The 72,089-nt window shown below is 29.8% G+C and overlaps 2 protein-coding genes across 3 annotated transcripts; one reads left to right on the forward strand and one right to left on the reverse strand.

Annotated features, from left to right (window-relative positions):
- Nucleotides 1–7,770: 7,770 nt before the first annotated feature.
- LOC107437977 (very long chain fatty acid elongase AAEL008004) lies at nt 7,771–38,136 on the forward strand. Of its 2 annotated transcripts, none has more exons than XM_043050817.3 (7): nt 7,771–8,093; nt 13,510–13,700; nt 16,576–16,656; nt 18,413–18,469; nt 22,272–22,377; nt 29,958–30,094; nt 36,237–38,136. In XM_043050817.3, exons 1-7 carry the CDS (start codon nt 8,039–8,041, stop codon nt 36,624–36,626), a joined length of 1,017 nt encoding a protein of 338 aa, XP_042906751.2. In that variant the 5' UTR covers nt 7,771–8,038; the 3' UTR covers nt 36,627–38,136. The 2 variants fall into 2 exon arrangements, with proteins under 2 accessions (XP_042906751.2, XP_042906752.1); XM_043050818.3 differs by lacking the exon at nt 7,771–8,093 and adding an exon at nt 8,377–8,499.
- A 16,198-nt stretch (nt 38,137–54,334) lies between these two features.
- On the reverse strand, nt 54,335–55,671 carry LOC147809417 (uncharacterized). Its single transcript, XM_087164078.1, has one exon. The coding sequence runs from the start codon at nt 55,372–55,374 to the stop codon at nt 54,616–54,618; it is 759 nt and encodes a 252-aa protein (XP_087020204.1). The 5' UTR covers nt 55,375–55,671; the 3' UTR covers nt 54,335–54,615.
- Nucleotides 55,672–72,089: the final 16,418 nt, after the last annotated feature.

Raw genomic sequence — 72,089 nt, forward strand, 5'->3', positions numbered from 1 at the left:
TATCATATTTGACTATATATATTACAACGCTAATCAACAGAATAAATCCCAATATAATTTCTTGATAACTCAACCTGATATTCAGATGTAAATTGAGTCATGTATAAAGATCAAAGCTTAGTCAAATATTTATTTGGTAATAAAATATGTTGTTAATTCAACTCTCTATTCAATGTGAATATTGCCATATATTACGTACAACTCTTTGACAATATCGCCAAGAAAAAGTTTATGTACGCACCATTGAACTTTATTCAAATGCTCCTTATTGAATCACTTATAAAAAAGGGCAATTGGCCTCTGGGAGGCGTCTTCCATGAGAATTTCATAATCAAAAATTCGATTAAAATTTGCAGCTTCACAATTCAGCGTTTTGTCTTAAAAGTTTCTATTCAGTTTGTTAAAGAATCTATCTTAATCTTTCAATTCCAAGGTCTAAGTGGATATCACCGTTCCTTTGATACCATCTCGCATTTGTTATTTTTCTTAGAAAAATATTCTGTTGGTTAGTGAGTGTTTAAAGCTCACTCTTTGTAATATTACAGCATCCCGGAAAGGCGTAGGTCATAATTGATCTAAACATGGAAACAAATAGTATTCTTTTTAGTTACAAAACATGAACTTGTTTGGTTTAATGTTCATTGTGACTAGTTTGAAAAGAAACTGACAAGTAATGTTCTTCAAATATGTTTTAATGTCTTAGGTTTCTATTAAATAGTACGGATGGGTGTCAATAAGAATTGTCAAGAACTAACTTAGGATTGTGTAGTCATACATAAATTTCTTATAAAATTGTAAATACAAACTCTTAAGTATTGTGCTAAATATAAATTCGTCTTTTTTAACCTTTTGGAATGCTAGAAACAAGTCTGTTAGAAGACCTCATAAGTACTTAAAATTATTATTATGAGTTATTATTATTTATTATTATTAAAATTATTAATTATTATGAATGGATTTGAAACACACAATTAATGTTCTAATAGAATATTAGAAGAAAAACTGTATAGAAACTCACAAGTATCCCACGATCAACAAGTGTACAAGTATCACACTTTGGACAAGTGGGGACATAACAGGGACAAATTTGCAATAAGAACAGTAAGCGCACAGTAAAAATTGCACAATATATATAAAAACTCCTTAGAACTGTATTGAAATAAAGATTATGTTAAATGATCTTATATAACAATTTTACTTCTCAATGTCTTAGAGCTAGTTTCATATTTTAATAATTGCTACATTAAGGCAAATTGTATAACCAGGTTTGAAATTTACATCACGCTATTTTGTATAGAAAAAAAAATTAAAAATAGGAAAATAGACATTGTAATATATTCATTTTTTTCACTCATCGTTTTCTATTTTATAGAGTGTTACTCGTGAAAGAAATACTTGTACAACGTTTTATTTGGAAAGCTACAGTTATCGAGATTATAATCCAGTTCATCACTTTTTCATTATTTCCTTAAAGAGGCGAAAAAATGCCATTATTTTATTGTTGAAAGCAAAAATGGGGAAAATCAAAAATGAAAAGCGCTTGAGTAAATGGAGCAATGAATTATTTCAAAAAACTATAATTGATGTAATTTTTAACCAATTGAGAGTTTGCAACGTCTAAAGACGCTTTCTGACCTATTGTTCTTCCTGAAAAAGCATTAGTTTTTTGCTATTCCAAGAAAAAGTTGAATATTGCGGAGAAATTTCAGTACGAACTTGTCTAAGTGCAAAACCCCAAGGTCGATTGGATACGAAATAATTTATTTTAAGAAAAGAAATTCCGTTATTGAAATGTAATAACAAATAGTTTATTAAAAATGGATACTACTCATTAAGACGTTTTTAAGTAAAAATAAACTTTAACTATAAATTACTTAATTACAGTTGATGTCATTTAAAACCGGCCTAGGATTTGAGACATCTAATGAAGCTCTTTAATCTGTTGTTTTTCCAAATGAATCACCAGTTCTTTTTTGTTATTCAATAAGAAAGTTGCTGAGGAGAAATTTCAGTACGAACTTGCTTAAGTGCAAAATCCTAGCTCGGTTGGATGAGGAATGATTTATTTCAAGAGCGGAACTTTTCTTTAGGCGATTTAACTATAATAATATACAGTCTGTTCTAATAGGCATCATTCATTAAAACATTTTGCAAAATAAAAAGTATCCTTACTGATAAATTTCTAAAATAATTTGTAGTTGACCTAATTTATGACTGAATGAGCGTTCGGATGCTCTTTAAGGTTGTTTTTCTTTCCGTAACACCAGTTTCTCTCTTGTTATTCAATGAGAAAATTATTAAGGAGGAATTTCTACACAAATTTGCTCAAATGCAGAACCCTTGGTCGGTTGGATATGGAATCATTTATTTCAGGTGGAGAACTTTTCTTACTGTTATTGCAAAAGTAATAATATACAGTCTGTTTCAAATGGGTACAACTCATTAAAAATTTTATCTTAAACTGTTATTTTTTCTGCTAAAACACCTGTTTTTCTATTGGTATTCACCGAGAAAGTTGCGTATTCTATACTAACTTGCCCAAAAGCAAAAGTCTAAGTCTGTTGGATTTGAAATCAATTTTGTCAAAGAGCATATTTCCTACCATTATTAAGACAACTTTAGCATGCAGTCTGTTACCAATATAGGTTACAATCATTAAAACATTTTAAGGAAGCAAAGATAACTTGAACGCGAAAACATTGAAGTCAACAGAACTGATTTATAGTTCTTAGGACATGAAATTATTATTTTTTATTTATTATTTAATACGTCCTACCGTTATGGGAACTGTAGTTACATATGACTTAAGAATAATGAGTACTACTTATTAAAGCAATTTGTTAATAATTTTAATGAGCAGCTTCATAGCTTCTTGAGGAACGGAACTATTCATTTCAAGAGCACTAGCACATTTATTACTGCCATTATAACTGTTGTAAAATACAGTGATTTGCCAATGGGAGAAAGTGATAAGAGATTTTAAGGAATAAGAATACAACTTTTAAAGTGAAAAAGCTTTAATAGACAGTCCGCATTCATGAAATATATGAGGGACAAATTTGTAATATTGTAGCCAGTCTAATGTTAATTTTATTTTATTTTATAACCGTCATTGAACAGCCAACCCAATTTTGGGTTTACGACTACTATTTTCCTATACCGTAGCCTTGTAATTATGAACCCAATCCAGAAGACAAGGTAACTCCTGGATAAAATACTCGGCAAAAATTGCCTTCGTGAAGGACTTTTTGATATAACTAACCCGCATTTGCGTTACATGGAGAGGAAAAAAAGAAAACATCCAAGGTTAGCCCGATGGCAAGGAGACTCTAAAACCCATGATCTGTCTACCACTGGGGATATTTCACGTCAGCATTGTGGTCGTTCCGATTCGTATGCGAAATTCGTATGGACCTGCCATCGGTGGGATTCGAACCGGAGTCAAGTGATTGGGAGGCAAGTGCTCTATTCCCTGAGCCACCACGGCTCTCATTCCTTTAATTTTGCAACCGTCGTTAAACAGCCGACCCAATTTCGAGTTTACGACTACGAATTTTCAACCCCGTAGCCTTGTAATTTCGAACCCAATCCAGAAGACAAGGGAACTCTTAGATCAAATATTGGTAGCAATTTGCCTTTGATGAGGGTTTTTTGATGGAATCAACCTGCATTCGCTTTACATGTTGAGGAAAACCACGAAAAAGTCCCACAATTAGCCTGACGGCAAGGGGAATCTAACCCATGATCCGTCTACTATTGAGAATATTTTACACCAACACTTTTGTTTCGACCAGTCATCGTTAGGATACGAACATCATTGGAAGGCGAGTGGTCTACCCTCTGAGCCGTCACAGGTCCATTCCTCTGATTAAATATTTTCAAATAAAATAATAATTTATTGGTTTATATGTTCGCAATTATCTTTATCATGTCGGGGTTCCGCCGAAAGGTTGATCATCTAGGGTTCCATAGCTGAAAAAAATCAGGAACCGCTGCTCTCGTGATCTTGAAGATTTCCGAGAGAGAATTAGAGAGATTGAGAATTTCTGTATTAAGAATTTCTTTTACCTTTTTTTATAAGAAATTTGTGTATTACAGAAAAATAAATAAATAAATAAATAAAATAAATTATTAAAAATAAATACATGTTTCCTCAGCTAATAGCAAAAATAGGCGAAAATTCTGTTGTTTTTCACTCTAAGTACAGGTGCTACTTATTTAGCCGTACCCTTTTCAAGAATGAAAGCTTTAACAAAGAAAAGCTGTAAAGTCACCATTTGTCTGTATCGTCACTCTTTTGTATATCGTTTTGGAAGAATTAAATGTTTTACGAGGGTTGCTATTTATATTTCTGGCCTTGGCAACAGTATTTGTTGCTAGGCGACCGCAGACGATTTTAATCGAAAGTTTGATATTTTTAAACATAAATTCAGCAGACGATTTACCATTATAGCTTCATTTGTGTTGTTGACAGTAATTTGAAAAGTTCTTCTCTTTCAAAAAATGGAATTGAATCGTGAACATTTTCGTGCCATTATTTTTCATAACTTTCGACGTGGATTGTCAAGACAAGAGTGCTTCGATGAACTTAATTCTTTATTCAGCGATAAAGCGCCATCCTACAGCACTGTAAAAAATTGGTATAACGAATTTAATCGTGGCCGATGTTCGATCCAGGACGAATCCCGTGCAGGTCGTCCAAAATCCGTTGTTGTTCCAGAAAAGATCGATGCTGTGCGTGAACTGATAAAGCAAGATCGTCATGTGACATACCGTGAGATAAGGCGTCTTTGGACATTAGTATGACTAGCATCAATAAAATATTGCATGAACATTTGAGCGTAAAAAAATTTGTTCGCGTTGGATCCCGCATAATCTGACAAACGCTCAGAAAAAGGCGTGTGTCGATTGGTGCAAGGAAATGTTGGAAATATACGTTCAAGGTACATCAAAGGCTGTGTATAACATCTACACAGGTGACGAATCATGGATCTATGCATATGAGCCGGAAACAAAACAGCAATCAATTGTATGGGTCTTCCAAGACGAGGCAAAACCAACAAAAGTTGTTCGAGGAAGAAGCACATGGAAACAAATGATTGCCTGTTTCTTCGGCATTAACGGTCATGTGGCAACAGTGGCGTTAGAGCAACGCAGGACGGTCAATTCTGAATGGTACACGCCCATTTGTTTGCCAGAAGTCATTGGAGAAATTTGAAAAAAAGCAGAAGAACAGGCGAATCATTCTTCATCATGACAATGCGAGCTCTCACACATCGACTCAAACAAAGGCATTTCTGACGGAGCGAAAGATCGAACTGATGGGTCATCCGCCGTACAGCCCTGATTTGGCACACAATGACTTCTTCTTATTCCCACACATCAAAAATAAATTACGTGGACAACGATTTTCGACCCCCGAAGAAGCGGTAGATGCATTCAAAACGCTTGTTTTGGAGTTACCTCAATCGGACTGGAAAAAGTGCTTTGAAAATTGGTTCAAACGCATGCAAAAGTGTATTGATCATCATGGAGAATATTTTGAAAAACAATAAAACCAATTTCGATCCTACATATTTGTTTTTTCACTATTAGGCCAGAAATATAAATAGCAACCCTCGTAGTTCACCATTATTATATAATAAAGAATTTTGTTTCCATTTTCATTTGCGTTCTATATTCTTCTTTTTTTTCCCTGAGGTCTTGAGGTATGTCTGAGGTTTTCTTTAGTTGAAAGGATCTCCTTGTGTAAAATGTGAGATTAATAATAATAAAAAAATTGCTTAATGATACCTTGATTTAATTTTAAATTTTTGCTATAATAATTGTTATTTAAAAATCCAGAACTTATCATCCGTTACAGCAAACGGTAAATATGCTTCAGTAAATATCCCTTGTCGTTGATGGATCAGAAATTAGAGTCAACTTGTCGCCGAGCAAAGCATAAGAGGTTTTCTTTTTTACGAAACGCAAATACAGATTAAATTTAACTTATTTGATTAATTTAACTTAATTAACTAATTTAACTTAAAAAGTGGAGTTGAGTTTCTTCCTGCGTGCTCCAAGAGCTTTTCTTGTCTTCTGGCTTTGGTGCAAAATTACAAGGGTACAGCTGAATATTTGATACGGATCAACTGTTTAATGCCAGTAATTAAATAACAGTATTTTGGAAATGAAGGAGTAGTATTTATTCTATATAGTTTGATTTTGATTCAAGGGCAAAATTTGTTTCATTTTTGCATTTAAAACTGAAAATGAACGTAAGTAGGAAATTTAATTATGCAATTATATATGTAAGAGTCATTAAAAAATATTAAATCATCAACTTACACAAGTATCGCTATTTTATTCTTAAAACTACTTTTTATCTTGGTTTTATCTAAAAAATTTACGAGCAATACAGATGAAGCGAAAAATGCAGACGAGTATTTTACATTTATTGTTTTTTCTTTTTCTTTCTAAAAACTAGGTAAGCTTTAATTAAATAAACGTGACTTTAAAATTCTTCGCATTTCATTTTTAGTGCACGGTTTTATAGTTTACACAGTTTCTTCTGGGATTTTTGCCTTAAGAATATTAAGTCCTGTAATAGCTACATTACTATTGCATTTAAATATTGCTGAAAAAAATTTGAGATATAATAACATAATTGAGATATAATTACACAATTGTTTTATTCAAGAAAATTCTGAGTATGTCCCTTTCACAGAATTAAGTTTTCAAAAAAAAAAAAAAAAGTTTTCATATGCATAATTTCATTTTTTTCCCTTGAGAGTTAAGCGTTTGAGAAATTATTGAATTTCAGAACAGAAATTTGCGAAGGTACCAAGGTATGATTTACTCAATAGAACATAATTGTTTTATTTCCGAAAACTTTTGATACACCCCCACACAGATAGTTTTGAAAAAGCGGAATGATTCTAAGCAGATCATGTTACCGGAACTTTTATGTTTAACTCAAAAATTATGCCCTTAAACAATAGTTTAAAGTTCTATTTTAGTAAGGCAAAATTACACAAGGTAAAACAGAAAACAGCAATAAGATAAATTTCAACCTTATTATAAAAAAATTATTAAAATTGCAAATTTGGGTAAGGTATCAAATGAAAAGACATTTGTTAGTTAACAAGCAATTTTAAGCACCACAATTGAAAAAAACAATCAAATTTGTTTTATTGATTTTGGGGAATAAAAAATAAAAATGTATTATTAGATTTTTATTTCTCGTCAATTTTTTTAAACTCATTTTGAAATTTGCTCTACTCACATAGTTTAACAAGATGTAAAATTTTTTTAAACCCTTAAACTTTGCATAATTTTTTCATCATTTTTAATTTTAAATATTAAAAATTAACAAATACACATTTAAAAGATTATTTAGTTGGTACAATTTCTTATATGGCTGATCTAATTTTTTTATTAATATTATCTCTGTGTTATTCCTATTTTCCTGCACAATTTGATTGAGCTATTAAGGCACTTTTGCACCGCCTAGAAATATCAGCACTGCTGATATTGCCTACTCTACTGATATAAATTTAAAAAGAAAAAAATATATATCATAATTTTTATTCAAAGCTGACAATTTTTTTATATTTATGCAAAACTGTTATCCATTTTCCCTAAAAAAAGTTTTCAGAAAAGTAAAAATGAAAATACTGTTAAAAAAAGTATAAGTTCTTGTCAGATCCACCCAATAAGATTGCCCAGGGCTAACAATATTTAAAAAATCTTATCACAACAGCGCTCTTCCCTGCTGCGGCACTTCAGCACTTTACATTTTCCTCTTTCTTTTCTATCCTACTTTGATTTCCGCCCGCGCTTTCTCTTTGCGGTACGTAACGCTTAGTGGCGCTGTCTACGCTTTTTAGCGGTGTTCTTAGTTTTGTTGTTTTGATTGAAGGCAAGGTCTAGTCAGGTGTGGTGTTTGAAAAGACAGGAAATCGCCGCTTTTGGGCGATTTTTACCTGTGTCCAATTTGTTTTGGTTACTTACCGGCGAGTTTAAGTGCCATTTCGTTATCTAACTCTCGTCGAAAATGGTTTGGGACGATGCAATGCAGTTTTATAATAGAACATTCAATGAAATTGGTGGTAAGCCTTTTAATATTCCACTCACAAACCTTGTGTGATAGTATTCTTAGGTGTATACAAGACTGATTCACATCGTCCCATGTGTGAAATTAACCAGTGAACCGTGAATGCCGGGATTTTTAAATTTATTTTTTTTAAATCTCATTAATTTTAATATATTATTAATGTTCTTTCCTTTGCTAATATGAGATTTGTGGAAGAGTGTTCTAAGTTTGTTCGAATAACTAGTAATAAATAAAGTAATTGTACTAAAATGACGATTTTGAATTGAACAATTATTTAATTTGAAAATCGTGTCAAACGTTTCATTTTATATAAAAAAGGGAATTTTTAAGTTAGTTTCAATCTTTAAGAATGAATACAAAGAGTTAGAAAACCCAATGCATTTTGAAGAAAATTTATTGCAGTAAGTAGTTCTATTTAACGGGCTAGTATTTTATTGGGTGTGTTCTTGGCGCTGCTAGTAAAAATCTTGGTAAATCAATTATATTTCTCATTCGAAGCAAAATTTTGATTTTCATGTACCTAATTCCTCAATTTTAAAATTATGTTAGCGTTCTATTTCACTATTAGTTGTAAATGACCATATTTTTTTATGCAACTAAAAGATTAATTTTATAGGCATTTACAATTTTTTTTCCTTTGCAAAATGTAAAACATCTCCTTGCTGTTTTTAAATGCTCTCAGAATTTAGTGCAAATTATCCTATAAGTTGTTGTTTCAACATATAACAACATGCAAATGTTGATTTTGCATTTTAGAAATTCTGTTCATTAACACAACTAGATTTTTTATATTGATTTTACATAAAGCTTTCCTCGGTAAAGTCTTACATAAATGTTCATTGTAGCAAACTGGGCAGTCCATCCCAGTTGGATTATTAAGATTGTACTGTAGTTTTTAAAGCCATGGCATGGTGCATAGCATTTTTAAAAAGTGCTTTAAGGTGCTTATTTACTTTTTATAGTAATGAAAAAAGCCCTTAAAGGTGCTTTTTTCATTGGGTGTTTTTAAAAAGTGCTTAATTTTCCCTTTTTGAAAAGGGAATGTATTTTCGTTATGAATTATGTAAAAGTGTGTTTTTCACATTGTTTTCACATTTCACATGTTTTTCACATTCACCGTTTTCACAATTCATTGCACCACAATCTGTTTTGGTGTACCGCAAGTTTTTTAGCATATGAAGGCACCAGTAATTTTATATGTTTGATGAAATACTTGCGAGTCCGCATGTAAGTCTGCTAAGCTGGGTTAGTGAGATTGTTGCACTATCATGTGCAACTCTGTTGCTTTTTGCAAGATATTCTCTATTTCAGGGTTCATTCCCCCCCCCCCCCTCTGATAGTGAACCAAAAAATCTCTTGATCATTTTATAATGGCTAATATAATCAAGAAAAGGAGTTCTTTGTTGGAAACTAGTTATTTTATCATGATCATGTAAAGTCTTTGAAAATGATTTTGTTGATGTATAGGAGTACTTAAAAATATTTTTTTAGTACTTAAAAGATGCTTATTTTTTGTTGAAAGATTTGGCTAAGCATCGTGCATGATGTTTCAAAAATACTTGCTAGCCCAAGTTTATGAATAAGTCATTTCTTTTTTCAAACCGTGACCTGCACCAAAATAATCTTAAATTTTGGCAACTTCTGAGCCGCGTTTCTTAAGAAACATCACAAACGAAGACAAACTTGAAGGGTATAACTTGTAGCTATCCTCAGGAAAATCTCAACACACTTTTTTTAAAAAAATTGCAAATTTAAAATAAAGGAAGTTTAGCCAAAATTTTTTAAAAAGGAAACTTGAGTTTTGCCAGCTCTAATTTTTTCCTGTCACTACCTGGTTGTCGCCAATGCTTGATGAGTGCAAGTGCAGGTACCAAAATCTACTTTAGAAATACTTGTACTGACTAATAAATTTTTTTTTTTTTTTTTTTAAAATTTTTGATGCAGTATTTTCATTTTAGGGTTTTTGATACAATGGCTTTATCCATGGTTAAAACTGTCAAAAGGTTGACACAGGGTTGAGTTTTGGATGTCAAAAACTGGTATTTGGCATTGCACATGAAAAACTGTCAAAAAATAGGACAATTTTCTTTGTCATTAAGGACATTTTATTAGATAATAAGTGATGCACACTATTTTCTTATATGCTACTATAATTATGATTTATGATTTCTATCTTTTTTAAAAAAATATAGCCAAAACTATTGAAACTATTTGGTTTTGCTAAAAACACGGTACTCTTAATACTTTAGGATCAATATTATTTGTTGTATTTTAACTAATTAGTTTATAGGTAATAACTATGAGTTAATAATTATCTATCTAAATGTTGATTTGAGTTTTTTAATGCCAAAATTTAGTGAGATTTTTTAGATTAAGTAAAACTGAAGTGTTTGCCAATAATTGTCTGATCTTAACTTATAAAATTTATTTTTTATTCACAATATTTATTATTATTACTTACATGCGCTGGAGTAGAATTTGTATGATCGTGTGAGGTTTTTGCGGAAATTCAGGCAGCCATTGGAAAATTTTCAATTTAAAAAGCTCATACAAAATTTTTTTAATATTAAAAAATACTGCTTTGCAAAATTTTTCATTGTTGAAAAAACATATGTCCATTTAAGTAATTATTAGTTTAATTTCCTTAAGTTTATGAGAAGGACCTGGAATTTAATTAAATAATTTATTATTAGTTCAGTATATTTTGATCTCAATTCAAGAATCGGGTAAAATCAGGTTTGGGTTTTTGCCGTCAAAAACTGGTTTTTGACATGACAGTGGTAAAAACTGTGTTTTTACCGGTAAAAACCATCAAAAACCTACTGTTTTCTTTCATTTATGGCATATAGCAGGCAATATATTATTTTCACATAATTGCCTTTATAAATGAATGTTTCAAATGATTGCTATTGATTTTGCAACTATATACATGTATTCTTATAGAAGGATATACTTTTATATAGAAATATTGTAATATACTTCTTGAAAATAGTGATACTTACTTTTATCATTATAGCTTGATTTGCAAAGGATTCAAAATTTTGCACTTCTTAATTGTTAGAAATAAACAAACAAAAAAGCTTGGAACTATTAATAAATTCAAGAACTAAAAAGAATTTAAAATTTGGCATTTCTTAAATATCAGAAATAAGCTAAACAAAACTTTCAAAGCTTGTAACTACTAACAAACTCTAAGTCAAGAATGACTTGACATTCTTCAGTAATGTAATATGCCAAACAAAATGGTGCTTGGAAATGTTGAAAATTTTGTTTAGTATCCTAATATTTTACTTCAAATAGTATGTTTTGAGATAATCATGTTGGGAAAATGCAAGAATCTGTTCTTAAATATCTTTTAACAACTTTTTTTCTAATTTTATTGCCCAAAAATGAATTAATTTCAAATTATAAGCAGTTAAACTCAAAAATACAGTTTTACCAAAACTATGGGTTTTTGACAGTTTCTGACGTTTTTGACATGACGGTAAAAACCATGGTATAAACCGGTAAAAACCGTCACATGTCAAAAACGTGCCAACCCTGGGTAAAATTAAATAAATTTTTTTCTTACATACTCTTTTCATTGCAAAAATATTTTGAAAAAGAGTTATTGTGATAAATAAAAACAAAAATTTACAATTTTGGGGAAATTTTGATTTAAAGAAAACTTTGTTCTAAGGAAATATTAGGCTCTGAGAATGCCCGTTTATACATGTGCCCGTTACACATGAATGATTCCAATAAATCACGAGCATAATATATTCTGTTATGAGTAAATTAATTATAATTTACAAAAAATATGATTGTTTAATTGAGTTAATAATTTTTCGATTAGTCAATTCCAGTGTTTAATTAAGTTACAATCACCGTTTAGTACAAGTAAGTTTATTAAAATAAATTGCCTAATTACATATTATTTTATTATGTTATAATAGTTTTAGTACATCTACATTCCAGTCTAAGCACCCTATCATTAAAATAGAAAGAGTAGTTACGAATTCCAGTCTTATTCATATAACAGAGGGTTTCAAAACTAACTTTTTGTAATCGCATACTTCGGGGAAAGAAGTAGTTAAAATGAAAATAAATAGAAATTATTTTTACATGTAGGTAATGAAAAAGATGATTGTTAAGAGTTTTTTTTTTTTATAGATGATTGCTTTTTGAATTTTTTTTTTCAATGGTTGAACAAATGAATGATTGGATAAATTGCAATTTTGAAATTTTTTTTTTTTTAAATAATATTTAATATTTTCTACACCAAAATCAGGGTTTTTAAGAGTAATTGTCAAAAAGAAAAGAAGAAAAAACGTTTGTTAAAATAATTCATGAACATGATTGTTTACTTGTAATTTTATATATATTTGTTTATTTTAAAATACTTTATATTTATAATAGCTAATACAGTGTTCGCCCTAAGCGTTTTTGGCAGCTTTGATCTCTATAAATGTGCTCTTTGCCTTTTTAAAAAAAAAAAAAAAAAAGAAATAAGCTGCTGTCACTTAAAAACACTGCCTTTTCATTCATATTTCATTTTGAAAAAATTTATTCACTGTTTAAAGTATAATCGCACACTGTTAAAATTATCTGCATTTATAGGTTTCATTCTGATTATTATTACAAATATGTACTTGGTAAAGATTATTCTGAAGTGGTTAAATTTTATAGGTATATTTTTTTTCAGGCCGGTGGATTAATAAATTTTTTATTGGTTTCAAATTTTGATTTTATTTTTTAAATTAACACCTTTCTTTAAAAAAAAAAAAAAAATTCACATATTGAATATTCATTTCTCTCATAATTTTCAGTTTAAATTATAAAAAAAGCTTTCAAGTTGTAAGTTGCTTGTTTATCAATTCATTATTTTTTTTAGGATACTTTTTTGAAAACTGTCACTTGTCAAAATCTTGCCAATCCTTAGTTCTAATCTGATAATTTTGTTACACCTGCATAGACTTAATATCATTTTCAAAAAATTCAATTTTCTAATTATTTCGAATGAATTTTTTATGAGAGTACTTTAAAATATTGTTAGTAAACACTTTCATAGCAGTTTAAGTAAAAGTTAGTGCAAAACATTTTTTTGATAAAGTTTGAAACTTCAAGATATTCTTATCACCATCCATTCCTTCCAACATTAATGGCCTATGTGACACTGTCAGGTTTTTGTTCATAGATTCATATAGAAAAGATTTTTGCTTTTAAGTTTTATTTAGCTTCTTGCTTGTCATTTTAATGCAGTTATCAATATAGAAAATTTCCAACATAACTAAACGTTATAAAATTATTTATGTACTTCTATAAACTTCTAATGTTTTTATCATTTTGAAAGTGAACATGTTATCAATGAATTTTCATAAATGATTTTCAATAACTGCTATTTGTTACTAATATTTGTTTAATTATTTTAGATCCTCGTGTTGCAAATTGGGTTATGACACAGAGTCCTTTTCTCACGCTTTTTATATGTAGCTTATATGTTTACGTAGTCAAATTCTTTGGTCCTAGTCTAATGAAAAATAGAGAGCCTTTAGACATCCGGTGGTTGATGGTTTTTTATAATTTTATGATGGTTATATTCAACTTTTTAATATTTTATGGTGTAAGTGTATTGGTAATTATTTCATTCATTTTCTGTATTGATATTTCATGTTATGTCCGTATTATATCTAATATTATGTAAAAATTTTACTAATTTGTATTCCTGAAATTGTTTCTTGTATTGTAGAGTTTGAAAGAACCCAGAATATATATATATATCAGGGGTCTGTCTAGGTTTTTCTGACAGGTACCTATTTTGTGAAAATTTAGACATAATTTGTGAAATTTAAGAATTATATTTAAAAATGAACACAACAATATAGATTTATCGTTTTTTACGGGATGCAAAAATAAAATTTAAAAGAAAAGTATTTTGTGAAACTATTATTTTTCTTAAAGTTGAATTTGTGAAGGTACCGCTAAACGGTGGTAAATTTGACCTGGACGGACCCCTGTGTATATATATACACAAGTTGTGTATAGGGTTATTCATAATTCCCTCCGCCTGTAAACGCCATTTTTCTTTACCTGGCTTCAGTGGTACATGTTACTGCCATCTACCGGCAACTGCTTAAATTAAAGCTTGAATACTTTCGGAATAATTTCATGTGTTCTTTTTTGCCATATTTGTCTTCCTTTTTTTACTATAACGCTTCGAAACCCCGGAGGGAATTATGAATATCCCTGTATATATATATACACTAGGATCTGTTTAGGTTTTTTAAGAGGTACCTATTTTATGAAAATTTAAAATTATATTAAAGAATCAACACAAAAATATGGTAAAGTAAGAATTGTTACAGCAAATGAAATTCCTTTATGACTGGTAAATTTCTACATAATTTCCCCCATATATTCAAAAACAATTAATTGCTATTGTGAAATTTTAGACTTAAAATTGTATCCAACTTTAAAAGTCCATAAAAATCATTGTCTATAGTAAATTTCAACTTGAATTTAATAAAAACATGTCTTTAACAATAGTAGCACTAAAAGTTATTTTCATTATGAGAAAGACTGGTATACAGAAAAAGGTTTCACAAAAAAAGTTTCTTAAAAAATAAAGATCTCTTAGAATAAAGATTTCCAGTAAAGTTTACAGGGGGGGGGGTGCCTTGTTTCATTTTAAAAAAACTACAGAGAACACTCGCTATAACGTGGTGTAAGCATCTGATTAGGCTCCTCACACTCTCTGACCAAACACGTGCTACCTGTTCCCAGGTGGCAGCTGGCATAAAAGCTCCCACTAGCGCCTTTTCTTCCACCTCAATTGAGGAACCGAGGCACTGATCTCCTTTTCTCCTGCAGCATTTCGGGATCTTGGCATGCTCTTAGCCAAGCATTGGGAGGGAATAAAATTTTTATACTACGTCTTAGTAGTAATCCTCGGAGGGTATCATTGCAAGCAATGTATAATTAACCAGGGATTTATAGTTTTTTACTAGGATACAGAAATAAAATTTAAAAAAGTCGGGAGGAGAATCTCAAAACCTGATTTTTTAACAGTATTTGCGAAACTATCTTTTTTCCTGAAGTTGAATTTGTGAAGGTACTGCTGAACGGTAGTACATTTGTCCTAGACTGACCCCTGATATATATATTATAAACCTCAAACAAACCTTGTCTTGATCATATTTGGGATTTGTATTAATATAGTTAACCATATAGTTGTAGCAAAAAAATTTGAATGTTCTCAGCATCTTAAAATTTATAACACTTCTATTTCTTTTTATATATATAGCTATTTCTCCAAAATTTGTTTTATCTTCTGACACCTTAAAAAATGTGTACATTTTAAGAAATAGAATAACTCTTATTAAGAAACAGAAAACAACTCTTATTAAGAAATAAAACATTATAGTATCACATAGAGGAAATAGTATTTCTAATTTAATGAGTTATAAACCAGGGGCCTGTCCTGGCCAAATTTACTACCGTTTAGCGGTACCTTCACAAATTCAACTTTAGGGAAAACGGTAGTTTCACAAAATACTTTATCTTAAAATTTTATTTTTGAATCCCATAAGAAACGTTAAATCAGTATTTTTACCATATTTTTGTGTTTATTTTTTAATTTTCACAAATTATGTCTAAATTTTCATAAAATAGGTAGATCTCAGAAAAAACTAGACAGACCCCAGTAAAAATAAAGTTGTTAAAAGTATAATTTTAGAACAAACTACAAGATTGTCGAATATGCCTGCTTAATATAACATGGACATAGTATAAAAACATTTATCGACAGATCAGTGCGGAATACTATGGTGCAAGCAATGAAGGTATAAGTTTATAGGAATGTTGAATTTTAAGCATAATTTAGTCTGATATTATGTTAAGAAGGAGGTTAAATTTATCTAAAACTCTGGGCACACCTACAATTTTTTTTCTTTTCAATGTCTTGGGTACCAGTATTTGTAGATCCTTGCAATAGTTTGTATTAGACTTTAAATATACCTTACTTCAATTATTTAATAAAATCCTTCATTGGGATAGATAACTTAGAAAAAATTACACAAAGGAATTGTATTACATGAGAGAGGAATTGAAAATATATAGCAACACATATAAAGCTGGTTATATCTGTGTACTATTTTTAAAAATAATTTATGGTATTTTCATTTAGTTGAGCTCAAGGAAATTCAACTATTTAATTTTAATTCTTTTGTGAACATCCATTTTTATCAGTGTTTGAAAGAGTAAATAAAATTAAAATAAGTTGAACGTGTTCTACATTTTTTTGCGACTTTTTGCTTACGCCCGGCTAACGGAAAGTACCCAATTTACATTTTTTTTAATACAAATTATAAATAAATGAATATTTTTTCATTTTCTGTCACTGAGATTTTAAAACAAGTTTTTGTTGTTTTGTTTCTATTTATAAGATGACTTTAAAAATTTCATCTTTAAAATGATTACAATATTTTTTTATATTTTAGTTTGGAATTTATGGTTGGTTTGGTTCATACAGTTATAAATGTCAGCCTGTTGATTATTCAAATAGTACTGAAGCACTTGGTGTGAGTAAATTCTCATTTATTATTTTTTTAAAATATTTATAAAGAGGAAATCTATTTATTTGCAAATATTTTATTAAAATGTTTAAATTGCACTATTTTTTTTTATTAAGAAGCAACACATGGATTATTTTACTTCTACGATTATTTTATATAACCCTATTAAAATATACTGTAAAGTATATAGTAAGTTTACTTTTATTATATTTTTAATCATGTGTGATTTAATTGCTGCCTAAATGTTTTCATCAATTCAGTAAATCTAGATTACCTCTAAAAAGTTTCTGTAAAATATAATTATTTTGATAGAAAGTTAAAATTTTTTTATTAAGAATATTTATAGTTTAGTTATTTCGCATTTTATTGTAAGTTTTTAGTTATTTCATTCATTTAATATTAGGAACAAAGTTGTAAGATGATTCTTTTCTTTCCCACTTGTTTATTTTGTACTGGAAGAAAGTGGGGGAAAAAACAGAAGAAACCAAAAAAAATATAAGAAACTGCTCAAATGGAAAAAACTAAAAATGTCCGATGCTATTGCTTGGTGATAAATATTATAAGAATAGTTTTATATTTATTGTTTTGAAAAGAATTTTAAAACTTATATTGCATAAAAATAAAATATTTTTAATTTGGATTTAAGTTATTCTTATTTTCTTTAATATGTACATTTATACCTCAATTAATATGTGTATTTATATTTTTTTCTGTTTACTGAATATCCTGTTTTTAGTTAGAATCAAATGAAAAGAAAAACTAAGATTTTCCTTTACTGTTTTAATTTTTATAATGTTTTTGGAATATTAATTTATTTTATAGCTATTTTAGATGCTAATTTTTATACCATATGGAATACAGAATTTCAGAATTTTTATACCATAAATTTATTTTTTAAGATATTATTTAACAATAAAATTACGAGAACTAATTTTATACTGAAGTTATATTTGTAAATTCTAAGCATAATACATTCAAGTTATTATATTATAAACAAAATTACTATGCTATTATATATTGTAACATTGGATTATTAAAATAAATACTCTACATAAAAAAAATGCAGTTAAAAAAATTTATTATCTTTTTTAAGAATTTTCAGTTTAGTATAACAAAAAGGTTGAAAAATTATAATTTTTCAATTATTCATTAATGGAAATTCATTAATTTGTTAATAAACATTCAAACTTAAACATTTTTGTTCAAATTTCATAAATTATGATTAATAATGTTATGATTATGTGGAAATGAAATGTCTATTAAAAATACCTATTCAGAAGTATCTTCAACATATTATCTAATAGGTTTTTGATTATCATATTTAACAGTATTTGATTATGAAAGCAGTATGTTATTTGTAGTTGTGATTTGTTAGTTTTAATTGTATTTCTAAAATGTTATTATTGTTTTTGATACAATTATAAGATTAAGTTCTACTTACTATACTTTATGTAAAACATCGAAGGTAAAAAATTTTCAAAAGTTAAAAAAAAAAAAAACTTTTCCACTTAGGTTGGAAGAAATTTATTTCTTTTGAGGCAGTTTTTTCCACCTTTGGAGAAACTTGCCCTCCTTAGTTTGAACTGATTTATTGCATCATAATGTTTTTGTAGTTAAATAGTTCTACTTTAATGTGTTTATATAATTTCAATTGAGATGAGAAGTTTTTAAGATTATGTTAATGAAATCTGTTTCATTATATTCTCGTATTTGTTGTTCATGATTTTGATTGTTGGTTGATTATTGCTTTAATTTATTTCAGATGTTGAAAGTTTGCTGGTGGTTTTATATATCAAAGATGGTAGAGTTTACAGATACAGTAAGTATTGAATTGATTGAGGGAAAAAAAAAACAATAGAAAAATAGTTCTAGTAGATCTTTTAATAATAATTCTTTATTATTACTATTTTAAAAATTTATTAAAATTATCAAGTGTTAGAATTCTTTTGGTAATATACATTATTGGTCATTTTTATTTTTTAAAAAAAAGCTTAGTTGTGAAGTGCTATTTTTATATATATATATACAGGAGGATTGATTTCATCAGTTTAACTTTAAATAAGGGCTGAATTTTGACATGACAGGCATTAAAAAACTGATTAAAACCATTAAAAACTGCTAGAAACCAAGTTTTCATGTTATAAAGCGTGTGTAGATGTTTGAGTATTATATTGAGAAAAAATTATTTGAAATGTAGATATATACTAGTATATAAATGCATGCTAATATAAAAATATTAGTATATAAATATTAGCTTATAAATATTATGTAATTGGCAATAATTATATTCAAATAAAAATAATGATTTTGAGCCGAAGAAAACAATTTACTTTATTTTCATATTTTCTTACTTTATTTTGTTTGAGTGCTCTCATTTTCAAGGAATTTTTTAGAAGGCTTGTTGAAATCTTTTTATAGTGCAATGCAATTAATATTTTAGTTTTCATATTGAAATTTTGTTTCATTGTTATATATCTTTGAAATCTAATGAAAAAGCAATATTAAATTAAATTTGATTTATTTATTGACAAAATAAAAAGCTAATAATGAAATAAAATAATTAATAAAAATATAAGGAAACTATTCCGAGCGATCTGCATTTCTATAAGTTCTTATAATATTACCTATGTTTCTAATAATATACATATTACCTTTTGATATAAAGGTTAGTTTGATTGCATAAATAATTGTGTATTAGAATAGTTTAAAATTATTTTTCTGTTACTGGAAGATCTTTAACTTTACAACTATTAAATTTTGCAGCAGATCTTTTTTTTTTTTTTTTTTTTTTTTTGCATACTGGTCATTTGTTTTTATTGCATTAATTCTGATATGTCTAATCTTAGACCTTCAATTACTATATTTTAGTGTAGTGTTGCATACCTTTTTGGTTTAGGTAAACAGGATTAATGCTATAAATGACTATAATAATCCTTATTTTGATAATTTTTCTTTATTTAACAGGGATGAGATTTTTCCGCTTTTTAGCGGATTTCCGCTTTTTTCACTTTTATCTCTTGAATTTCAGTTTTTTTTTTTTTTATCAAAAATTCAGATTTTCTAAAAATTTCACTTTTTTTATAAGTATTCCGCTTTTTCAGAAAATTCACCGATTTTCAAAGAGAAACAAAAAATTCAAATTACATAGCTACCAATCCTTTCTCATTTTTACTTATTTGAACTATTTTCTCCCCTTTTACACGCAGCAGATAAGATTTTCCGAATTTTTTACCCGCCTTCCAGATAGATCCGATTTTCGTAGTTCAAACGACGCTGCTTCTGACAAGTCTTTTAAAGGTCCCAAGCCTGGAATCTGCTAATATCTCGATTCTTATTCACACGATTTTAATATCAAACATAGCTTTTCATATTTACGTGTAGCGATTCTTATTCACGCGATTTGAATATTGTATGTTGCGATTCTCATTTGCGAGATTTAAAATCCCGATATTGTGATTCGTATTTACGCCTTTGTAAAAACCTATGTAGCGATTGGTATTCACACAAGTTTAAAATTCAATGTCATGATTTGCGCATGCGGTTTATAATATCAAACATTGCTTTTCGTATTTATATGTGATTTTAAAATAAGGCATTGGGATTCGCATTCACGCATTCTAAAAAGTATGCATCATAATTCTTATTTATGCAATCTAAAAATTACGCATCATGAATCGTATTTACGCGATCTAAAAATTATGAATCATGATTTGTATTTACGCGTTTTAAACATTCTGTATCCCAGTTTGTATTTTCTCATTTTCAAAATCGTATATCTAGTTTCATATTCATGTTATTTCAAAATCCATAATTGTTATTCATATTCACGAAATTTTAAGATGAACTATCGCGATTCTTGTTAGAAGTAAATTTTTTTTTAATTAGTTACTATAAAGGTGACTGTTTTTCTAACGACGATTATTAGTATATGTAAGTGTTACAATATCAGAGAAACTGGAAGGGAATATATTCAAAACTTACATTCTGTGCTTGCAAAGAAGAAAAAATGGGATTTGTCACAAGATGTTTGACGATGGACTAATGACTAAATATAGCAAGCATAAAAGATATCGTAAACAAAAGCAATCACATCAATTTTGGAAAAAGAGTTAATTAACTCATCATCAAAATTTTATTTATAATTGCTATTATTTATGCTATAAAATGCAAAATTCTTATCAAATAAAAAAACAATTATCTAAACAGTTGCTGATTGTCATGTAATTTTTCAAACTAAAATAGCAATTTTTGTATGTTAAGGATTTACTATATATTTCTACTTCAGTGTTATTGATATGATTCGGTCCATTGTTAAAGTTTTTTTTCCAATATAATTTAAAAGTAATATTACTGATATATTTGCTATAAATCACATAACAGTATTTATTAAGAGAAATGAAATATTAATGTATATTTTCAGTAGTTTTAATTTGCTAAACCAGGTAGTTTTTCAAGTAATAATTGTCTCTTATGTGAACTGAGGAAAAATATAATTTCCAGCTTTTCAATTGGTAATTTTTATTTTCACTAAATGTTAAGTAGCAATGTAATCATTTATATAATAATAGATTAGTACACAATTGTATGTCAACACATTATTTATTACCTTAAATTGTCTGGAATTTATTATTAAAGGGTTGCGCTTGTGTAAAATTTACTATCGTGGAAATTCAGCTTTTTTGCCTTTTGGCTAATCTCATCCCTGATTTAAGGATCGATATGTGTGCAGTTAAACTCTTTTATTGCAATCATTGATTTGAGGTCATTGAATAGGGAGAAATCAAAAAATTTTATCAATCTGGAAAAATCAAGGATATGTTTTTTGTATCAAGTGAAGCTCTGGTGCATGTGTTTAGGAAGTTATGGGCTAGCCCATGTCCTTAAACTTCTCACAATTTTTGGGGTTTCTTTCTACACCATGCTAAGAGTTGAAACTGATAATCCTGAGTATAGTCTTAAGTATTTTTCTTAATAATTATTGAAATGTCATTAAGACTCCTGAACGGAAGGATTAGTGAAGTTGACCGAACTGGTTGCCAAAGGTGGCTAGTATAATAAAATAGGAAAGGATTCTATTTTATGAAATTTTTTATACTTTTTATAATACACTTATTAAAGTTTGACTTGCAAACTTAAAAGTTTATACTGTCTTTTTTTATGTAAGAGATTGATTGCATAAATTATTAGAGTGTTTAAAGTTTATTTTCTATTATTTGAATACCTTTTTAACTATACTCTACTATTTTATTTATTACTTTATATTTTGCCATCTCTGCAGAGGATCAAAGTTATGATGGCATATCTTCAAATCATTCTCAGGGATGTTTCCCAAACCATTGTCTAGTTCTTACCTGACCTAAATAAAGTACTACTTCTTTATTATGTTATAATTTGTACATTTACCAACTATATATTTTTCAACTATATAACTTTAAGCAGATCTATAGTGGTCTGCAAAGTATAATTATTAAATAAATGGGTTTTAAGTTCCACATTATTTTTAAAATTGTAAAGCCGGTATATTTTATGATATTCTGTAAATAACCATTGAACAATATAACTTGTCAACTGTAAGCAAAATAACTTTTTTTTTCTGAAATAATAGGGAATTTTCTTTGCAGATATTTTTTGTTATGAGGAAGAAATTTAATCAAATTACCACCTTACATGTAGTTCATCATGGAATATTGCCTATGAGTGTATGGTTTGGCCTCAAGTTCACTCCAGGTAATTTTGCATCCATTGGATAGATATTAGAATTTAAAATGATAGATTTATTTTTCCAGTGACATTATCAAATTATTCTATCTGGATCTAAGGGTGTTAATATTGAGTAAGGTCGGGGTTCATTCTAGGCAGGGTTTGTAGGCTGCCTCATTTACCCTTGTGGGGAATTATATTTATGGACTATGTCAACCATCATCTATCAAATAGTACCTCTTGGTAGATGAAGGTTTACATAGTCGATAAATATATCCCCACAATGGTGACCTGCGAACGTGATATGAACTTGTCAACATTATTGGATGGTTCACGTTAAGCAATTGATTTGCTTAAAAATATATTGCTCAAAGAAAAAGGAAAGAGAAAAAAATCCGATGAAGTAAATAAAGTCTCCTGGTCAATAAACAAAAATTAAGAAGAAAAAAATGAGCGAAATGCTATAAACAAAAAATGAAAGGAAAAACTGAACAAACGTATTTTATATACTAGTGATTTGGTATTTAATATTTGTAGTGGTAGTTACGCCACACCCTTTAACTAAAAAACTCCACCCTGCATGCCCAGTGACCCTGATTACGCACCCTGACATATTAAGGGGTGGTGGATCATGTTGATTTTTTGATAAATCCGCATAGTTTTCTGATCATTTTTTATTATTGCGAAAATTAAGTTATCAGTAACTGTATCACTTTTGTGTAATTGCCAAACCCTGGTTATAAAAAAAATAGAAGATCGAGAGAAAAAAATGCAGAAGAAGTATCTAAAAATGCTGAAAATTTCTATTGCATGTTAATACATTTATATAAAATAAAGCAGATTTTAATATTTATTATTTCATTAAATCCACTATAATATAAGAAGCTTAAAAAAAAAAAAAGAAAACTTTTTTTAAAACACGAAAAGAAGGATTTTTGACCAGCTACTTGATGGCGCAATAATATTCATTTATTAGTTCTTGATTACATGGAAAGGTAAAATATTTTAAGTCTCATAAACATTGAGTTTCATTGAAACATAACATTTAATCTATAGTATGCAATATTACATATATATATAAACTTAATTATATGTATGTATATCTTATTTATGTGTATTACATGTATATAAAAAGAATTGCATTATTTAAAAAAAGTATTTTGTAAAGATGTTTTAGTAGCACTTTTTACATTAATCAAACATTCTATTGAACTCTTAGTTCTGCCGTAACTATAATTCTTTACTATATCAGTATTATGAAATATCTTTTTAAAAAGTTTTCCAGCATTATCAGTAAACTATGTTCTACTGAAAATGTTGTGAAGATACATTTAGTATTTGTCTCTTTTGTAGTGGCTTCCTCATTAATACTCGTTTGAAAAAAAAAGAAACTATCTTCTTTGTTGAACCAAAAAATTCTTTGTTCTTCTGTTTCATCAATTTTACTTATCTGACTATATTAGTCTTACCACCATACGCGATGCTATAGTCATTTTTACATACGTTGCAATGTAGATTGTGTACTCCAAGATTCAATCTAGAAAGAAAAGGAAATTTAAGAGAATAAGTCTCCTTAAAGGCTTGTGTGTATTGTTTTTGTTCAGCCATAATAAATGAATGTTAAGGAGATTAATTAAATGAGAAAATATTTTCACCGCTATTTCTTTTTAACGCACGCCATTTTCTTTCAACCTTTGCTTCCGCGTCGTCATACACAGGGATGAGATTTTTCCGCTTTTTAGCGGATTTCCGCTTTTTTCACTTTTATCTCTTGAATTTCAGCTTTTTTTAATTAAAAATTCAGATTTTCTAATAATTTCACTTTTTTTTATAAGTATTCCGCTTTTTCAGAAAATTCACCGATTTTCAAAGAGAAACAGAAAATTCAAACTACATAGCTACCAATCCTTTCTCATTTTTACTTATTTTAGCTATTTTCTCCTCTTTTACATGTAGCAGATAAGATTTTCCGAATTTTTTACCCGCCCTCCAGATAGATCCGATTTTCGTAGTTGAAACGATGCTGCTTCTGTCAAGCCTTATAGTGGTCCCAAGCCTGGAATCTGCTAATATCTCGATTCTTATTCACACGATTTTAATATCAAACATAGCTTTTCATATTTGCGTGTTGCGATTCTTATTCACGCGATTTGAATATTGTACGTTGCGATTCTTATTTACGAGATTTAAAAATCCGATATTGAGATTCGTATTTATGCCATTTTAAAAACCTATGTAGCGATTCGTATTCACGCAAGTTTAAAATTCAATGTCTTGATTTGCTCATGCGGTTTATGATATTAAACATTGATTTTCGTATTTATACGTGATTTTAAAATAAGGCATTGGGATTCGCATTCACTCATTCTAAAAATTATGCATCATAATTCTTATTTATGCAATCTAAAAATTACGCATCATGATTCGTATTTACGCGATCTAAAAATTATGAATCGTGATTTGTATTTACGCGTTTTAAAAATTCGATATCCCAGTTTGTATTTTCTCATTTTCAAAATCGTATATCTAGTTTCATATTCATGTGATTTCAAAATACATAATTGTTATTCATATTCACGCAATTTTAAGATCAACTATCACGATTCTTGTAGGAAGTAAATTTAAAAAAAAAAATAGTTAACGGTGATTCTAACGGCGATTATTAGACTATGTAAGTGTTACAACATCCGAGAAACTGAAAGGGAATATATTCAAAACTTACATTCTGTGCTTGCAAAGAAGAAAAAATAGGATTTGTCACAAGATGTTTGAAGATGGACTAACGACTAAATATAGCAAACATAAAAGATACAGCAAACAAAAGCAATCACTTAAAAAGGGATTTACTAAAATTTTTTTTTTTTTGGAAAAAGAGTTAATTAACTCATTATCAAAATTTTATTTATAATTACTGTTATTTATGCTATAAAATGCAAAATTCTTTTCAAATAAAGAACAATTATCTAAACAGTTGCTGATTGTCATGTAATTTTTCAAACTAAAATAGCAATTTTTGTATGTTAAGGAGTTACTAATATATTTCTACTTTGCTGTTATTTATATGTTTCAGAGGGCTCTAGTTAGATTAGACTATAATATGAACATAATGATTCGGTCCATTGTTAAAGTTTTTTCCCCAATATAATTTAAAAAGTATTATTACTGATATATTTGCTATAAATCACATAACAGTATTTATTAAAAGAAATGAAATATTAATGTATATTCTCAGTAGTTTTAATTTGCTAAACCAGGTAGTTTTTCAAGTAATAATTGTCTCTTATGTGAACTGAGGAAAAATATAATTTCCAGCTTTATTTTTTCAATTGGTAATTTTTATTTTCACTAAATGTTAAGCATCAATGTAATCATTTATATAATAATAGATTAGTACACAATTGTATGGCAACACATTATTTATTACCTTAAACTGTCTGGAATTTATTATTGAAGGGTTGCGCTCGCGTAAAATTTACTATCGTGGATATTCAGCTTTTTTGCCTTTTGGCTAATCTCATCCCTGCATACAGGAAATCACGTGATAACAGGGAGTACTCTCACAGAAGAAATTTTAATTCCTCCCCTCATAGATAGATGAGAGGAGAAATCCGTCGCACCTTAGAGTGATGATCACAGCAAGAGGAATAGCGACATCTGAATTGAACAGGGATGTGATTCTTCCGCGGATTCGCGGATTTCCGCTTTTTTTCTTCAGATTTTTCCATTTTTTCCGCTAATTTCCGTTGAAATTTTTTTCTTTTAAATTTTCTTTTAAAACCCTATGTAGCGATTCGTATTCACACGAACTTAAAATCTAATGTCGTGATTCGTTTTTGCGGTTGTAATATCAAACATAGATTTTCCTATTTGTACGTGCTTTAAAAATTAGACAGTGGGATTCGTATTCGCACTATTTAAAAATTATGCATCGTGATTCGTATTTACGTGATCTGAAAATTATGCATCATGATTTGGATTTTCGCATTTTTTAAATTCGATATAGAGTTTCATATTCCTGTGATTTAAAAGCCTCATTTCGGGATTCATATTCTCTTAATTTAAAATCATGCATGTGATTCATATTCTTTTAATTTAAAATCATGCATGTGATTCATATTTATATATTCATGCAATTTTAAAATTAATCATCGGGATTTATAATCACATGGTTTACAAGTTTAAAAATTGCTCTTTTTTGTCATATATATTCATTCATTCATTCATGAATTTCCTCTTTTTTACTTTCCAACTACTCTCATCCCTGATTAAAGAAAATAAAGCTATTGGCAGGCAAATTAAATTGCTGAAAATCTTATCTTGTGCAGTGGAAAAATTGCTAAAATAAGTAAAAATGCGGAAGGGTTGGCAGCTATGTTTTTGAATATCTACTTTGAAAATAATAAAGTAATAGTCAATATCTCTATGGACTTTTAAAATTGCGGTTGTTTGATCCTCATTAATATGAGAGGTACAGTCGAACTCGTTTATAACGAGCACAAAGGGACCGTAACATGTACTCGTTAAATCCGAGTGCTCGTAATAAACGGGTACTTAAGACAGGCGTGCAACCAGAAGAGGGGGGGGGGGCTTGGGAGGTCAAATGATTGAATTTACTTAAAATTTAATTAATACTTACTTACTTTAATTACATTAATTAATTTAATCGCGTTTTTTTTTATTTCGCGCACATTTCTTATCATTTTGAAAAAAAGATAAGGCAGAAAGACTAGAAAGATGAGAAAAAAGATTACAAGACGGAAAAATATTGCTCGCTAAAACCGGGTCTTGCTCATTAAAAGCGACTTCTGTTCCATAGACTTAACATTGATCCAACCAAATATTCTTGTTTCCCTCGGTAAATCCGAGTTCTCGTTAAATCCGAGCTCGTTATAAACGAGTTCGACTGTACTTTTATGATTTCTAACAATACCTTTGTTTATACTTGTTTTCCACTAAAATATTAATACTGTAGTATAAATTTACCTATTGATATACTAATTATTACAGTAAGGAGTTCCATGCTTCATGTGGTTATTCCAAGTGCCAGAAAGATTTTTTGACAAATGCTTTATTACCTCTTTCCTTATATTTTTATGAGGTCCTCATTGTAAATAAATTTCAAAATATACTTCAATCAAAATATACGCAATTCATGCGAATCTGAGAAATACTTTTATGATATTTTACAGTAACACTGTTCAAACTTGTTTTCCACTAAAATATTAATATACTAGTGTAGATTTATCTCTTAATGTACTTATTACTACTGTAAAGAGTAATAAGTACATTCTATATTTGGAATTGTGTGGGTTTTTCAGACTTTTGATAAAAGCTTTATTAGTTCTTTCCTTATATTTTTCTAACTTTTGCAAAATTGATGTAAACTTCAACTCAACAGCTCTGATATAATGATATAAATCCTCAGATTACGTGATCCTCAATGTAAATAAAAATCTAAAAATACTTCACACAAAAGTGAAACTAATAACTATATTTATTTTTCATTTAATTAAGAATAATTTAAATATTGATAGTGTTTTATTAACTGAAGAATGATGTAAATAAACAACTGACAAATGTTGTATATAAATTGAGTGAAGAATAATGAAAATAAAATAAAGAGTAATTTTTCAATTTCTTATCTCTCAAAAACTATTTTAATAATTTTGCTCATATTTTAGATATTGTTATGTAAAATTATGTTGTTTTAAAAGATGTAAAAATTTGCATATCTTCCAGTTTTTTACTTTGTACAACATTGAAAAATTGTTTTTGATATAACAGGTGTCAAAACTAATAAAAACTTGGGATGATTTGTGAAGTTAAAATGTAATAAAATCTTTATGGTATATTTAAGCTTTAAATAAAAATAAGTGCAATTATTTTAATTTTCATATTATTGAAAATAAAACTTTCTTTTTTTTTGCTATACTTTGAAAAAAAATTTTTGGATATTTTTTTTTACTTTTCTAAATTTTATGTTCTTGCAACTCCATTAAATTGAAATGAAAAAATTTATTAATTTATACTTAAAATTGTTTAAAGCAAAGACAGAATGTTTTTTTAAAGAAAAAACACAAGTTTTAATATATTAAAATAAAAAACTGTCTGAGAAATTTGCTTTTAATAATAATTCAACTTTAAAACTTAATGAACTCGTATAACTTTGTTTTTCATGAGTGGGAATAAAAACTTTAATTGTTAAAAAGTTTAAATGTTCTTTTTTCTTTTATTAGATTGTTTTCTTTAAACAATTTTACTGTTATAAAGCTTCCCACAGATCTTTGGTTTGCATATTGTATTGTTATTGCATGAAAGTGCTTTTTTTATTATGATTTAAGAAATTTTTTTATTAACCCCTTACCTGCCGAGTAAAATGTACGTGATTCACTCCCCAGTGCCATCGTTTTTCGCTCAAGTGCGCTTTGTTACGTGGTGTTTTGGGGGGGGGAAGATGCAGACTTTGCAATTTAAAAACAGTTTACTTTCACGAGTAGAAAAAGGAAAAAAAGAAAATACTAAACTTAAATTAGAGAATAAAAATACAATATAAAAGATGTTAAAACTTAGCTGTTGTATTATAAATCCTGAAACATGGTTGGACAAATAAACCAACATCACATTCATTGCACTGATAGCGGGATTTTCGACAAATATACACGGGAAATGAAAGCTAAAGAAGAATAAACCCGACCTTACTCAAATAGAAACACACAAGCAATAAATATTATGATATAACTTTTCCAACACATCCCTTTAACATTCCCCCTTCCCCTCCTCCGAAATTGGTAATACATACATTTATTGCAAACACTTTCATTGGCAGCATCGTACTTCGGGAAAGCGTATATATACGCCCGCGGCAGTTAACGTATCGTCTGGCCATATGCGGCAGTTAAGGGGTTAATATTTTTTACAACAAACTTATTTGAAGTATATCTATGTAATAGAAGGATTTTTTAAAGGCATTTTTTCAACTCTTGTGAAATCATAAACTGTAATTTTTACTATGTAAGCTTGAACACTGGTAAGCTATTAAATAAATATGCTGTAGTATTTTTATAGGCAGTTTCAGGGTTTTTTCTTTAAATTTACTAATAGTATATTTTCATAAAATGCATTGTTTTAGTTTTATTATAGACTTTTTTTCTTCAATATTTTAATATATAATAAGTTTATGAATTATACACTACTGGAAATTAGCTTCAAATTTTATAATTTATTAATAAACTTAAGAACTGATTAGTTAGAAAAATTTCTGGATTAAAGAATTCATTTTTCTTTTTGACCCAAATTTTAACTATAAATTACTTGGACGTTTCATTCTAGGTTTAGGAAAATTTTTGGAGTTCCTAAGTACAAAATTACTCATATTTTATTATCACACCATTTACATAATATTGTAGGACATTTCTATTATCTTTAACTGCATGCACCTCAAATTAATTCTCAGTGTATTTTGTTCATTTACACTTCATATTTGAAATAAAGAAATATTGTTGAAAAAAGTTGTTTAAATTTGTGTTTTACCTTTAATAAAATATTTGGGATGATTTCAAAATTCAATTGTTTTATATTGGTAAAATAATTAAAAAAAATTTTTATAGGTGGCCATAGTACATTTTTTGCATTCATAAATTCTTTTGTCCATGTTTTAATGTACTGCTACTATGGATTAGCTGCAATTGGACCTCATATGAATAAGTATCTGTGGTGGAAAAAGTATATGACCAGAATTCAAATGGTAAGATTTGTTTATGAAGAGAATTTGTTTGCTTTGATGTTGTGAATATAATTTTTACCAGATATATTATTTATTAGGAAAATGACTATGAAAATTTAACTTTATTGGCTAGTTTTATTGTGATGTAACCTTATGGTCTTTGGGAAAGAACAAAAAGCTGTTTTTAAGCATTTCTTAACTGGTTTTATTTGTTCTTTTTTACGTTTTAAGAGAATATCTAAGCATCTGAGATTAACCTTATATACTTTTCATTGAATTCTATTTTGTAAAAATGTAAATACTTTTATTCCATATTAGTATTAAATTTCATCTTTTGTTTTATGAATGGATTATTTCATAATACAATTTACGAAAGATTTTTTACTGCCGGGCTCATAGTTGTCATGATATTAGAACAAAGTTAATTTCGTCAGGAATTTGTCCTGATTTTTAGCTTTTTGTCATAATATTCCTAATTTTTTGTGTGTTCAGAAAATATCATTTTCTACCAATACAAACATGAGTTTCAAAATACTTGATTTGAAGAGTTGAAAGTATGAATATTTTGCCCAACATCTCTTTATTTAAATAAAAATGCTAATTAAGATTGCAAAATTCTATAGTTCAAACTTAAAAGTTCATCTAATTGTATGACTGGTTCTAGCGGCATACCTGCTGGATTAAATGTTTCATGCTTGGTTTAATGTTAGTACCTGCTGGATTTAGTGTTTAAATTGTTTTGTAAAAAAATAAATAGTTTTACTTTATCAAATTTTTATGTTGATAATTGTGATAATTATACACTTATTCTGCAAATGCAGTGACAAATCTAAGGTGGAGTTTTGTTAACAATTACTGATTATCTCTTTTATCTGAATTTCAAGACTAACAATTTCAATCAACAATACAATAATCATATCATAGAATTTTTAAATTGTGGGATCATCAAATAAAATAATTTTGCACAAAAATGTTAAGTAAAGTGTTTATTCACTGTCTTTTAATTTTCAGATTATTAAAACCTCATTTAAAAGTTATTTGATTAAGGAAGTCTTGAACTCAATTATAAATATTTTTATTAATTATTGTTAGAAGGAATATTAGCCGATTGATACTGATTATTTTATTTTAAAGCAGCAGCTATAAAAGTTTTTTTTATTTATCGATTTCTAATTAATTTAAGTTCTATTCTCTATCAATAATTTGAAACTGTTAAAATTTTCCGTCATAAGCAAAATAAAATTAAAAACAATATATTTCATCATTCTTTTGCGATAATATTTGCCTTTTTATTTAAATAAAGCAAATTTTTTTAGCTTGTCATTTGTCCAGGTTTGAAGTCTGGCCCTGATTGTTTTTGAAAAATGTCTTGATTTTTTCTTTGGTCTACTAAAGCCTGTATACTAAAATGTTACTGTTTTTGCCCTGTGGGTAAAGAAGAGCTTTAAACTTAAGAAATTTTTGTTTATTGTAAGATCATGTTTATCAAAAAAATTCTCATGTATTTAACGACTGTACTAAAAAAAATACCCATTTTATCTTCCAAGTTTATTCTTATGGCATGTTTATAAACTGCAGACAACATTTAACTAGTTTGTGAGAAATAATTTATCTCCTTATTATTATTTAACTTTTACTGAGAAAAAAAATAGTAAGTAAGTTAGTCTTTTTAACAGGGTGTTTAGAATTTTTGAAAAGTGTTTAAAGGTGCTTATTTTTTATTTATATTTTTTAAAAGCCCTTAAAAGTGCTTTTTTCATTTAGGGTTTGTAAAAAGTTCTTTATTTTGTGTCTTTAAAGTTTTTTTAATCATAATTTTGCATTTTGTTGATTTTATGTACATAAATGCACAACTTTTAACAATGGGAAGAAATATTTTTTTTATTACTACAAATATCCTGTTTATGATTTTATTTTAAAGTGATTAAAAACAATTTTTTTAGTGCTTTAAAAGGTGCTTGTTTTTTTGTTGAAAAATTTGGCTATGTACCCTGTTTAAATATCAACTTTAATTCAAGTTTTATTTACAGTAATTTTTTTTTCTTCAATTATATTTACTCTGTCTTGATTCTTTTAGACTTCTGTAAGGTTTTTTTAAAAAATGTTTCAGAAAATGTTAAGTAATCGCATATGTTTTTAATTATTTAGAGTTTTTTTTTTAGTCTGAAAAAAGGTAGTGCAATATTAGTAGTCAATCCCTTACGGGGAAGAATTTTTTACCATGGTAGATATATTAATAAATACAAAATTTTTTGCCCTGTTGCCCACATTACTCATTACAAAATTTTTTTACATGCTAGAAAAAGAAATTATCCAAATAAAATCTTTTTCTAATTTTAAGGCTTGGACTGTAAAAAATGAATATCTTCTGTATGCAGGGCTAGGTGTGAGTCACTTTTCTCACTTAATGTCACTATCTTAAAAAATAGTATCTTTTATTCACTGTTTTTAAGGCTTAATCACTTATCCCCCTTTTTTTTTATTTTACACTCCCCCCCCCATTTCAATCAAAAGAAAGATTTCACATTTCCCTAAATCCGTAATATTACAATCCTCTTGCTCTAGTAAAGAAGGACTATGTGTGGGGCATAGAAGAGGATTGAACATATGAAGAAAAATAGACCTTTCCACTTTAAAATGAATTCCGTTTCTTATCTGCTTAAAGTTAACTTTTTTTACACACTCGATTCAGGGTGATTACGTTGTAAATTAATGTTTTCCGACAGTTTTTGAATTAATTTAATTTCATATTAATACGGTGTTATATTTTTGATTAATGCGATATTGTAACGACAATTTGTTAGTGATTTATTCAAAAACCACTTGATTCCACTTTAAATTTTTTTACAATGTTATTACGTATGCATATTTCGAATTTAATCCCTTTAGGACAGGGGTAGGCAACGCGGCGGGCGCCATGGCGCCCCCGATCGATTTTTAATGCGCCCTCCCTGGACTAATGTAAATGTATGATAGTCAGAGCGATTTACTTAACTCTTGTCAAACGGCGATATACAGCAAGTAGTCAGTTGAGTTTAGGATTGTGCATGATTATCTGTAAAATATGCGCCCTCGGTGATTTTCAAATTTAGTATTGCGCCCTTCAGGACAAACAGGTTGCCGACCCCTGCTTTAGGACAATGATCACATGTGTCCAGTTTTGCACATATTTCCAATTTGATACTTTTAATACCATATTATTTTTTATTTCATTAATCACTTTTTGCCACATTCGTTTTGCGCCATTTCTATTAAAAAGGACTTTTTTTTGTGCAAAACATCGTTAAAAACACATCGTTTTTTACTCCTGAAGAGAAGCACATCTCAATAAATGTGTATTGACTTTGCATGATGCAGTGTTTTCACTACAGCGCGAGAACGCGAGAATCTCGCATATTTTTTTCTTTGCTCGCATTAAAAAATGATTACCGCGAGAAATTCGCGCATTCTATAAATCAATTTCAAAATTCGCGAATTTCTTGCATTTTGGAAAAAGCTTCGAATTACGCCATTTAGAAAAAAATCCGTTTCACTTTTCTTCCTAGATCTTTCATTATTTTCATCATCTGCCCCATTATCTAGCTTCCCTATTTACCAGTATTATTTAGAACCTTTTCGAACAACAGAACACAACCACGGAACCCCTTTCAGAGCACATTTCTCTACAATAACATGTTCACCGTAGGTAAGGTTTCTTCATGTAAGACGTTCAAATTTTTTATGCACTTATGTAAGATGGACAAATACCTTGTAAAGGCAAAATCTTCTATGATGATGCACCAAAAATATTCAATGCTTTAAAAAATAGAAGACGTTAAAAATTTATTATAATCAAAGAAATAAATTTTTTTTAAAGAGTTTTAGTGTTTTTTTAGTTTTTAGAAATCTCACTTAACTTTTTGAAATCTCACCCTGCTTTTGAGAAAGGGTGAGAAATTCTCACCCATTTTTTTTCTATGATGAAAACGCTGATGATGGCAACAATCTTTTTGTTGTATACTTTCACTGCTTCTTTAATATACTACTTTAAGCCGTAACAGCTAAAGTCAAACATGCAACTTTGTTTCTAGTTTGGAAAAATTAAGAAAATATTTATTATGTAATTGTTTTTAAAAAAGAAAGAAAATTTCAATTAAAGCAATGACAACAATACATTTTTCTGAACCATTTTTTTTTCCCTTTAAGTTGTATATTCTTAAGGTTATTAGGATGTTTCCTGAATATTAACACTGTTTTTAATTAAGTCACTATTTATCACTTTTTAAAAAATTTTAGTCACTTTTCCCACTACTTTTTCTACTATGATGCGTGCTGAACCCTGTGTATGTACGTTATTATTTTGAAAATTCTTTTCAGTATTTTTAAAAGTATTTTCTATCTAACTTTCCTACATGTTGAAAGATTTAGATATTGAAATTCTTGAAATACAAGGTAGTCAGAAATAACTGGGACACTTATACTTTTTAATTTCAATGCATATAAAAATATCACATCTGGACTTTTAAAATCGAAATTAAAGCATTGCTATCTGTAAGGTATTCACAAAAATTTTAGAGTAACTACCTTCGGTCTCCACGCAAAGCTGCTTGCATGCTTCAATTTTCAGCTACGGAAACAAAGTTACCTAATGATATTTCTTCCCATTCCTCCCTTAAGAATTATTTTTAAGAGTACCAAAGTCTTATAAGCTATGGCTCAGTCCTTTGTTTCCAAAATAGCCTAATTATAATTTCTATTGGATTGAAGACTGGTGAATAAGGTTGTCATTCTTAGCCAATGAAAGTGTCTGAAGGTGGTTTTTGCCTTGTCAGTCATAGAAACTAATTATAACCAGACATAGATAAAATGAAAAACTTTTTGCAAACACAAAATCTCAATTAAAAAACTTTCTGTGCGCATTGATTTACTCTTGTAACTAGTTTCAACCTTTTCATCACAACCTCATTTTGGTGAAATTAGTTTGAAAATCACATAGTTTTTAAAAAATGTTTAATTTTTATAGATCTCAATATTGATTTCAAACTGAAAGGTGAGTTTGTTAAAAAAAAAAAAGAAAAAAAAGGAGAAAAGAGGAAAATAGAAATCCAAAAATGATATGTTTAAAAACACTTTTTAAATAAATGAAAAAATACTTGAAATTTAATCAAGAAAATGTGTGTGTAGGAAGCATTTATCCGCAGAATATTATCAATGTTTTAATTAAAAGATCGAAGCAAGTACTTTATTTATGCATTTAATTGTGTGAATCTGAATCTCAATGTGCGATTTTTAAACCACACGGATATGAATCTCCACATTTAATTTTAAAATTCTGTGAATACGAATCTCAATGTTTGATTTTAATATTGCGTAAATACAAATTGCAATTTATAATTTTTAAGTCAGTTGAACCTGAATGGTACCTTTTAAATCACATGATTACGAAGCTATAAAATTATGAAAATGCAAAACACGATGCACAATCTTAAATCATGCAAATAGAAATCTCTGTGTAATTTAAATCATGTGAATATAATTTTAAATCGTGTTTACATTGGTAGGAAAAAGCTTAAAAATTTTTTTTTCTCCTCGGTAATTCGAAAAAGGCAAACTTTCTATGAAGAGGTGCTTTTTTTTCTTTTCTAGTTGATAGTGCAAAAAATTTCCAGAATGAAGAAAAATTTTCTGTGAACGATGTTTGTGTGTTCAAGTATATTATGATAGTATAGTTTTAACCAGAAAATTAAAAAAAAAATAATCTTTTATAATTCTTGCAATTACTAAATAAGTCATTTAAATAAACTAAAAATGTAACTCCATTTCATTATTGTAAAAACTTGATATAATAATTTACAGTGTTATGTGGCAGGAAGAGGTTTTTGACATGCTAGTTTTAATCTGTTTCTACCAGTACTTTTAACCTCCTCGGCCAGCCCTGCTTGTACCATTCTTTTGCCCATTTAGCTCTGTATGCTGGAGCAACATAATAGATGATGCAACCTACTTTGTTTAGATTTATACTTGATTTAAATGTTGGTCTTTGATAAAAATGCTTAGTTTGAAGCTTTGCCCAAGTTATACCTTGGCATCCTGTATGTGTACAAAACTTTTTCATAAACAATTTTTTCACTATTAATCTGAAAAAATTTTGTTCTAACTGACCTATTTTATTTGTTTATTATAGATTCAATTCGTCATGATCTTCACTCACGCATTTCAATTGCTGTTCAGAGATTGTAATTATCCACAAGGTTTTGCATGGTGGATTGGATTCCATTCTGTTTTATTCTGGTTCCTTTTTGCTGATTTTTATAGAAGTACATATCGCAAAGCTAAAGCTCTCAAAGCAAAAGATACCGAAAGAAATGAAACTGCACAAACATTGAAAAATGGCTTCGCAACAATGAACGGTCACAGCTTTTCCTGCGAAATTGCAAATAGTTGCACAAACCAAAATGGACTTTCTAGCAGTAATGGTATACACAGTCATACAGATAGTACATCAGATCTTTCCAATGGTTATTTAAGCCAAAGTGATCTAGTAGAACCTAGTGTAGAAAAGAAAGTTAATTAAATAAATTAAATCTATAGTTTCAATTTTAATTGTAATGTTATATAGGTATTGTATAATTGCATTGTATTATTGAGGAATCTCAGGCACTTTGGGTACAAAATTATGTGAGGCAAGTTTTTTAATATTATTTTTATAGACTACATTTGTAATGTATAATGAAGTTTGTTTTAGCTGTACACCCTTATTTATTTGAAATTTGTAAGCTTAATAGCACACAATTGTACAGAATTTCTAATACTACTTATAAATTTAAGTAAGATATAAATTTATGAGAAAATATTTTTATATTTGCACTGTTAAAATTTGTATAGCATAAACTCATTCTACATTTCGCTAAATCTGTGGTATTTATGAAAGTTTAAAGTGCATGTTTAATAACAGTATTACTTTACTAGTTGCATTTAATATAACTACCATTTGCATTTTTACTAAAATAACTTTTTGTCGCGTCTTTTGATGTAATACTAATTTCTTTCCCCTATATGTAGCAAAAGGTATAAAAAAAAGTAACAACTTTGCCTATTTTCTTTTTTGATGTCTTCATCTTTAGGGTTATGTAAGAGCTGTTACATTGCATTGAGATATTTGTGTTATTTTTTAGTTGCATTTCTTGTTTGTAATTATTTCATGGAAAATATGTAACATATTAGGTGAAATTTTACCCCGTTTTTGACTCACATCATGAAAACAGCTTTGTATTTTTATATTATGAGGTTAGTGATAGTTATTGAGTTGTTTAAAATAGCATAGTTGTTTTATTTTTGTTTTGTAAATTTTTTCTATTGTTTTTCATAAATAGATACTATAAAAATGAAGTGTTAATTCAGTAAAAGCTTTTTTTTTTTTACTAGTCAATGTTCTATATTTATAAGATGAGCTTTCGCCCGAAACTTTTCTTTACTAGGTCTAGTGTTATATTGTTTTTGTCATTATGTCAGAGCCGTGGAGTTTGAGTTGATGTCAATTTTGCGGAAGTTAGAAAAATTTGCTTAACGCTGCCGAAAAGTTAGATTCTATAGCTAAATAAAAAAAAAAAAGGAAGTCTTTTGAGTGCATGAAAATTATTGTAACATATATTTTTAATTTCATATATTTATAATTTATGGCTCATAACATAACTACCTAACATATATTTATAATTTCTAGCTCATTTCTTACAATGGTTTTGCATAATTTCAATATTTTGTAGAAATATGTTTTTTTTAACTGTTATGATGCAATAAAAATGTAATTACATAATAAAAATTGAAATATACATAATTTATAATTAGCACTTACTTAATAGCACTTCATTAATAAAACTAATAAATATTAATAGGCTACAAGTCAGTTGGAATCTTAGAAAAGTTAGAAGTTGAACATATCTGCTCATAACTCTGCAGCTCTGCATTATATAAAAATATTTTAATAATTAGAATGATGGCAAATGTGGAATCACAATGTTTATTTACTATTAAAATGTTTTAAAGTAAAGCTTAAAAATTCTTTTTTAAATTGAAGGTACTTAGTAGGGAAACGTTCTCAAGGTAAAGGCATAGAATTTTACGAAATATTTACACAATGGAAAATGCTATTAAAATCTATGATTTGAAAAATAACCTGAATTATTTCATTTGGAGAAAAGTAGTATAATGAATGAGGTTATATGTGGAGAGCAGCAGTTTCGCCGCAAGTAAAGCTAGATTTAATGTTTTTAGATTTTTTGTTTGTTGAGGTTTTAAGATATTTTTTAAAATTATATACAGAAGTGCATTTTTATTTAATGTTGACATTCGTGTAGCATTTTTTTATGCAATTTTCCTATTTTTCCTTTTATATTGATGAAATAAATTTTTCCTTTATTTTATTTATTTTTGTTTTGGCTTTTAACATTTATTTAAACTTGAATAAAAACTGCATTACTATTTCGCATAATATATTATTCAATCACATGTTGTTTGTAATTTAAGCAATATGTTTCAGAGTGAAATTATTTTTTACTAGTCTTGAAGAGATTATTAGGTAATAAAAATCTAAACTAATAAAACAGTCATTTTTTTTTACTTCACATATTGATTATTTATTTTTTAACTTGACATATTGATTATTTGATTTTCCTCTCGTTACAAATAATTTTTAACACTAGGTATTTTGTGCCATTTTCTGAAACTTGTAAATAAACATTTCATTGAATTCTATGAGCTAAGCCTGAGAGCAGTTCCTTTTTTTTTCGTTTGTAATTAAATTTTTTTCCAAGATTAATAGTTTAAAATGCTGTTAATAACTATTAAAATTTCATACATTCATGTGATATGTAGGCATAGTGAATGCTAGAAGATAACTAAAAAATATATCTTATAGCTAGACATGAAATATATTTAAAAATGTCATTTAGTTAATGTGCCTTTCTCTGACTGTTTTGTTTCTAATTGATCTTGACTGGTTTAAATGATCACCAGAGCTAGAAGTGATTTATCATAAAATATCGATATTTTTTGCTTTTATGATGTTTTAAAATGTACTATCTTGATGTAGTGTGAATATGAATTCAATTTATTGTGAGTGCTAGTTTTTTTTCAGTTAAAATTGAAATTTAGACAATTTTGTAAAAAAAGAAGGAAAAAAAAGTTTTATCTTTATTTGGTAACAAGTAACATTGTCTGGTGTAAAAATAATTTAGATTAGTAAAATATCGTGATATATTGTTAAATTAAACCATTATGTGACTAAATCATGATATTTTCTTTATTTACAATACAGTAGAACCTTGATCCATGGTTCTTACACTTTTCATTTTCCTGTATCGTATTGTTTTAAACAGTCACTAATCCTATTCTTATAATGTTAATATTGACCGTATCAATAGTTTTGGAAACTAGCAGATTCAGGAATCTGCTAGTTTCTTATAGTTTCAGGACTAGCAGATTCAGTCTATCATTCAGAACTACTAGCAGCATTTAGCAAAGATATTAAGGTTAATATGTTTTCACAAGAAAAACAGTAACTGCTGATGCTAATGAAGAAGAAAATGTGGATTTGTTATAGTTTGGGTGAATGCCTCTAACAGGTTTGATGTTTATGCATTAGTTGATGAAAATGTAGAAACTTGTGGTGTTGTCGTTTCAGGTATATTTTGCAAAAGTTGTAAAATGAATACCAATGATGACTGATAAAAACAAATGCTTATGGAAGGCCTCAAAACAATGTGGAGCTTTTTTCTATTCATACAAACTTTCAGAAAAGGAACAGCAATCTGTAACAAGTGTACAAAATTTGTTTATGCTGAAAAGAGAGACCCAAAATTTTACAATTTTTTAAAATAAATAAATCTATTTATCCCTTTTTTACATTGTAAATATTTTTGCAGAAAGTGCATAATTTTTTCAATTAAAATATTTTTTATTTTCTTTATTGCAAATTTATTAATTTTATATATTTTCAAGTCATTATGTAATTTAAGTATACTCACATTCGTCATTTTCCCGTATCTATTGTTCGAAATTAATAATCCACTGAGAAACGGTTGATCGAGGTTCTATCATATTCAGTGTTGCTTTGACACTATTGATAGTGATAAATGTCTGATATGAAAGTACCACATCATTATCAATGGTGATTATTGTTAAATACGATAAAATTGTGATGATTACAATTTTGAAAGAAAAAATATCCTGATTCGGGTAACAAAAATACTGTCCAGTGTAAATGAATTAAATATTACCCCTTATTGTAAAATGTTAATATTTTTTGGCAATATATCAATATTTTAAAAAGTTTTTTTAATATTGCCTAGCACTAATGATAACCACTTGACTGGATTGAATCTATATTTATCTTCACAAATTTGTGCCTAACTCTGTGAGGCGAAACTATTCACATCTAGTATAAATCATATTTTTATCAATGACTGTATTTTTAGATCCATTGCAGTTGCTACCATTGCCGAATTAGGTTATAAATACATTGTGTTTAATGGAAAACTGAAATACAATTAAAAAAAAGTATTTCTAACAACATTGTGGCACTCAATTTAAAATTGATTTCCCCCTAGTATATATACTTCTGAGCTAAATATTAAGTATTCTTAGTTGTCCTTTTACTTCATTACATAATTTGGAATAACATACAATTTTAACTCCTTGAAGCTTAATATACTTTTTTCAGATTTATTTTTTCTGTTAACTTGGAAATAGTCATCATTATAAATTTATCTTCTTTTTTTTTTCCTTTCAAATTTTGCTATTTTTAGTTATTAACCATTTTTATGTATGTATGTTCTGTGACATATATTTAAAAAGTTAATTATTTATTTTATTTTTTAGTATTATTAGAAATTTTACTTTTCAGTAAGTAAGGTTTTGATTTTAGCCATTTTTGTTAATGCCAGGTTCTTTTATGCTATTGGGCAGCATTTTTTTTTTTAAATATATTTTTTAAAAACATATTTTTTAGAAAATATAAATTTTTATTTTGTCTAAACAATTTAACCTGTTTTTTTTTATTTAATAAATATTAGGTGTTTTAATTTGATAAAATTAAGTTATTTCAGTTTTAAAAAGAATATTTTTTTGCTTATGCTTTTTTGTCATTAAATTTAAGCAATAATGAATACGAGCAATGAAGAATCAACCTTTAGCTTTCAATTGGATCTAATTTTCTAAGAAAGGTCCAAAGAAAAAAGTATTCTAAAGCATGCTTATATATATGTATATATATATATATATTAACAAGATATATTTAGCTGTAAAGAAAGCTCTTTATCTAAATAATAAATTACTAATTTGATTTTTTAAATGCAAAATCAAACTGTCAGACTTGTACAGAATGCTAAAATGTTTTAAAATATAAATTAAATAACTAAGTTTAAATTGACTTGTTAAATGTGTTTCATTACTATGTGTTTCATCACCTAAAATTTTAAAAAGTATGGAAATTCTAAATAAATATATTCTTTATAGCCCTTTAATATTCAGAAACTTTTGCGAAAGAGCTATGAACAATTTAAATTTTGGCATAAGTCTATCAATGTTGAATGAAGAAAAAAAAAGTGAAATATTTTTAAAGCTTAAAAAAAAATTAATATATTTATTTATTGTCACAACAAATGAGAAATATTTATTTATTGAAAACTGTTTTTCTTAAATTGTTAAATTCTCTTTAATTGTAAATATCAACATTAGATTTGATTTAAATTTCTTTTGTTATTATTAAGCATTTAAATATTACTTTTATTTATACTTCAAACTAAAGATTAAAATTTTGCTTGAGATAATCCAAAAATGAAAAACACAAGTTATTAATTTTTTTTATTTGTAAATAAGCCTTAATTTTTATTTTAATTTTTTATTCTACCTTTTTTCATTGTGTGATGTGAAGATTAATTGTTTTTAAGTATGTGAATGACCGAGACTCCTATTTGAGGCTTTTGCAAATTTTTTTTTAGTACTGAACTAACGAAGAATTTTTTGAAACAAATAAAAAATTTTAAAAGTATTCGAACTTCAGAACTTAAGCATTCATCTATATGATCTTATATTTATACATTTTGTTCATTGTTGGACAAAATTCTTTTAATTCTAATATGTTAACATTACATTTTCCGCCACTCGGAAAAATATTTTCTGAGATTACAAAATGATCTGTAACAGTTGGAGTCACTGGGATGAGCTTGTTTATTTTATTAAATTTAAGACAATTGAAAAAATGCTAATACTTTTATTAACTCTGATTATTACCTAATATCTATATTTGTATTTAATGTTTTGGTGGGTTTTTTTTTCTGGAAAAATAGCTTCTGGTATATGAATTAACTATCTCATTTTGCGATAAGAAAGACTAAAGAAAAGTATCCCTATAGTATAGATGCCATATTTACTGCATTTTCAAGTCTGGATTGCGATTTTGTACTGCTTTAATCAAAAATTCTGAAATTTTTAAAATATTTTTTTCACATTATTGCTTTCTTTAAGTATAACCGAATCATGAAGAAAACCTTGTTTATAATTAATCAACTTGAAGCTTTTCTTTTTCGATATTGAAGATTATTTAATGTCTATCATGAGTGGAAAAATTGCATTCAATATTATTAGTGTATAGTTTTTATAAATGTGTTATTAATTCTAAATCTTTATATCCCTGTGGATAAAATATTATTAGATTTTGCATAATAACATCGAATTTATGTTTAGTATGTACTGGGTTTTTTTTTTTTTTTTTGTTGGCAACCATTCTATAGACTTTCATTCCTGAATATGTATAGAGATGATTTAAACATTGTTTTTTAGATATCCCGCATTATCCCCAAAAGTTTTTTTTTTATAAAATTAAAGATATATAAATACATATAAGTTGCTGTTAATAGCTATTAAAATGTAAAAATGACATCATTCTCAACTAAAATTGTCTTAGTTTTTTTTCTTCTTTTGTTGAAAAGCATTATCAAAAATGCTTATACAGGGTGCTTAGCGCTTTTAAAAAGTGCTTAAAGGTGCTTATTTTCGATTTTCGTTTTCTAAAAGCTCTTAAAGGTGCTTTTTTCATTGGGTGTTTTTAAAAAGTACTTAATTTTCCCTTTTTCAAAATGAGAGTTTTTCTTTACTGTGTTAATTTTCGCTTCGAATCATGCAAAAAGACACAGTTCACATTGTTCTATTCAACGTTTTCATAATTAATTCAGCCCCAATCTATTTTGGCATATAGTCAGTCCGTAGCGTATGAAAATGCCCTTCGTTTTACATGATTCAAAATTTCATTGTTTTTGACAATTGTCAAAAACAATGCCATAATTTTTTTTTTGACATGACGATTAAACAAGATAATACGGTCGATTGTCAAAAACTTTCCAATCCTGCCTAATTATGATATTTTTTTAAAGTGCTTCGAAATATTCTTTGAGTGCTTAAAAAGGTGCTTATTTTTTGTTGAATAATTTGGCTATGCACCCTGTTTTAATAAAAAATAGTAGTTTGGCATTTCAAAAGGATCTATTAGACTTAATGTGGAGCAGGTAGATAGTAATAATGACTTTCTTAGCTTGTTTGAATAAATTACTGATTTGTTTGTTTTTAAATTTTAAAGATTGTTGGAAGTACTGATTTTTGCAACTGAATTTATTCGTGTCATAAGTGCTTTGAATAATTCAATGTAGCCTTTGTAAATAGAAATCATATTTTACTGCCATTTTTGTGATGCTTCTAAACACAAGATATAGCTAAGTGCCATATAATATGCATTTCTGTTAATTCCAATATCAATAAAGAAATTTCTCGCTACATTATGGGTGTAAGGAAAAACTCATGCACTGACGAAATATTGTATGGACATCTAGCATTTCTTTAAAATAAAAAGATAATTTTTAACAAAAGTAGTGTCACAATTTATTAATTATGGTATGGCTTGATTGAAAAAGCTGACCCTCTAATTGGGAATCTAATGAGCCTGCATATCAGTTTGAGTGTTTGCATAGTTAACTTATTTAAGGTATTCAAAATGTAGATTCATTTAAAATTTTCTTTCTAAAGGCTCATAATTTACAATTTTAAGGTATTCAAAATGTAGATTCACTTTGAAGTTCTTTTTCTTTCGTAAAGTTTGCATGCTGCAAAAGATGTATGTTCATAATCAAAAGTTTATTCTCCTTTTGCTCTAGTTTTAAGTACTTATTTAAAAATTTGATCGCGACATTTTTACCAGATGGTATTTCGTCATGTGAGCTTTTGTTTACACCATATTTCATCCTGTGATTTTTCTGACAGCGAGATTTTGTCTGAATACCACATTATGTAAATAATTCAGGAGGAGAAATATATATAAAGTTAATAAAGCTTTGCTGAAAATTTTAAACAAAATAACCAAGATTTTTTTTTTAAGGGTAATTTTATATTTATTTTTAAATGAAAGTGTAATTTAAATTGAAATTCGATCTTTACAGATTGAAATATTTATTCGATTCCAAATTCAAATTATAGAATTCGGTTCCATTTATGTATATTCTGGCATTATGATTATTGTAGGTGCATTTAAAATTCCTTGATATAATGTTTAAATAGTTTTAATACCTTACTTTAGTCAACTGTTAACATTGTTAAAATAAACTATTTCCTAAAATAGCTTTTGTTTATTACTATAATTTCTATGCATCATTGTAGAACTTATTGAAATAAAAGTTATGGTTGAAATATACAGTGTTGTCATTTTATTGAAATTTTTTTCTTATCTTGTTTTCGTCACTGTTTTTATACTTTTCTTATACTGGGATAATCATATCATGGAACGCTTTTTATTTCCCAGGTTGCGTAGCGTTTGTAAAAAGTACTTAAAGGTGCTTTTTGGGAGATTTCGTTTTTAAGAGCTTTTAAAGGTGCTTCTTTCAGCTGTCGTTTTTAAAAAGTGCTTTTTTTTCACGAATATTTTTTTTTCTCCCTTCAGTGATATCTGGCGGATCCCCTGCATTTCACGAAAAATGGGGTGTTTGGTACGTAATCATTCACACGGACTTCATGTCGTACCCACGTTATGACTTGCGCATGCGCGCATACTCGAAACTTAAATACGAGTGCTCCAATTCGGATAGAGTCAGATCCTTATTAAATGTTTTTCTTTTTAATTTATAATTTTATTCTTGTTTATTTTATTTTACTTCTAACATTTTTTTGATATAGGGGGTAAGGGTACTTTTGTTCAGAGTCAAGTTAAATTCACTCGGTGATGTGGGAAAGTACTGATTGTTTCGATTTACGTCCGTTTCTTTTTGAGTTTTTTTTTTTTTTAATGCTAGAACTGTTCATAAAAATTTTTTTGTTTTTCAATAATATCATTGATTCAATATGAATTTTTTGAGTGCTTGAAAATTTTTGTAAAGTGCTTGAAAAGTTTTTAAAAAGTGCTTATTTTTGATTCAAAGATTTGGCTATGCACCCTGTTTCCTTTTAGAAAAACAGAATTCATGCCTTTTTTTTTTTAACCATGTTTATATTAACTTGCCTTCGTGTATGTCTGTTCTGGTGGAATTTTGTAATCGATTTTAAACTAACTTCCCGACTAGCTACAGACTTCAAATTTGGCACATAGTTCGAATTGGATGACAATGCATGAAAATGAAGAGAAAGAAGACATACAAAGTAAAATAAAATTAAAATAAAGAAAAATTAGTATTATCGCTATTGTCTTTTGTTGTCGATTCGATTATTTCAAATTAGTGTCACATGTCAGTTGAAAATTTTTGTGTACAGTGAGTGAAAAAATTGAGATTTTGATGGAAGTGAATACAAAAAAATAATAATAATATTTTTAAAATTCACGTTTTTGTAGTGGAGAATAATAATTAAAAAATAAAAATTTGAAAAACGTGGGGTGCATGAAATACATAACAGTACATATACACAATTTCTTACTCATACACATGCACAGCCACATATACATACACATGTATATACAAAAACATATTCCACATTCAGATACAATAACAGATATGCATACACATTTTTTTAATCATTATTCTCCACTGCAAAAACGTGGTTTTTAAAAATATTATTTTTATTTATTGATCTTTTTTTTCTTTCGCATCAGATATGGTTTCTAGCCTGCTGAATTGGGAATAAAAATTTAAGTTATCTAAAAAGCAGAAAATAATTATACTTTTGTCTAAAGCAAAAGACGTAGGGCGTATCACTTTCGAAAGACATAGAATTTTTGCTGGTGTGTAAGTTTATTACGAAATTGATGCGCCCTTCATTTTTCCTCTTACGCATGATTAATAAACAGTATTTCATCTTTAAACGACTTGAAAAAAGTGATTTTTTTTTTCCAAGTTAATTTTTTTTTAAAATGTTTCTTTTGGCAGAGTAAAACGAACAAGGTTTAATCAACCCTGTTATGTGTAAAATTTGTTCAGGATTTACATGTGCTCAAAACTATTTCATAGAATGAAATTAGTGTTTAAAAATTCAGTTTCTTATGTAAAACATTTTTTAAAAAAGATGGGATTGGTAGAAATGACCAAAGTTTTGAATCAACAAATAAAGTTTGTTTTTGTATTCTTTTTTTTTAAAAAAACCCACCGTTACTCTAATTTATCTCTTTAGCATTTACGAGACCTAATTTTTGAGTGTAATAATGTGCAAGTTGTATTATCTCTTGAAAATAGGTTCTGTTTTACAACGCATTTGCTAACTCGCTTTCTTGTCCGTGAGAGTGGAGTGTTACAGCACTCAAAAATCTGGAGTGCTTGATGACAATACAATAAATTGTTGTCTGGTGGAAGCAATTAAGCGGGATTTATAGTGAGTTAAAATTCTTCATCTTTCCGGCTAACTAGAGTTTTTAAATTCCGGAGTCATGAAATGGTTCACAATACAAGTTCTAAGAATTAATTACCGCTATTTTGTCACCAAAAGGAATAAATTTAAATTTAGTCCCCTTTTTGAACGACTAGTGAGTTCAGTCCTGGATGACAATTAACGCTTTCGCGCTGACTGTCACAAATACGTGCCAGCATAAAACCGTATCAATTAGGGTAAAACTGGTAACCAAAGTAGTTCTTAAACAATTTATTTGTGTGCGGGGTTATAATTGTTTGATTTATTTAATTCACCATTACTTAGATCAAAATAAAATTATTTAGTTATACTTTGAACTAACATTGATTATAAATATGATTGGAGCCGGGATAGCCTGGTTGGTAGGGCACTGGGCCCATGTTTAAGAGTTCGTGGGTTCGATCCCCGCCGACCGAAGACTCCCCGTGTAGTAAATGGTGACTGATGCACGTTAAATCTGTCGAGTCTCAAAGTCCTCCATGGTCCCGTAACAAATTAATACCTCTTAGGGGTACTGATCCAGGAGTTTCCTTGTCTTCTGGATTAGTTCAAGATTACAAGGCTACGGAGTTAAGCATTAGTAGTCGTAAACCCAAAATTTGGTCGGCTGTACAACGACGGTTAAACTAACAGTAATTAAAGTAAAGGCAAAGTAAGTCTGACAAATTAGCAACGCCTACATTTAAGTAACTTTTTTTTAATTTATTTACGTTCTGATTTTGTACGAATGCTTTTATGAGTCACTCGTCCTCAAGGGGTTAAGGATTCAATTGCTTTCTAACTTGTTCTACCACAGTTCGACGCCATAATATAGCGATTTTCAAATCGAAATTCGTCTTACTGACAAGTCAGGATGCTTAAAATTAAACTGTAGCTCTGTATAAGATGACAGTGTAATGCAGTGGTTCCCAACCTGGGGGCGATCGCCCCAAAGGGGGCGATAAAGCTTTTCAAGGGGGCGACGAGTACTCAAAAGTTAAAAATTGCTAATAATATTAATAATAAAAGCCATTTGAGATTGAAATTGAAAATATATATGAAACCTATGGTTCTGGTGTAGACAGAGAATTATGATAGTTAAAAATTAAAAAAAAAATTCAAGTGCAGGATCGTTTTCGTCATACGTTTTGGTATCGCAGGCGGAAATCTGATAAGTCACTCTGTTCCTCTCAGCAATAATACTGTTTCCAGGCGTATTGATGAGATGGCCGCCGACGTTGAATCAAAACTCATCAAATTTCTGAAAGAAGGTAAATTTGCGTTGCAGATTGATGAATCAACTGTGATAGATAACAGAGCTGTTTTAGCTTACGTGAGATTCATAAATGAGAGTAAGGAGATTAACGAGGAAATGCTGTTTACAAGAACTTTGTACACAGATACAAAAAGATCGTCGATTTTTAAATTGGTCAAAGATTATTTTGAGGTAAAAGAAATTCCTCTCGCAAATGTAAGTGCTTGTGCAACAGATGGTGCTCCAACCATGTCTGGTTGTCATAATGGGTTTCTGGATCACCTTAAAAAAGAAGTACCGGAAGTTATCTCACCATTCATTATGTCATTCATCGTCAACTTTTGGCTGCGAAAAATTGGTTATTTCTGGAATCAATAAAATAAAAGCTAATTCTCCTAATAACCGTTTATTCCGAGAACTTTGCCATGAAAATGATGAAGATTTCGAATTCCTGCTCCTACATACAGCTGTGAGATAGCTTTCAAAAGGAAACTGAGCCGTTTCTTCGAATTGCTAGATTCGGTTACTGAGTTTCTCGACACCACTGATCCTGTTTTAAGTGAGAGTTTGAAGCAACGCAAGTTGGAAACTGCGTACCTCACTCATAGTTTTAAAAAAATGAAGGAAATCAACGCAAAACTTCAAGGAAATAAAATGAACATTATCAAGGCTAAGGGAATCATATCTTCATTCATCGCCAAATTTGATATCTACAAGTCAAATATTGGTCACAAAGAGCTAATGCAATTTCCAACTCTTAAAAAGTGTTCAATGGCAGATATCGAAATTCTCGAAAATAAAATCTTAATTTTTACTGATCACCTTGATCAGTTATGGAATCAAGATTTAAAGATTTGATGAAATTAGAAATTCCGGATTGGATTTTCGATCCTTTCTCTTTTGAAGATGTGGATAAGCTCACTTCCTCTTTGTAGACTGAGTTTTTAGATTTGAAGTATGACTGTGAGGCTTATGTCGTCTTTAAAAAATACGGTTATGAGTTAGCTTGAGTAAAGTTTATGGACACTTATCCACAATTGTGGAAACAAACTAAGCCGCTTCTCATCTCGTTCCCGTCAACTTAGTGGAGAGAGGATTTAGTTCTGTCTTCCAGTTGCTCACAAAGCAAAGAGATATGTTGGACATTTGCTTCAAAGGAGACCCGCGTTTAAATCTGACGAGCATAAAACCTGACATTCAAGCTTTAACTTGAAATACACCAAGCACAGGGCAGTCATTGAAGTGGTAAAAATGTACTTCTCCCTCTTAATTTTTTTTCTCAAATTTTAGTTGTTAACGTTTTAACTTTTTCTTGATTACATTAAAATATGAATTTTAAAAAAACGCACTTTTGTTTTGAATATTCCGTTTTAAATATCATTTCTTTTTGAAAAAAAAAGATGCACAATTTTTTTTAATTAATAAAAATGACAGGATAAATGTGCCTCCTTATTTGCATTACAATTTAAATTAAAATCAAATAGCATGGCATATTTTCAGTGTTTGGTTGCTCACAAGGAACAATGAATGGTTTTTTGAGCAAAAAGAGAAAGGGGCGATAGGTGTCAGCTCGCACCCCTAGAGGGGGGCGATGGTCCACAAAAGGTTGGGAATCACTGGTGTAATGCCTCTATCACACGAGAGAAAAATATGTGCAACTGCAAGTGTAAGTGAAACTCTAAGCGCAATTCCTCCGTTCGGAGTTGCCGAAAGGGTTGCTTAATTGCCTGAACGATTGCATGTAATTGGGTTACCATATTTTGTTATTTATCTTTACTTTTGGCTCATATTTTATTTTATCATATTTTATTATATCATAGTTTCTGAACGATGTTCGTAAAGGGAGAAAAAAGAAATCACAGACGCTGTAGAATATCGATTGATTTTGATTTAATTTTTTACATTTGTATTTGTGTTAAGTCTTTTTTTCAGCAGCAAATTAAAACTCTAAAAAACTTTATTTCCCCAATAGTGAAGTAGCATAGTATAAAAAGGATTAAGATTTCTACCTCATAATATGAGATGATATTAAGATATCATTGAATTTCATGCTGTTTCCCTGAAAGGATAAGGGGGTGAAAGGGAGATGGACTTAAATACATGCTGCGTCTCTAAAAGGATAAGGGGGTGAAAGGGGGACGGACTTAAATACTATCTAGAATTTTGACAAATTTTTTAATCTTGATTTGAGTGACTAGGGTATAAAACATGGTGCGTAGCGTTTTTGAAAAGTGCTTAAAGGTGCTTATTTTCGATTTTCATTTTTTAAAGGCCCTTAAAGGTGCTTTTCTTAATGGGTGTTTTTAAAAGGTGCTTTATTTTCCCTTTTCGAAAATGAAATTTATGAAAGGGAATGTCGATTTTCGCCACGTATTATGTAAAAACGTGTTTTTCACATTTTTCTATTTCACGTTTTCAGAATTCATTAAACCACGATCAATTTCAGCGTATCGTCAGTCCATAGCGTATGAAAGCGCCAATCATTTTACAGGTTTGGTGAAGTACTTGCGAGTCCGCATGTGCGTCTAGTGAGCTGGGTTTGGTGAGATCCTTGCTTTCTCATGTGCAACTCTGCTGTATTTTGCAAGATATTCCCAATTTCAGGCTTTATTTTTCACCCTCTGAAATCGAACCGAAAAATCTCTTGATCATTTTTTAATGGCTAATATAATCAAGAAAAGAGTTCTTTGTCAAATTCTAGTTATTTTATCATGATCATGTGAAGTCTGAGATTTATTTTGCATTTTGTCAATTTACATAGTGCTTAAAAATACTTTTTGAGTGCCTAAAATGTTCTTAAAAGTTGCTTATTTTTTGTTGAATTTGGCTCCGCGCCCTGTAAAAGCATAGTTTATTTATATATATTTACTATCTAATATGCTAGCTAGGCAAGTGCGGTATCGTTATCTATGTATACGCTAAATCGAATGAGAATAAAAACAAGCTGTCTGATTTAATAGTTTAGCTACTCGAAAATTTATAAAAGTTTCATGTGTAGAAAGGACAATTTTATGACTTTGAAGTGTTGTTTCATCGCTTTTATACAAGACATCTTATTCAGAAGGTTAGTAAGTAAGTATTTTATTTATCGTTTCTGTTCTATCTTTTTCCTGTAGCTGTTGCCATCCAACATATAATAAAATATTTATAATCATCTCATTAATCGATTCAATTATCGATTAATAATAATACTACAGAGTATCCCCCCAGTGTCAGAGAATTATACTCTGAAACGACATAATATTTTACATAAAATTTTGAATATTACTCTATTTACATCATTGAAAATAATATTTTATACTAAACAACCTTGCTTAGCTAATAATGTTAATAACTAACATAAGTTGCCAGTTTTGCTGGAAAGTGTACATGTCTTCCAGACCTAGTCACAATTTTGTCGGGTTCCTTGGGAGAATGATTTTTTTCTGTTTGTAAGGATTTGGAAATTCCAGGTTTTACAACCCGTAAGTTTGATTCAACCTTCTCTGTAGTAGGAATCAAATATGCTGGCTTTACACGGTCTATGGACACAGTAGATTGCTTGCCATTTAGTTGAATTGTAAGGTTTTTAGCTGATCGCTTCAAAACCTTATGTGGACCTGTATAGGGTTGACATAAGGGAGGTTTTACACAATCCACTCTTAAAAACACGTGAGAACAAGTGCTTAGTGAGGGATTAACATAAAATGTAGTTCGTCCATGAGCAGATGTTGCAATTGGATTCAATTCACGCATGGTGTTTCTAAGACGATCAACAAAAATATCACATGGTGGAATGATGGATGTTTCTAGCATGTCGCTTGGAAGTTGAAGAGTTGTTCCGTATACCAGTTCGGCACACGATGCGTTGATATCCTCCTTTACAGCAGTACGGATTCCTAAAAGGACTGCTGGAAGTACTTCTGTCCACTGTGAGTTTTCATGCGCTTTTATTGATGATTTTAAGTGGCGATGAAATCTTTCCACAATGCCATTTGAAATGGGATGGTATGCTGTCGTACGAATTCGGCTTGTTCCTAACATTCCGGAAAACTCACGATATAAAGATGATCGCATCTGAGAACCTTGATCTGTTGTAATTATCGAAGGGCATCCAAATCGAGATATCCAAGTGTGGAAAATTGCACGACAGATGGTTTTGGCTTGCATGTCCACAATCGGTATGGCTTCTGGCCATCTTGAAAATCTATCGATCATTGTTAATAAGTAGCGGTAACCAACAGATGAAGGTAACGGGCCTACAATGTCGACGTGTATTTGTTGAAATCGAGCATCAGGTAAGCTGAATGTTCCTAGAGGAGCTTTGGTGTGTCTTTGAATTTTAGAACGCTGACAAGGTTCACAGCATTTCACCCATTCTTTTATGTTTTTCTTCATATTTGGCCAAACATATCTGGCACAGATGAGCTTAGTAGCTGTAATACCAGGATGTGATATGCCATGCAAGTGCTCGAAAATTTGTCTTCGAAATGTTGTCGGAATGAATGGGCGTGGAGAACCATTTGAATTGTCGCATATTAAGTCAATGTCTGTATTTTGACATGGTTTGAGTTCAAGATGAAGAGAAGAATTTTTATTTTGAATAATATCTTGAATTTCTGCATCAGTTTGTTGAGCCTTCGCCAGATCGTGAAAATTCAGAAAATTCGATTTAGTAATTGAATCTAATTCTATACGCGAAAGTATGTCGGCTACTATATTTTCGGGTCCCTGTACATGTCTAAGGTCAGTTGAATATTGAGATATAAAATCTAAATGGCGCAGTTGTCTTGGGGAACATTTATCCGGATTTTGTTTGAATGCATAGATTAGTGGTTTTTGATCAGTATATATTTGAAATTCTCTGCCCTCTAACATGTGTTTGAATTTTTTTATTGCCGAATAAATAGAAAATAACTCGCGGTCATAGGTTGACCATTTTTTTTGAGAATTATTTAATTTCATCGAGTAAAAAGCTAAAGGCTCCCATTTCCCCTCTGAAAGTTGCATTAATGAACCCCCTATTGCAAAATCCGATGCGTCGACCCATAAGCTTAAGTTTGCACCAGGAATAGGGTGTTTTAAGAGGGTTGCCTGCGCGATTGCTTCCTTTGCCTTTAAGAAGGATTTTTCTGCGTTTTCATTCCATTTTAATGGCTCATTTTTGACCTTAGAATGATTTTTCTTTTTATTTCCTTCTAAAAATTGTATTAAAGGATTAAGGATATCAGCGGCTTTTGGGATAAATCTGCGATAGAAATTAAACATGCCTAAAAATCTGCGAAGTTGTGTTAAATTGGAAGGTTGAGGGAATTCTAATATGCATTTTACGCGATCGGGTAGAGGTTCGATTCCTAATTTTGATAATTTAAAGCCTAAGAAATTTAAAGAATTTTTACTGAATGTACATTTTTCAACATTGATACAAAGACCATATTGTTCTAATCTTGCAAATAAATTCTTAAGGTTTTGTATATGTTCACTATGATTTTTAGACGCGATTAATATGTCGTCGACAAATGCATAAATATTAGGTAAATCTCTAGTGACTTCGTCAATAAATCTTGTAGCTGCTGCGTTGCACAGTCCGAACTGCATGCGTGTACTTTCGAATAGTCCAAAAGGTGTACAAATGGCCGTTTTATGAATGTCATCAGGGTTAATTGGAATCTGGTGATAGGCCTTTACTAAGTCAATGTGACTGAAAATTTTGGCGCCATGCAGTTCAGATGTGAAATCAGCTACACAAGGAATGGGATATTTTTCCTTCACTGTTTGTGCATTTAGTGCCCTAAAATCACCAACTGGCCTCCACTCCAGTGTTCCCTTTTTTGGGACCATGTGAAGTGGGGATGCATAATTACTTCTAGATGGTCTTATGTGCCCTAATTCCATCATTTTTTTAAATTCTGATTTTGCAATTTTTAGTCTATCCGGAGCTAATCTGCGAGGTCTTGCTACTACTGGAGGACCTACCGTATTTATAAAATGAAGGGTGTTATGTTTTACGGGTTGATTGGGATCCGGTAATTTAGTAATTGAGGGAAATTCTGCTAAAAGTGAATGAATCACGGAATCACCTGATATTGTTTTAACTGAATGCAAAATTGTTTCCTTAACGTGACCTTTTGTTTTAAATTTAGTCGTCAAATCTCTTAGACATTTATTGCGTAAATCTGGCATAAGGCAAAAGAGTGAAGGAAATCGGCACCTAAAATTGGCGTCGTAATATTAGCAATAAAAAATGACCAAGAAAAAATTCGTCTTAATCCGAAATCTAAAGAAAGTGTTTTTTGTCCATAAACATTAATTGGTGTAGAATTAGCAGCGAAAACTGTTTGCAGAGGATTATTTCTTTTTGGAATATAATTTGCCGGGAGAATGGACACGTCGGATCCAGTATCGACCAGAAATGATAAGTTTGTTGTCCGGTCTCGAATGAACAGGCGACGCGATGTTTGTGGCAAAGAACATGTCGCGTTTATTCTTCGCCAACTCCGTTTTCCCGAAACTTACATGGCATAACGCATTTTCCTGGTTTACATTTGTTTCCAAAATTGCGATGGTACCAGCAAACAGATGAATCTCGTTTTTTAACACTATTACTTCTGTTCCTGCGATAAGGAGAACGAGAGCGAGAAATTTCAAGTTTGTCAATTCTTTCATTTAATTTTTTTATTTGGCGAAGTAATTTCTCTTCCATTGAATTTGAATCGTTTTCAGTTATAGAGTGGGTTTCCATGGGAACTGGCGTGACTTCTAATATCTTATCGGAAATGTCGGCTGCTTTTTCTAAAGTTAAATCTGAAACAGCTGCTAAAATCGTTTGTACTGATGTTGGCAAACGCTGCAAAAATAATTCTAACATAAGCTTTTCAGGGACTTTTAATGTTTCTGCACGACGTGTCATAATCCTTAATAGTTCGGAAGGCTTCCTGTTACCCAGTTCTTCACCAGACAAAAGTTGGCGAATTTCTTGTTGCGATGACTCGCCTGATCTAACAATTAATTCTGTTTTTAAATTATTGTAAGGATCTGTAGCATCAGGATTCATTAAAATATCTCGTACAATTGATGCAATCTCTGGCGGTAATTGAGAAACAATGTAATTATATTTGGTTATAGATTCTGTTATAGGTTTGGGAGATGCCAATCTAAACGTGCTTTCACACATAATAAACCAAAGAGCAGGATCTGATCTGTTATATAGTGGTATTTGTACAGCACTTACCTCAGACATGGCGAAAGAAGTCTGAATGGCGTCACCAGATTTTTTTTTTTCAAACTGAGATCAGAATCAAACTAAACAAAATTCTTGATGGGTATAATTAATATCAATTCAAATCGTCCGCATAGTCACCATTGAAGTGTTGTTTCATCGCCTTTATACAAGACATCTTATTCAGAAGGTTAGTAAGTAAGTATTTTATTTATCGTTTCTGTTCTATCTTTTTCCTGTAGCTGTTGCCATCCAACATATAATAAAATATTTATAATCATCTCATTAATCGATTCAATTATCGATTAATAATAATACTACAACTTATACCATTTTATGCAACTGACATTGCTATCTAAACAAGTAAGGCATTTCTTCAAATTTGATTTTTTAAACTTAATTAAAAAAAATAGTCCTTTGAAATAATTCTTTAGAAGAAATGAGGGTTTAATGTATGAAATATACAATTTTTGACTTTCCTTTTGCTCATAAAATATTTATAACATCAAAACTATTAGTTCTATCAAATCAATTCTATTTTTTTAATTTAGTCTAAAAAATACATAATAAATAATGTCTATACTACTAATGTCTATGCTTGTCTATACTACAATGTGTCAGAATTTTACTGTCATCAAATTAATTTTCATTGCATTAAGGGATCATCACGCCCGGTGGCTGAGAGGTAGCTCTTCGCGCTGTCGTGCCACAGGTCCCTGGTTCGATCCTCGGGCCGAGCAAGGTTGACTCAGCCTTTCATTCCTTTAGTGGGTCGATAAATGAATACCAAGCATGCTTGGGAGCTAAACACTGGGGGTTTCACGTATGGCTGAGTACCAAATGCTCCTGCATCCCAAAGGTCAAGAAAACTGAGGTGGGCACAGAAGGCCTTGGCCCTCTGTGGGCTGTCGCGCCGCCGAGTTTAGTTTAGTTTTTAAGGGATCATTAATTTTATTCATTTACACATTGCATATCAGGAAAATCACTTTTATAAAAATTATTTTTTCCAATTTCTTAGTAAAATTGTTTTTTAAATATAAGAGGATTTTCAATGTCATACTTACAATTTATTATTGTAAAATTTAAAACATTCTTTATTGATATGAGATAATTTCATTAAAAATTATAGGATTTATTTTAGGACAAATTTATTGTAATATACAGTATATAAATTAAAATTTTTTATAACTATGAAAAAAAAATATATTTTCTTAAGAACATACTTTTTATGTATCATATTATTTTGTTACAGACTTTTACGTGTTTTGTTTTGCATTTTAAATAATACAAGAATCAATTTAAAAAACAAAACATTTATTGTCAAGTGAAACATTTAGAACATTATTCATTTTCATTTCTTATTTTTTAATTTCTTTCATAAAAACAGTATTGCATCTCTTTCCTTCTTCACCAGACAAACCTTACAGGATTAAACGAAATATCTGAAATAAAAGAAAGAAATCACTTTCATGATAAAATTTTACCAACACATTATTAGAATAAGAGAGATTAAATACCATTAATTTGAAATCATTTAAGTCCTTAGGTATCCCCTTTAAACTTATTTTAAGTTTGACAGATATTTTGATTAGAGTTCTAAGATTATTCTATACACTAATGAAAGATGACAGGTATACGTGGTTTTGTAGTTCTTATATTTGGATTGAAATTTGTTTTAAGAAAAATAGATTGTATTTATAATCGAAGACTATTAAAAATTTAAGTATATTGAAAAATTAGTAAGGTACACTTACATACTTACTGTCATTGTAGAAAAGCTAAGTATCAAAATATAAATGTGAAGTATAAATAAAAAGTAAAGTATCATTAGTAAATCATCACACACACACACACACAAAAAAAAGAATTGAGGGGATGAATGTAGAAACAGACAAGGAGATTGGAAATTTGCATTTTTAATAATTACTTTTTATATATAATATACTACTTTTTTTTAAATAATTTTCAATAATTGCTGGAAAATTGAGTAACTTTGTGAGAGACAAGGTAAATATTTACCACAAATATTTTCTAACTTGTCTTAAAATGAGATTTTCAAAAATTAAAAGAATTCTTAGGGAGGAATAAAATAATTATTTCACAAATAATTATAATAATAAAAAAATTTAAAATAATCGGACACATGCTTTTACAATCAACAGTAATAAAGTTTAAAATTTGAAAATAAAGAAATATAATCATTATTATATTTTATGTTATAATAATGTAACAAAGTTTGGCGAGTTGCTTGGCGAATATTTCAAAGTAAAGCTTTTCGCCAGTATAAATCTTTACATATATAAAAATAGAAATTATTTCTATTTAAAGTAATTAAAACTTTGATCGGAACAAATTATAATAAGTTTTAATTTCATTAGCTTAAAATAAATAAATATTTTAAAAGAAAATTTATCTAGAAAATAGTGTACTATACTCACCGATACTAAAATGATGTGCAGATTCCTGTTATGGTAGTACATCAACTGCATTGAGATGGTTATTTCATCGTGTGAAAGTATTTTTAATGCTTTGATTTTAAAGAAAATGTTATTATTAAACTAAAAAACTGTTCCGTTTCGTCTATAAAAAAATTTCATCCCATCATCCTCTTCACCAACGTCGCCGCCATTTTTATTTACATTTGTATACGTCATCACATAAAATTGAAACGTCATAAAAGCAAACGATCTGATTGGTTCATGAAAGAAATTGCCTGAACGGTTGCAGATATTTCGTGCAACCGTGATTTCTATATCACACGAGCAATTTTTGAATTTTTGAAATTTCACTTACAGTTGCACTTACACTTGCAGTTACACTTGCAGTTGCACATATTTTCTCTCGTGTGATATAGCCATAAGTTTTAATCGCTTCCTGACTTCTACAAGTAGAGTTTAAGTCTTCATTTTATCACCAAATAAAATATATTGTCAATCGAAATTTCGATTCTCTCCGGCTACCTAGAGTGCTTAAATATCAATCGAATCTTTGTGCCTGGAGCCAATAAAAGCTTACTAAATTGTGCACACAAAATGTGTCGTTATTTTATCGTTAATTTCATGGCTTTTTTTGACAAATTGTTAAGATAACAATGAATTAGCAATGAATGCTCGTTATACAAATAGACCAAGAATTTTTATTTTATTTTTGTTGGACCTAAAATGCAGGGTGCAACACTTTCCCAATATCCTTCCTTCTTCACGTGATTTCCTCCACGTTTTTCATGTCAGCTGTAACAAAAATAAAATTATCTTTTAAGTTTAAACATCTTGTAGAATTCAGAAATTCTACATGTCTTAGTTAACCTTTTAACTTTTTAAATCTCTTTTATTTTTGATAAACTTTAATACTTTTTCTTTCTTGTAAGAAATCAGTTTTTAAGTTTTTTTTCTTCTGCTGATTTGATATGTTTTTGTAATTAAATTTTTGAGCTTGGTTAAATTGTTAAATGATTAAGTTATTTCACAACATATGCAAGGTATTTTTATTTTGTAATTATCTTTCAATTATTGTTAAAACAATAATAATATTTTTGAAAAATTATTTCTTTTTGTGAGTTTTGAGGTGTTGGCAATGGTGGCGTTTTGAAAAGTATATAAAAAGGAGTGTGCGCGGTGTGCAAAAAAGCGTGCTCTCTCTCTCGCTCTCCTACCTGTTAGACGTCGTGCTCCACGAGATTTTGGCTGATGAATGAAGGAAAGTCATGTGGAATTCCATAGAAACGCGTGCCATGCGGCACAGAAGCTTATGTGAAGAATAAGTATTAAAGTAAGATGAAACGATGATCAAGATCTTGTTCGTGTTAACATCCTGATGAAGTGCCATCAAGTCCGTGCCAGGGAGCACGTGGTATGATTTCGTTTATTTTCTAATTGCCATCATAATAGTGTCAATGCAGCTACTGGACAGTTATTTTCCATTTTACATCTAGTGAACTTTAAGTTTTACAAATTATAAACCTTGCCAACTACCTTGCATTTTAAAACCTAAAATTATATTTTATAATCTTTATGCTTAATTTACCATGCTATTATCTACAATAAATATTTTTTTTTATCTTAATGATTGGAGTCACTTCTTGATAAAATGATGGTTTTTCTTTTTTCTATTTTTGTTTAATATGTTATAGGTAAATAAGGGGGGGGGGTAGTTTTCTTTTCAGCAAATGTGTACTCTAAAGCTGAGGGTAAGTAAATTTTTTTTCTATAAATAAAACTAATTCTTTTGGGCTTGAACCTATTGGCAAATTTAATATTTCTTTTTTTTTGAGTAATGGTAATTTTTATTTACACTATACGATCACTAAGATTGTTCATGCTAATATTTATTTCGGCCTAAGCCCTAATTGTACCAAAAATTTAATAATCACGGTACAATCTATACTTTAAAAAACGTTACTTTTAAAGTATTAATTTTATTATTGAAACCCATATCATAACAAATTTTGAAACAATAACCACACCTATCTTGTTAAATTCAATAGTGGGTAATAATTTTGTTTGCCAAATGAGCTTTTTTTTTTATTTTTAATGGCGGACACTTGGGGGTTGTCCCATTGGCCACAGGAATGCCAGAACTGCTACTCTCTTCCGCTACCCAGTGGGCACCTGTGCGAAGCCACGGCGGTGGAGCAGCGTCGCCCACGTCACACAGCCCGTTTATAGGGCGGGTCACATTCACACACACAGGAGAAAGGACATAGAACACAGAGAGAAAGAAACATCCATGCCCTGAGCAGGATTCGAACCGGCGACCAGCGGCTCCGCTGTCAGGCACGCTGACCACTCGGCTACCAGGTTGGCTGCCAGATGAGCTTAATGCAAATTTATGCACAGATGTTATGTATTTTATAACTATTTCGATACGTTTAATAATTCGCAACAATAACAACAACAAAAATATTACATTAATTTATATTTGACGCAGTGGCGTAGCGAGCTTAACTCGCGCCCGGGGCACAATACCTTTTTAGCGCCCCCCCCCATTCGAAAACCATACAATATAATATGTTAAATATACTCGCAAATTAATAAATAAATAAATAAAGTAAAATAAATAAAGTCATAGGCTCAAGCTAGGCTTTAAATTTGAGACAAAAATGTAGTTGAGAAAACAAGACTAGATTTTGAAATGTATACGGTCAACTAGAATTAGTTCAAAAGATACCTATTATTTATTTTTCATATTTATAAAGAAATATTTTAAAAGCACGCAGTTTTGAAACAATAAAAAAGTAAATATTTATTATCTCTAAGGAGATACATATATTTAAAGGATTATAATACATTAATAAAACTAATTACTATGTATACATTTTCCTTGCTTTTGATGAAGCAAATTTATCAATAATATCATCAAAGCTGATAATTTTAAATTTTTCTCTTTCCACACTTAAAAATGCTAGGTCACTTAGGTGATCTTGTCCCATCGTTGATCGTAGATATGTCAAAATTAACTTTAAATTGCTGAATGGACGTTCGCAGCTAGCAATTGATACTGAGATAGTCAGGAGTATTTGAAGTGCCACTCTCAGGTTTGGAAAATCATCTTCTCCATACGAGATTATAAAAGTAAGAAATTCTAATGGAGTTTTAGGTTCGATTTTTTTTTCTACTGCGGAGTAACATTTTGCAGTCACATATTTCGATAACGAGTTCTATTCCATTGAAATTTGTATCATAAAATTCACCCATATTTTTAAAATTTTTTTCAAGGTCGTTATTAACATTATCCTTGTTTAATAAATTTTCAACGTCTAATAGAAATGCAAATTTGAAATTAAGGTCACTTAATCGTGTACATATTTCTTGTTGGAGACGATCAAGAACGCTTTCCATAACGCGAGAAATTTCACTTTCTGCGGAAATACCAACATCTCTAGCCAATTCTCCGGGCATTTTGCGGCGTTTTCTTACACGTATTGTTGTATCAATATCCCATTTTTCACAAAGAGACTTCGCTTTTTCTAATGCCTCTTCACAGAGCTTGTTCCGAATTTCGGCTAGTTCAGTAGTTAATGATTCAAGATCATGGAACGCTTCTCTAAAATTCATTCTAGGATTTTGTAATCTGAGCTGCGCACGATCAATCCTTCTTAAGATTTCACACCAGAAATGAACTTAAGTTATGAAACTAAAAGTTAGTATATTTTGCAACAGAATTGTAACTTCACTTCTGGTATCACTTATAGTGGTAGTGCCCTCTGCTAATTTTTCTAATAGTTCTACTATATTATCTAGCCCATCGATGATAACGCTAACCGCTTGTATTCTGGAGCTCCATCGTAACGTTGAACGTGAGAAAAATAGATATATGTTTTCAATTATTCCAAAACATGTCACAACGATTGGATCTTGTTTAGCTGCAGTAACTCCTACTGAATTCAATGAATGGTTATCACAATTTACAAATAATGCTTTATGATTTTTTCCCCATTATTCTTTGTTGAACGTCAGATGTGTGACCTGCCATCTCGGCAGCATTATCGTAACATTGTGATCTGCAGTTTGTTAATGAAATTTCATCGGAATTTAATTTTTCTAAAATTGTATTTTCGATCGAGGCTGTATCTTTATCGTTTATTTCAATAATACCCAAAGAAGATTCTTTGATGGAAACTTTTTTATGGATAAAATCAACATTTACATACCTAGCGACTTGGGACATTTGTTCTCGATGAGAGATATAAGGAGTTAAATCAAACAAAAGTCCATAATATTTATTTCTTTTGATATTGTTTATTAGTTGATTTCGAATTGTAGATGCCAGAAGATGAATGAATTCGTTTTGAATCTGTGGTGACAAATATGAGACAGTTTTTGGAGTTCCTGTGGCATGATTAAGATGATTTGCTAGTAGCGGATTAAACTGAGCTGCAAATCTAAATAAAGATAATAGGTTTCCTACATTTGTACCATCTTGAAGTGCTAGTTTTTCAACATGGCCACGTAGAGGAAGATTTTGTATAATTAAATACCTCAAGCAAGCTAATATTCCTTTAAATATATTTCGCCACCGTTCTTTTTTGGACTGAATGTTCGCTTCTAATGATACATCATTTCCCGTTCTACTTATTAATCTTGGTTCTGTTTCTTTCCAAGCCGTAAGTGATTTTCAGTGATTTGGACTTCTTTCATGGCTAATCAATTCATCTTTTTTCTTCCATTTATTAAAACCAGCAGATGTTACGAAAGATGATTGTATAGCGGAATTTGATGTAATAAACAGTAAGCAACAAAAGTAGTACGCTGCAGTATTTTTTGATGAATATAATAACCAGGATCAGTTAACTTCAGTTCCTTCTTCTTCATTACCGTCCCGTCGAGAAAACCAAGATTTTGGCATTAGACGATTAATTGACCGTGACTGTACATGTAAGTACATTAGAGTGTTATTGTTACTGTTTTAAAATTACAAGCGTAAGCCACATAGCGTTTATAGAAATTTAAAAAAATAGTGTTCTGAAAGGAAGAATGTCTGTACTTTGTACACTGCAAATATTTATTGCAACATATTATTTATCAGACAAATCAAGAAAGGAAATAATTTATGTAACCACACAGAGTAGATGCCATATGGAAGTGCTGACAGACACAGGTCGAGTCAGCCCGGCCAGTAGAAAAGACATGCCATTTCTATTATGAATATATTATTACAGTTTGATTTAGACTATTAGTGTTCCTTTTTTTACCTTTTTATTTACGAATTAACATTTATTATATTACACTGGCACTAAATTTAAAATATATTTTCTAGAAATCAATTATAATAAAAATAAAAATTATCCAGCAATTTTTTGTTTTCGGACCATTTGGCGCCCCTTTGTGAGTAGCGCCCGGGGCATGATGCCCCCCCTTGCCCACCCCTCGCTACGCCACTGATTTGACGTAATTTATAATTGCGTCAAATCGAAATGAAAAGTTTCAAAATGGCAAATTTACTTTTATCAAAAGCCAGCAAAAACAAATTAACTAAGAAAATGAAATAAATTTATTTTAACTTAATGAAGCAAGTTGAAAATACAGGAAGACTCAACCTGGAAGTAAAAATGAAATATTATTAAAATATTTATTCTTGTGTAATCAAAAGGCGAATGTATTTTATTATTTAAAAGTTATTGCTTTTTTTTTGTTGGATGATTTAAAGCTACATCAAAGACTTATGTTAAATTGAAGTCAAACAAATAACCCACAAGGAACGAAAAATAATATTCCGCTTTCATTATAACCCTTGTCAAACTGAATATAATTAAGACTGTTAGATCTCAAAAATATACGCCTACGCGTTTTACCCTTATCGAGCCCCCCACTCCACTTTGCATCTCTGTCAGAGAGGCAAGCATTCGTTCAATCAAGAACTTCGAACAAGGAAGTTCACTTGTCAGCTCTCTCATGAGCTATATTTCATTGTTTACTGCTATTGCAGCAGTCATAATAATTTTCAATTTTCTTCGTGTATATAGTTCATTATGTTATTAAGTTTGTTTAATAAATGTTAAATAAAAACACTACAGTCCGCTTTCTGTTACATACTATGCACATAAATTTGGTCGCACACAGCCAGAGCTGTTACCATTAAAAATGGCTTCAAAGGATAAAATTACTATCCTAAATCGCAAAAGAGGCTCATTTAAGTCTCAATTAACAAAAATTGACCAATTTCTAGTTACTGAAACGGTCTTGGATATTGTGAAGTGCCAAACAAAATTGGAAGCTTTGCAAAAAATCAAATGCAAACTTGAAGAGTTAAAATATGATTACTTCGAAATCGTTGAAGATGATGATGTGGATACGATTGAAACTTCATTTTCGGAATTGGAAGAAGAAATAGAAAGACTAGAGGTAAGTCTCAAAACAATTTTGACCTCTAGTAAACAAACTATTTCAACTGAAAATAGTGTGCATAATTCAGAACTCTTGTCAAAAACAGAATGTGTCAACATTAAATTGCCAGAAATTCCATTACCTAAATTTGCTGGGCAATATCAGGAATGGCATAACTTTAAATCGCAATTTGAGAATGTAATTCATTCAAATTACAAATTATCAGATGCTCAAAAACTGTTTTATTTGAAGTCTACGTTAATTGGTCCAGCAGCAGACATAGTGACTTCAGATGATTCATATGATTCATTATATAAAGCATTGTCTGAGAGATTTGAGAACAAAAGATTAATTGTTAACAGTCATTTTAATGAAATATTATCTTTAGAAATACCTTTTCAAGAATCCGCAAAAGGGTTAAGAAATTTTGTTGATTGTATTCAAAAACATGTTAGAGCTTTAAAAACAATTGGTTTAGAGTTAAATGATTTTTCTGAAGCATTGTTAATTAATTTAATTTTGAAAAGGCTAGATAAAGAAACTAAAAAACAGTTCGAACTTTCATTGGTATCAACTGATTTACCGGCGTGGAAAGAATTCATTGAATTTTTAGAAAAAAGATGTTTAATGCTAGAGAATATTCAGGCTAATATAATAACAAAACCAAAACATTCATTTGAAAAGAATCAAAAGGGAAAAGCACTTTTTGTAAAAAATGATCATAAATATGTTTGCGTCTTATGTAAAAAAAACCATCCCATTTTCAGATGTGAGTCATTCTTAAGTTTAGACGAAGTTGCTCGATTTCATGTCGTAAAACAGAATAATTGCTGCATCAATTGCCTAAGCCCCCATCATAAGTTAGCTCAATGCCCATCAACGCGTGCTTGTACCATCTGTAATGTGAAACACAACACCCTCTTACACCGAAAGATTGATAAGAAACACGCTCTTCAGGAGCCTCCTTTGAAGTCGGAAGACTCAAAAACCCATAAATTCGTAGATTCCCAAACACAGTCAGATTTATCTTTTTCTCTTATCGCTGGGAAGGAAATAATTCCGAAACAAAGTGTTTTACTCTCCACATGTGTTTTATACATAAAAAATGCATCTGGTAACAGATTAATAGCGCGCGGTATAATTGACACGGGAAGTCAGCAATCGTTTATTTCGACTGAATTAGCTAATAGATTAAATATAAAAAAGGTTAAAAATCATATATCTATTTCGGGAATAAATGGATGTATTACGCAACTACATTCAAAGATATGTACAGATATTTCGAATAAAGATGAGTCCTATTCGAGGACTGTTGATCTTTTAATCACTCCCAAGATTACAGATTGGATCCCGTCGCATAACATAAATGTTGAAAGGTTGAATATTCCTTCGGAATTAATTTTAGCTGATCCAAAATTTTGGGAATCAAATAAAATAGATATTTTATTATCTGCTCAGTTTCTTTTTGAAATTTTGTTACCAGGTAAATATAGCACAGGTAGCTTAATTTTCCAAAATTCAAAACTAGGATATTTAACCAGTGGGGTTATTGAAGGAAATGTTAGTAAACAATATTGTGGTTTAATAGCTCAAATTGATCCAATTGAAGACTTAATTGAAAGATTTTGGGAAATCGAAGATATTAAAGATAAAAATTGTTCTTTAAGTGAGGAATCGGTTTATTGCGAAGAGCATTTTAAATTAACGCATAAACGGGATTCTACTGGTAGATTTATAGTTGAGATGCCAATGAAAGAGGAACCACCTAATTTAGGGGAATCAAAACATATCGCAGAGAAAAGGTTAAATAGTTTAAATAGAAGATTAGAGAAAAACCCTCACATGAAGGAACTTTATTCTAATTTTATTAATGAATATGAGAATTTGAATCATATGGAAAGAGTTAATGAGGATAAATTACCCTCTCATAACTCTTATTTACCTCACCATTGTGTTCTCAAATCAGAATCTAAAAGCACTCCTCTTAGAGTTGTTTTTAATGCATCGTCTCCTTCCTCAAATGGAAATTCACTTAATGATGTATTAATGAAAGGAGATATTGTTGAAGATATTTTTGATCTAATACTCAGATTTAGAACGCATAAGTTTGCCTTTACTTTCGATGTCCAAAAAATGTTCAGGCAAATACTCATAACTCCTTCACAAAGGGACTATTTGCGTATTTTGTGGACAGATAATATAACCAATCAGCTTGTAACTTTCAAATTAAAGACTGTTACCTACGGAACTGCTTGTGCCCCATTTCTTGCAATAAGAACTCTTCAGCAACTTGCAACCGATGAAGCGACGAATCACCCATTAGCATCTGAAGTAGTTTTACGAGATATGTATATGGATGATTGTATCTCGGGTTCCAAAGACATAGAATCAGCACAAATACTTCAACAACAGTTGAAAAGTATATTCGCTAATTGTGGAATGAGTCTTCATAAATGGACATCTAATTCCCCAGAACTGTTGAATGATCAATCTAGTTCACTGAAAGAACATTCTTTTTCCATTTCTGAGCATGCAACTGCCAAAACTCTTGGAATGAACTGGTTAAATTTCGATGATCTTTTTGTTTACAAAATTGAATGCAACCAGGACACTACTTATACCAAAAGAACCATACTTTCGTTAATTGCCAAGTTGTATGACCCACTTGGTCTTCTGGGTCCAGTCATTAGCAAGTTTAAAATCTTCATGCAATCATTATGGTTACAAAAACTTAATTGGGAAGATACTTTGCCCCAAGCACTAACAAAGAACTGGTGTGCTTTAGTTTCGTCTTTAAAGGACATTGAACAAATAAAAATTCCCCGTTGGATTTTAGTAGATAACCCAACAAAGGTTATTTTACACTGTTTCTCAGATGCTTCTGAGGCTGCATATGGCGCAGTTATATACATTCAATGCATACTTCCAAACAATTCAGCTAGTGTAAGATTGGTCACTAGCAAGTCTCGAGTGTCGCCATTAAAAACCATTTCCATACCTCGCTTGGAATTATGTGGCTGCCTTCTGGCTGTTCAACTCAAGACAAGAGTCGAACAATCTTTGAACATTATCCTTGATGAAATAATCATGCATACCGATTCATCGATTTCTTTGGCCTGGATTCGGACACCACCGCATCAGCTAAAGACTTTTATCGCCAACAGAGTTGGAAAGATTCAACAATTAAGCAAAAACTGTAATTGGCAACATGTTTCATCGAAGTGCAACCTGGCAGATTTAATTTCCAGAGGAATGCTTCCAAATGATCTCGTTGCTAACAAACTTTGGTGGCAGGGACCTACCTTTCTGCAAGAACCTGCTTCCTTGGCATCAAACCACTTAGATGATCCTTCATCAAATACAGACTTTTTGTGTGAACTAAAAGACACTAATACTCAGAACTTAATTGCTGTCAAATCTGACTTTATAGATAATTTTTTGAAATCAACTAATGATTATAGAAAATTAATCCGTGTATTTAGTTTCGTCCTTAGGTTCATAGGAAACTGCAGAAAACGAAAGAAATCAGGTGAGTTAACCGCAGAAGAATTGAATGGCAGCGAATTAAAGTTGATTTCCTTAATTCAAAAGGAAAGCCTAAATCAAGATTATGATAGGTTGAGCAACTCTCAACAGGTAAAAAATTCCAATTTAAAATTTTTATCTCCATTTATTGATGAAAATCAGAAGGTTATTCGTGTTGGAGGTCGACTGAGGAATTCAGAATTATCTTATGATAAAAAATTTCCGTTGATTTTACCTAAAAATCATAACATCACTAAATTAATTCTGTTAGATATACATGAAAGAAACTGTCATGTAGGAGCTCAAACACTTTTGCATTTAACGAGACAAAAATATTGGCCTATTGGAGGTAGAAATTTAGCTAGAAGTATTGTTCATAATTGTGTAATTTGTGCAAAATTTAATCCTCAATTCTCAGTGCAAAAAATGGGAGATTTACCCGCGGAAAGATGCATTCAATCTTTCCCATTTAATATTACAGGAGTTGATTTCTGTGAAAAACAAATTAACTAAGAAAATGAAATAAATTTATTTTAACTTAATGAAGCAAGTTGAAAATACAGGAAGACTCAACCTGGAAGTAAAAATGAAATATTATTAAAATATTTATTCTTGTGTAATCAAAAGGCGAATGTATTTTATTATTTAAAAGTTATTGCTTTTTTTTTGTTGGATGATTTAAAGCTACATCAAAGACTTATGTTAAATTGAAGTTAAACAAATAACCCACAAGGAACGAAAAATAATATTCCGCTTTCATTATAACCCTTGTCAAACTGAATATAATTAAGACAATATTACGCCTGCATTGTTTAAAACTTTTCAAGAAGAAAGTTAAAGATGTATTTACACATTGTTTCATGTCAAAAATTTGCTTTTGCATTGACAAAAATAAGAGAAATGTTACTGCATGGTATTTCAATTAAATAGAACGAACGTAAAAGAAATTCATAATTTAACGTATACTTTAATTTCGTGCTTTAATTATTTAGCTTAAAAATGCGTAACATTCGTTAAAAGGGTAAAATGTCAAATCAAACTAAAGACTGTCTTTGTTCTTATGACACAATAGTTTTGCATCTTTTCAATAAAATAATAAATGTTCGTGACACTGTCAACATTAAATACTAAGGTTTAGTAATTATTTCTAGATCCAAACATTAAATAATGGCAGTAAATGCGTTTTTTTTTTAGAAATATTGAACTTATAAGAAATTAAATTCATAAATACAATAAATTATTAAAAAGAAATTGGATGAATTGAACTTTATTAACATTTCAAGTTATTTTTTATTAGAATATATAAGTGCTAAATTTTAATGTTTATCATTTTTTTTTGCTTATTATATGGTATTTTTATAACGTATTCAGGGTTAGAGCAGCTGCTTAAACTGCGCAAAAATGAAATTTCTACTTCATCCTGCTCCAAAATGCCATTTCCCCCAAATTTTCACGGTTGGGATAGTCTGGCTGGCATTGCGATGGGCCCATGTCCGAGAGGTCGTGAGTTCGATCCCTACCCAGATAGCACAGTGACAATAAAAAATAAAGTCAGAATCGGTAACAGCAGTGGGAGTTTTGAAATGTTTCAAGGAGGTCATAATGTGACTTTGATGTTACTCTGTTTTGTGATATCACATAAAAGTCTCTGTAACTATTTATCGCGACTTTTGCCACTTGGTAGTCACAAATATCTTTACTGGGACTAAAGTCACTTGGAAAATTTTTGCAACTTTGATCCATTGAAAGTCACATGTAAACCATTCCATGACTTGTCTTGCTAAAGTTCTAGCAGTACTTTTTGCAACTTATCGCATTTTGTTCTCATATTTACTTTTTATCGAATTTGTTTCATTGAAGCCACTTGTATACTTTTACGCAACTTTTTTCACTAAAGTTATTATTTCCACTCTATTCAGAACAGTAGTTACAAGTCTTATAAGCAAATTTTTGCGAGTAATCTCTTTCAACTAAATAATGTGAATTCCAATAGAATTTAAGCAACAAGTGCGTTTTTTGTCATAACTCTACAGGAAATCATCCGATTGACATGAAATTTGAATATGATGTACATTATTTTGTACTTAAACGATGGTAAAAGAATAATGGCGCAGAAATGAATATAAAGCTTAAAGTATGGTATGGAACAAAAAAAGGCTTTATTTGATATATAGTGGCGTTATACATGATTGCCTGAAGAAGCGAAAGTACAACTGGCAGATGTTCCCTAGTATGGGATATGCCCTCCCCTTAGTATAATTGTTGCTTGGCATCGTCTCTCCATGCTAAGCACCAGATTATCCAGGAGTTCTTGGGGTAAACGTCTCCATTCCTCTTTTAACGCATCTTTCACGTGTTACCAGGAGGATACTGTCGTATCGCAAGACGTCTCCCCAATGCATCCCACACATGCTCTATGGGATTTAGATCTGGAGAGTAAGCTGGCCAATCCATTCGTGTGATATCTTCACTTTCCAGTAGCTCTTGAACATTAGCAGTACGGTGTGGCCGGGCATTGTCATCCATAAAAATAAAGTCTGGTTCAAAGGCCCATCGTAACAGACGCACATGGGGTAGGATTACCTCATTGCAGTAGCGGTCTCCAGTTACAGAACCTCGGTCGAAGATCTGAAGCTCAGTCTGCCCGTTCAACATAATGCCACCCCATACGACAACTCCAGGACCACCGTAACGATCTCTTTCCGCGATGTTATTTGGATGAAATCGAGCTCCAACCTCTCTCCAGATCAACTGACGTTGAGAATCGCTTGTAGCACTAAAACGACTCTCAGCTGTGAAGATGACGCGACTCCATTGATGAGGTGTCCAGGTTTCGTGTTCTCTGCACCACTCTAAACGGTGCCGCCGATGGCTAACTTTTAAAGGTATGCAACGTTCAGGACGTCTAGTAAACAAGCCACCTTTGTGGAGGCGTCTGGCCACTGCAAATCTTGATACTTGTCGTCCTGTGACTGTGCACAGTTGCTGAGATATGGCGCTCGCTGACTGAAAACGGTTTATTTTTGCCTGGAGGACAATGTAACAGTCATCTCTTGGTGTTGTTTTCCTTGGACGGCCACCACCAACCTTCCGAACAGCTGTACCAGTAGTTTTAAAGGCATTCCAAGCACGAGCAACAACACTTTTGTTGATCCCGAACTCTTCGGCGACACTACGCCCCTCCTCAAGCTTCCCAATCATTCTTCCTCGAGTAAAGTCGTCTAAATGATTTCTTGAAGACATGTTTCACAAAACAAATCACTTGCACTTGCAGCGAATGTCTTTAACTACGGTGCACTTCATCCTTTTATCACAGCTTTGACCTGCGTGCGCCGACCCACAAGGTTTACTTACACTTACATCACCTACGACGTTTTATTTCTAAAATTTGCTTCTACTATTTCTTTCTACTGAATTACGTGCATATTATGCTGCAATTTCATGGCTATCTTATACTTTGTTGGGGAGCTGTGGCCGAAAAACCACTTGTTGCTTAAGTTTTGCACACCAATGTACTTAACTTAAAAAAAGGATTTGTTTCCTTAAACGTGTTTGTATACAAAATAAATTCTTTCCGTACAATATTACTCCATTCCTCAAAGCTCACAATGTCAGAAAAAAGATTTTATATCTGTAACACCCCTTTTCGAAATAGCGAACAAAATGTAAATAAATTTATTTTGTATTATCTATTTGAAGAAAGTATTAGGATTTCCCCCCCCCCCCATCTGCTTTTAAAACAGGTGTATATGTTTACATTTTCTTTAAGATGCATGTTAAAAATTTTATATTGTACACAAATTTTATAGCCACAAACAGATCTGATGTGATTTATTTTGTTCAAAAATATTATTACAGAGGAAGAAAAAAAACACAATTTTTATATGAACAATTCCATTAACTAAGCATTTTTGTAATCGTTTTATAATATTTTGATTTTAATTAGAATGCTTTATTCTATTTGTCGAACATTAGGATTAATATTGATTATGTTATGTATTAAAAAAATTTTTTTTTTTTTGGGGGGGGGGGAAGAAATGACGATAAATTTCTCATGGAATATTTTAAAATATATATTGTGTTCCGACACTTTGAGATTTGATATATCATTCGGGTATATAATAATTTGTGCAAAATTTCAAATTTAGTTTCATATACTCAATAATGAAAATAGAAAGATTGTCAATACGATTAAAGAAAATTATTAAAAAAAGAAACATCTAATTGATATTATCGTAAGAAAAAGCAAACGATTTTAAAAAAAGACTAAGGGCATTTCGATTTTCTGCTAGCGTGAGCACTTTTTTTCTTCGTTCGTTTCGTATTGGTGACGATTTGCTGAGTCACAGAAAATGCAATCTCTCAGTTGAATATAACCATTTGAAAATC

This window comes from Parasteatoda tepidariorum, chromosome 5 (assembly GCF_982258835.1).
Source record: "Parasteatoda tepidariorum strain Cologne lab strain chromosome 5, Ptep-v5.0, whole genome shotgun sequence".
Lineage (NCBI taxonomy): Eukaryota > Metazoa > Arthropoda > Arachnida > Araneae > Theridiidae > Parasteatoda > Parasteatoda tepidariorum.

What these genes read in the sequence shown, in the direction of transcription:
- LOC107437977 (XM_043050817.3), top strand. Translation starts at nt 8,039, where the DNA reads ATGGTTTGGGACGATGCAATGCAGTTTTATAATAGAACATTCAATGAA. An exon ending in ATAGTACTGAAGCACTTGGT is followed by an intron (nt 16,657 to 18,412) that starts GTGAGTAAATTC and finishes AATTTATTTCAG; the next exon opens with ATGTTGAAAGTTTGCTGGTG. An exon ending in TGGCCTCAAGTTCACTCCAG is followed by an intron (nt 22,378 to 29,957) that starts GTAATTTTGCAT and finishes AAATTTTTATAG; the next exon opens with GTGGCCATAGTACATTTTTT.
- LOC147809417 (XM_087164078.1), bottom strand. Translation starts at nt 55,374, where the DNA reads ATGTCTGAGGTAAGTGCTGTACAAATACCACTATATAACAGATCAGAT.